This window comes from Ornithorhynchus anatinus, chromosome 11 (assembly GCF_004115215.2).
Source record: "Ornithorhynchus anatinus isolate Pmale09 chromosome 11, mOrnAna1.pri.v4, whole genome shotgun sequence".
Taxonomy (NCBI): Eukaryota; Metazoa; Chordata; class Mammalia; order Monotremata; family Ornithorhynchidae; genus Ornithorhynchus; species Ornithorhynchus anatinus.
This window is the reverse complement of record NC_041738.1, coordinates 27,176,363-27,247,272: the sequence shown is the minus strand read 5'-3', so window position 1 is coordinate 27,247,272 and position 70,910 is coordinate 27,176,363. Positions and strand designations below refer to the sequence as shown.

Here is a 70,910-nt window from a genome sequence, read left to right as displayed (position 1 = left end):
TGCACAGAACACTGTACTAAGCACTTGGAGGGGTACAATACAGTGGAATTGGTAGATATATTCCCTGCCCAAAGCGAGCTTACGGTCTTGTTCTAGTTACTTCACCTCACCTCGGGATTTGGGATCCGCTTTTATTTTTCCATCTAGAGATAAAACCTTTCAGACCCCTGAACGGGAGCGGGAACCTTTTCTCCAGAACAGTCAGCCTGGCTCAGCCCTGAGATATTCAGAAATTCTATGATTCAGAAACGCTCTAAAGGGGTTGTTAGAGCTGTGGACTGGAACTTGAGTACATGACCAGGAAGTCTATATATCATGTGCTGTCTCCCAGTTAACCATGCAACTGACGAGTTATTAAAATCTCCTTCCTCCTCTGTATGAGCCAGACCACCATTCTCTCTACCTTCAAAGCATTATTAAGGTCACATCTCCTCCTCCACGAGGTTTTCCCCCAATAAGCCCTCTTTTCCCCAGCTCCCTCTCCCTTCTGCGTCATCTACGCACTCCGATTTGAGGCCTTTGGACATTTGATACTCACCCTGCCCCCAGCCCCACAGCACTTAGGTGCTTTACGTGCTAATATTACAAATTATTTATTTGGACTAATGTCTCTCTCCCTCTAGACTGTAAGCTTGATTTGGGCAGGGAAACTGTCTGCTAATTCTGAAATTCTCTCCCAAGAGCTGAGTACAGCAGTGTTGTCTAGTGGATAGAGCATGGGCCTGGGAGTCAGAAGGACTTGGCTGGGTGACGTCGGGCAACTCAGTTCACTTCTCTGTGCCTCAGTTCCCTCATCTGTAAAATGGAGATTAAGACTGTGAGCCCTTTGTGGGATAGGGACTATGTCTAAGCTGGCTAGCTTGCATTTATCCCAGTACATAGTATCCTGGCACATAGTAAGCAGTTAACAAATATTATTATTATTATTACAGTCATTATTGTAAGCATTCAATAAATGTCTTGTCATATGCATTCGAGTCATCTCCAACCCGTAGCGACACCACGGACATAGCTCTCCCTGAACACCCCATCTTCATCTGCAATTGTTCTGGTCGTGTATCCATAGAGTTTTCTTGGTCAAAATACGGAAGTGGTTTACCACTGCATTCTTCCGCACAGTAAGCTTGAGTGTCCGCCCTCGACTCTCTCCCATGTCACTGCTGCCCAGCACGGGTGAGTTTTGACTTGTAGCAGATTGCCTGCCACTCGCTAGCCACTGTAGGCCTCTGTTTTACTCTCTCTCCTGTAGTCGAGGCCGGTAGAGTACTGGAAACTCTCCAGGTGTGACCCTGAGAAGGGGCTCAATAAATACCACTAATTAAAATGCCAGTTTATCGCATAATCTTGAGCATGCTGGGTAAACTAATGCTTTATGGGCAGCAGCCTAGGAATGTTTCTCTTGGTGAATAAGGGAATCTACTAGACATTTCTATTGGTCTGCAGTTATCATAAGGACATTTAGCCAATACCAATGCTTGGTTCACCTGGGTAACCTCAATAAGTGATACTCAGGCCTGATCCACTGGGCTTGCAGTCATTCCTCCTTCAAAGAACGGTTCGATTTGACGACCAGTACCGCTCAGATGGTTCTGTTTGATAGCTGACAGATAAGGATGAAGGACATAGACCCCCAGAGGCACATAAAACGCAATAAACCACTTTGTACCTGAGATGGAAACTTGTTTTAGAAAATCCCAGCTCTTGTTTGGAGACCTTGCCAAATTTAAGTCTCGTCTGAATTTTTTATGGCTGTTGCAAACCCTGCTGTGTATTATTTTACCCTGAAATTCCAGGCTAAAAATGTAAAGACTGAGCCTCCCCTAGCCATCAGCCCTCGGCGGGGCAAAAAGAATCACTAGAAACTGCAAAGCTTGGGCAATTATGGAGGGAGTTAGAGACCGTAACTGGTGTGGAGGTGGATTTCTGGAGTTGGGGGCTTCCTTCTAGGATCTTGGTGTGCTTTTAAACTGCTCTCAATTTGGCAATGGATTTCGGGAGTTGGGGGTTTCCTTCTAGGGTCTTGGTGAGCTTTAAACTGCTCTCAATTTGGCTGTCTCCAATTAATATGTGCCAGAATAAGAAACACCAAGAACTTGGAATTGGGCCCCACAGGGGGATAGTCTGACTTTTGGGTGTGAAGGGTTGGCTTGGAGATTTGATTTCTCACCCTTAAGCACTTAGAAAGTCACCCCACACCACCCTCTGCATCCCTAACAGCGATTATTATAGGTTTATAGTTCATTTTTTTAACTCTGACATTTATTAAGCACTTACTATAGGCTAAGCACTGGGGCATTTACAGGCTTATGATATCAGTCCCGGTCCCAGTCCTATCAAGCTATCTTGTCCCCATTTTACGGATGAGGAAACTGAAGCACAGAGGGAGTAATAATAGTGGTATTTGTTAAGCATTTACTAAGTGCCAGGCATTGTACTAAACTCTGGGGTAAATACAAGCAAATAGGGTTGGACAAAGTCCCTGTCCCACAAGGGGCTCACAGTCTTAATTCTCATTTTACAGATGAGGTAGCTGAGGTCCAGAGATTTTAAATGATTTGCCCAAGGTCACACAGCAGACAAGTGGCAGAGCCTGGATTAGAATCCAGGTCCTCCTGACTCCCAGGCCCATGCTCTATCCCCTAGGCCCTGCTGCTTCTCGGGGGTGATGAGGTGATCTCCTCTAAAGCTTTTCCAGATGGATTCCCAGCTTCGTCATCCCGGGTCTCTGTCAAGACCTGAGGGTTTCCACCTCAGTGCTGAAAAGACCCCGGATGACGGCTTTTGGCCGATCGGCTCTTGGAAGCCTGGCTCCTCACTGCCCTCATCCCCTCTTCTGCCCCTTAAATCCCTTTTCTGTCTCCAGGTTTTTTCAGTCCCCCAAGGCTGGTTGAAAAATTCTGACTTTTGGGTGTGTGGGATTGGCTCAGACACTTGATTTCTTACCCCTAAGCACTTTGGAAGTCACCCCATTCCACCCCTTTGTCCCCAGCAGCGCTTATGTCCACATCTTTATACTATTGCTTCCCCTTCCTGTTATTGATTCGAGTATCTGTCTCCCCTGCAAGACCGTCAGTTCCTTTGAGGACAGAGTTCATCGCTAATTCTAACATACTCTCCAAAGCACTCAATTCAGTGGCCTGCAGTGTAAGTGCCTAATAGAGTTTTTTATGGTTTGTTGAGCGCTTACTATGTGACCGGTACTCATTCGGTCGTATTTATTGAGCGCTTACTATGTGCAGAGCACTGTACTAAGCTCTTGGAAAGTAGAGTTTGGCAACAGAGACAGTCCCTTGCAGTGTAGAAGGAGGGAGACAAATGACAAAAAAAATCAAGTGGACAGGCATCGGTAGTATTAATATAAATGAATAGAATTGTAGCTATATACATATTAATAAGCACGGAGAGAGATCCGAGATAATCAGTTTGGACATAATCGCAGTCCTCCATGGGGTTCACAGCTTTAATCCCTATTTTACATGTGAGGTAGGTACAGAGAAGTGAAGTGACTTACCCTAGGTCACAGAGCAGACAAGTGGCAGAGCTGGGATTAGAAGCCAGGTCCTTCTGACTCTCAGGCCCGTGCCCTTTCCACTGTGCCATGCTGCTTCTCTAACTTCTCTGAATACTACTGATTGAGTGACACAGTGGTTCAGGAGATAATAATGATGGTATTTGCTAAGTACTTACTATGCGCCAGGCACCGTACTAAGCACTGGGATGACCTGGTCCCCAAGAACTCACCCTCAGGACAGACCGGCCGAGGAAATTCCGCTGCCGTTTCAGCCTATCCTGTTTCCAGTATAGTTTAGGAATGGTAATAATAATAATGTTGGTATCTGGTAAGCACTTACTGTGTGCAGAGCACTGTTCTAATCGCTGGGGTAGATACAGGGTGATCAGGTTGTCCCACGTGGGCCTCACAGTTTTAATCCCCATTTTGCAGATGAGGTAACTGAGGCACAGAGAAGTGAAGTGACTTGCCCACAGTCACACAGCTGACAAGGGGCAGAGCTGGGATTAGAACCCATGACCTCTACAGACCCCTCTGCAAGCCATCCATATATCCTTCCGTCTGGCTGAAGGGTGGAGTTATCTTCCAGTAGAAAATCCCTAGGACATCGGGCAATAAGGGGGAGCTCCCAGAATTGAAGCTTTTGGGATTCGGTGGTATCCAGTGTGGGATAATTTGAGGGGGAGGGTGGTTAAGGGGAGGCCAGGGGTATGTCTGTGACCCGACTCTCACTCTGCGGAGGGATGTGGAATGCAACTTCCCCATACGAACCACAGAGTAAGGTGTAGGCTGACCCCGAGGGACTGAGCTGATGTTAAATATTTAAATATTTAGATATCCCAGTCCCAAGCTGCCTGACCAGTCACCATCCCAAACTCTCTCCCCATCCACCACCTCTGCAAACCCAGCGGCGCCGCTGCTTGTAGGTAAGGGGAGCCCTTGATTCGCAGTCTGGTTGGTTCAGTGTTGGCTCAGCTGGCTGCGGGGCCTTTTATGCGATTTACTTTCTCAGTTGTCTGTCTTGGACTGTGAGCTCCCAGAAGGCAAGGACCGTCCAATTCACGTACAGTCCGACACTTGAGAGGTGGTTTGGGAAATGGTTTCTTCACACCCCTACTCAACTCCCCAGCAGGAAATGATCCTCAAGAAAGAGAAGTTTTGTTTTCTCCTCTTCCTCCCCTCTACAAGTCACCCATAATTCTCACGGTGGGAGAGTTCCCCAGAGTTTTGCACCCCCAGGACCCTTCCCTCTCATCACCCCCCCCCCCGTCTTGCCATCACATTAACAGGGCGAATAAAAGCCCACAGACTGGCACTCTTTATAGTGACTATTAAACCTTCTCTCTTCATTATTTAGAGCGACAACTTGCCTCTTACTCAATCAAGCCGTAACGCGTCGGCTTCTATAAAAGCCACTGAAATGGCGAGCGTGGCTGTTAGTAGATTTTCCTCTGAGTAACATAAAGCTCGGTGCGCCCGGGATAACTATCATTTACATTAATTAGGCAGCCAGATAATGGGGTGTTCAATAGTTATTGCTGCCTTTAAATTCTTCAGTGAGCATCTCCGCCACCCGTCGGCTTCCAGCAGGAAACGGTGCGGCCTGTAACACTGGAATAGCCAAGGAGGAAAATTATCTGGGAGACGTCCTGACTTCCGATGCATTCGCAGGAACGTCTCCCTGTGTTGGGGAGAGCGTTCGGGTGACGGGGGAGGAAGCTTCCACCGGGGATGAGAGAAGAAACTAATTTCGGCGGCCCAACGGAAGCAGGTAGAAAGACAAATCACTTCACATCGATCAGTGAGTAGCATTTGCTGAGGACCTACTGTGTGCTGAGGACTGTACCAGGTACTGAGGAAAATGCAAGAGAAGAGGACCCAATCCCCACCCCTAATGAGTCAGTCAGTCAATCATATTTATTTAGCACTTTCTGTGTGCAGAACACTGTACTAAGCGCTTGGGAGAGTATAATAGAACAATATAACAGACTCATTCCCTGCCTACAAGGAGCTTACAGTCTAGAGACATCGTCTCACATGGTCCGGACACGAGTCTCTTGCTTAGCGCTATAGAGGGAGTGAGGAGCGTGGGATTCCAGCAGTAACTAGGGCACGTGTGTCGTTCTGAACTTGCCAATACATTTTCTAAAGATATATGGAATCTCCAGGCCCAGAAGGGACGACTTACCTCCTCTTTGGTGGAGATGAGGGGCCTGGGGTCTAAATTGTAATAACTGCGGTATTTGTCAAGCGCTTTCTCTGGGCCAAGAGCTGGGGTAGAGACAAAATAACCTGGTTGGACACAATCTCTGTCCTAAAGGGACAGAGCACTGGACTGAGCACTTGGGAGAGCACAATATAAGAAGATAATAGACACATTCCCTGAGGAGCTGACCATCTCATTCACCCACTCTCGCCACCTCTTCCCCTTAGCCGACACCACAGCTCTACCAAACTTCTGCTTCTTCCTGGTCCCAACCAGGGCTGGACAGGCCCTGCAGGATAATAATAATAATAATAATGATAATTAGCACTTGTTAAGTGCTTACTATGTGCCAAGCACTGTTCCAAGCCCTGGGGTAGATACGAGTTAGGTTGGACACCGTCCCCGTCCCACATGAGGCTCACAAAGCAGCGTAGCTCAGTGGAAAGAGCACAGGCTTGGGAGTCAGAGGTCATGGGTTCTAGTCCTGGTTCCGCCACTTATCAGCTGTGTGACTTGGGGCAAGTCGCTTAACCTCTCTGTGCCTCAGTTACCTCATCTGGAAAGTGGGGATTAAGACTGTGAGCCCCATGTGGGACAAGCTGGTGACCTTGTATCTACCCCAGGGCTTAGAATAGTGCTTGGCACATAGTGAGCGCTTAACAAATACTCTCATTTATTAATCCCCAGAAGGTTGTGTGGGGCTTATCAGTCTCCCAGTAGGTCTCAGAATTTACCCCACTGCCCACCCCCTCGACCTCTAATCAGTTTTGAGCCTCAGGAGCCATTCAGAGCCAAGGAGTAGAGTGGCACTGGAGAAGGCAAAGAACTTGACCCTGCTGATTCTGCTCAGCCCCTCACTTCCACTGGGAAATCTCGTGAAGCATTCTGGAGCCATTACTTTATAGTCCATGAGTTGGGGAATTAGGATAGTGATTCCTCTGAGTCCCTCTGGCCCAGGGGAGCAGGGCACACAGAGAGGAACAGCGTGCCTAGTGGATAGGGTCAGGCCTGGGACTCGGAAGGGCCTGGGTTCTAATCCCAGCTCTGCCACTTGTCTGCTGTGTGACATTTGGCAAATCACTTCTCTTCTCTGGACCTCAGTTACCTCATCTGTAAAATGGGGATGAAGACGGTGAGCCCCGTGTGGGGGAAAAAAGGGACCGAGTCCAACCTGATTACCTGTCCCAGAACTTAGTACAGCACCTGGAACATAGTAAGCGCTTTGAACCAATACCATAAAATAAAAAGAGTGGGAATAGGGGAGACATCATCGACCTGGGCTTGAGGCTCCAAAGGTTGATTCTTCCTTCTGCTGAGACTGTGAGTCCCCTGTGGGTCCTGATTATCGAGCATTTAGTACCGCACTCATCACCTTGCCACCTCCTACCTCACCTAGCCGCTCTCCTGCTACAACCCAGCCCACAGACTTCACTCTCCTAATGCTAACTTTCTCACCGTACCTCAATCTCATCTATCTTGCCCTCGACCTCCAGCCCACATCCTGCCTCTGGCCTGAAACTTCCTCCCTCCTCAAATCCAACAGACGTGACTCTCCCCCCGTTCAAAGTCTTATTGAAGGAGGGCTTCCCTGACTAAGCCCACCTTTCCTCTTCTCCCACTCCCTTCTTCTTCACCCTGACCCGCTCCCTTTATTCATCCCCCAATCCCAGCCCCTCAGCCCTTACGTACATATCTGTCATTTATTTATCTTAATGTCTGTCTCCCTCTCTAGACTGTAAGCTGGCTGTGGGCGGGGAATGCGTCAGTTTATTGTGACGGTGAACTCTCCCAAACGCTTAGTGCCGTGTGCCGCACATGGTAAGCGCTCAATAAATACGACTGAACGAACGAAGGAATCTGTACCTATCAGCTCCCAGAGGAAATGGATGTTTTGTACTTGTCTCGGCGGTGCGGGCACTCCGCAGAGATTAGCGGCAACAACAGTCGCTGAGTTCACCCAAGAAGTGAACGAATCGTATGTTACCCCTGCTCGCTTAGCGGGGCTGAGGCGGATTAATTAGGCAATACCTGTGAAGCCTTGGAACTCTGCAACAGAGAGGTGCTAGGTAAATAGGAAAGTGTTTATCGTTGTTGTTTCTAAGAAAGCAGCCCAGCAGAATATAAATGCCAGGAATGTTTATTTAAGAACACTGGTATTTAGCCAAAAGGCTGAGAGCTTCTGAACAAGGACTGTTAATAGAGCTGCCCTGAATCTCCTGCTCTGAGGAGGGGAGAGGAGATAACCTAATTGAAAACCATCAGGGCCCTTGCTCAAATGACAACACGGCTTATTCATTCCTTCAATAGTATTTATTGAGCGCTTACTATGTGCAGAGCACTGTACTAAGCGCTTGGAATATACAGATCGGTAAGAGATAGAGACAGTCCCTGCCCTTTGACGGGCTCACGGTCTAATCGGGGGAGACGGACAGACAAGAACAATAGCAATAAATTATACATCAAATGCAGTCATACCCAACTGGAATGTTTGCAGACACGGATTTTAAAAGGCCTATCCGCATAGTGAGAGAGAACTAGAAAGGTTCCTGCCTCAAAAAAATCTTTGTTTCTCTTGCCTTTAAAGAGTATTCAAAAAAGGACTGCAGGTATTTAAGCAGTATTGTCTCCTCTTTCAGAGCAGTCCCAGTTAAACAGTTTGGAAAGCGAACAAAAGTCTGTTGGTGCAACAGATCTGACCCTGAGAAAGGAGAGAGCTAATTATTCCCTCTTCATCCTGACATTTCCTAGAAACATCTGAAGAAAACTTTATTTCAGAGCTCAATTGCGGTACTGTAAAACCTCAGTTCCCGAGTCTCTGAAACACTCTTTAGCCAAAGGATTAGGATGTTGAGATTTTCATAAGCGCGTGACTCTCCTTAGCATCCAAGGCTTTTTTGATGGGCATAACAGCAATTAGATTAACAGGAGAAAAATAATAATAATGAGGGTATGTTAAAGCACTTACTGTGTACAAAGCACTGTACCAAGCTTTGGGTAGGTACAAGGTAATCAGATAAGACACAGTCACTGTTCCCCCAGAGTCTCATAGTCTAAGGGGGGAGGAAAAGAGGCATTTCATCCCCAACTTGCAGATGAGGAAACTGAGGAACAGAGCGATGAAATGGCTTGCCCATGGGCACGCAACAGGGGAGTGGTGGAGCCGGGATTAGAACCCAGGTTTGTGACCGTCCGATAAGCCACTCTGCTTACGCCGAATGACAAACCCGTAAATATTTTTCATGCGCACCACAGGGGATAACACGCGACGATGACTAAAACAATTCCTAGTGGGGAAGCTGCCAAAATATCTTTAAAGAAAGGATTTGAAGGAGAAAAGAAGCATAACTCCTGGGGGGCCGAAAGCCGTCCTAAAGCTCAAGGAAAATTCAGAGAAGGCTTATGCTTCTTCTCCCTCCTACTGTGCATATCCATAATTTATTTATATTAATGTCCGTCTTCCCTTCTAGACTGTAAGCTCATCGTGGGCAGGGAATGTATCTGTTTACTGTTATACTCTACTCTCCCAAGTGCTTAGTACAGTGCTCTAATTACAGTAAGCACTCAGTAAATACGATTGATTGAACTCCTCACCGTTGACTCGAAAGCAGTCCATCACCTCTCCCCCTCCTACCTCACCTCGCTTCTCTCCTTATACGACCCAGCCCTCACGCTTCGCTCTCCTGGTGCTAACCTTCTCACTGTGCCTCCATCTCGCCTGTCTCACCGCCGACCCCTGGCCCACATCCTGCCTCTGGCCTGGAACACTCTCCCACCTCAAATCCTCCAAATCCTCCCCCTTCTCAAAGCTTTACCGAAGGCACATCTCCTCCAAGAAGCCTTCCCGGACTAAGCCCCACTTTTCCTCATCTCCCACTCCCTTCTGTGTCTCCCTGACTTACTCCCGTTGCACTTCCCCTCTCATCCAGCCCCACTGCAGTTATGTATATATCTCTCATTTTATTTATTTATATTGATGTTTGCTTATTGGTATCGCCGTTTTCCCGCTCTAGAACTGTGAGCTCCCTGAGGGCAGGGATAGTTGCTCTTTATTATTGTATTGTACTTTCCCAAGCGCTTAGCACAGTGCTCTTCATGCAGTAAGAGCTTAATAGATATGATTGAATGAATGATTGGTTGCTGACCAAATGTAGGCTTCTAAGTAATTTCATTCCCTTTGACGTGAAGCTGCACTTCACACGCTTGGGGATTTTTTTAAACACCAATCCCTGCCCACTTTTGAGGGAGAACTGAAAAAAAATTGATTGAAGAAATACTCTTTTTCACAGGCTGTCTTTTATCAGCATGCCACATTGAGGTCTTCTGGCATAAATGGGGCTGAAAGCCCCAGGGATGGTTTCGTTGCAATCGCACTTCATGCCTCGAGCCTGCGGATGGTCTAACCTAAGCGTACCTCATCCGCGATTTTCATGGGTACATGATCTACATAGTTCACTTTGACCACAGTTTTCTGAATAGTTAGCAGCCAAAATGTTCTCTTCATCTGTATGAGCCAGATAATGGGAGCCAAAGGGTTCTTGGGAGACTAGAATTAGTCAAAACGATTTTCATATAGACCCGCCTCTCAGGATCACTGGAGCCTGGGATATTCCCAGGCTGGAGCCAGGATTGGAGAAGAAATATTTCCTCCTCAGTGAGACTGCAGCGGTGAGTTTTGCAATGGGGGAAGACGGGGGAGTACCCCTAGTTCCTCTGGATCATTGTTCCTGGCCTTAATTATCTCTCCCTTCTTGGTTTAAGGTGATTTGGGTTAGGTTGTTTGTTTCAAATTATTTTCCTGTAAGTGTGTAACACCGGGGCTCAACAAAAGTGGTCCTCTGCTCACCAGTGACAAATGAGAAATCAATATGCAATCAACAAGCCCAACAAAGGAGGCAAAGAGGTATGGAGATAAGAAGGCAAATCAACTCCAACAAAAATACCAACAGAGAGATAAGCCCAGGTCAGTCTATATAGACCTAAGCAGAGAGAATCTGACGAGTCATATGTTTGATGCGTAAACTTGTTGTGGGCAGGGAATATGGCTGTTATATTTATATATAAATATATATATATATTTATATATTTAAATGGAATTTTGTGAAGTGCTTACTTTGGGCCAGGCACTTTTCAAGACGCTGGGGTAGATACAAGCTGATGAGGTTGGATACAGTCCTTGTCCCCCCAAGCGGCTCACAGTTTTTAATTCTTATTTTACAAATGAGGTACCTGAGACACAGAGGAGTGAAGTGACTTGCCCAAGGTCACACAGCAGACAAGTGGCAGAGCTGGGGCTAGAACCCAGGTCCTTCTGACTCCCAGACCCATGATCTATCTGTTAGACTATGCTGCTTCTCAATATTGTCATATTATATTCCAAGCATTTAGTACAGTGCTCTGAACATAGTAAGCGCTTTATAAATAACGATCGACTGACTGAGCCATTTTTTTTTTTTGACCTGGATATCGTCAGAACCAGGCACATTGCTGTCTCTCTCATGGGAACTAAGTTTTTAGAGAATCGTCGGGCAGGGGGTATTGTTTTTGAAGCCTCAGTTGTCAGACGGTTCCTGTGGATTTGTAATGATGATGATTATGGTATTTATTAACCACTTACTGTGTGTCACACAAAGTTCTAAGCCCAGGGGAACATGAAATTAAGCAGGTTGGACACAGTCCTTGCCCCACATTGGGCTCAGAGTAGGAGAGAGAATCCCCATTTCGCAGATAAAAGAAACTGAGGCACAGAGAAGTTAAGCCACTCGTTCAAGGTCATACAGCAGGCAGGTGCCAGAGCCGGGATTAGAATCCAGGTCCTCTGACTAGCAGGCCCATGTTCTTTCCACTGGACTACGCGGCTTCAGTCAACCTAGTGTACCGAGCTCCTTGTGCAGAGTATTATGCCAAGCACTTGGGACGGTACAGTCTAACAGACACATTCCCTCCCCACAACGAGCTTACAGGCGGCAGATTGTAATATAAATAAATTACGGCTAGGTACATGAGTGCTGTGGAGCTGAGAGGGCAAGGGTGAATGAAGGGGGAGAATCAAGGTGATGCGGAAGGCAGTGGGAGAAAAGAAAATGAGGGCTTAATCGGGGAAGGCCCCTTGGAGGAGATGGGCCTTCAATAAGGCTTTGAAGGTGGGGAGAGTTATTGTCTGTTGGATAATAGGGCGAAGGTCAGAGGTAGGATGTGGGCGATAGGTCATTGGTGAGATAGATGAGACCGAGGTACAGTGAATAGGTTGATATCAGAGGATCGTTTTGTGGTGCTGGGTTGTAGTAGGAGAGCAGTGAGGTGAAGTTCGGAGGGGGTGAGGTGACTGAATGCTTTAAAGGCTGTGGAAAGGAGTTTCTGTTTGGTGTGGAGGTTCTTGAGGAGTGGGGAAACATCAGTCCCCTAGCCTAAAAAAAAGAAAAGAAAACCTCCCCTTGATCCACCTGTACCATCCATCCATCTTCCCATCAATAGCCCTCCCATTGCTTCTGAACTTCCTCGAACAGATTGCGTACGCCTGCTCCCTCTACTTTCTTTCCTCCAACTCCCTTCTTGACCCTCCCCAGACTAGTTTTTACCCCCTTAGCTCCACTGAGACCGGTTTCTCCACGTTCCCAATCTACTGTGAGGTCACTGTGGGCAGGGAATGTGCCTGTTGATTGTTATATAGTACTTTCCCCAAGCGCTTAGTACTGTGCTCTGCACTCGGTAAGCATTCAGTAAATACAATTGAATGAAATACGATTGAATAACTGTGGGTGTCCCTCAGGGCTCAATTCTGAATCCCCTTCTATTCTTAGCCACCTTCACTCCCTCGGAGAACTCATATGCTCTCATGGCCCCAACTAGCAAGTCGAGGTAGATGATTTCCCAATCTACCCCACTATCCCTGACCTCTTTTCCTTCCTGCAATTTCACATTTCCTTCTGCCACCAGAACAACTCTACATGGCTCAATCCCCAGATCAGATGAATCTGTCCAAAACTGAACCCCTCAAATTCTCCCTGAATCCTTTAGCCTTGACTAATGAATCAAGATCCTTCTTTTCTACTCTCCCCAGTCTCCAGTCAATACTTCAGTCCACTTCTGGGATCATTTTTCTAAAGGAATTCTGCACCCATCTCCCCACTACTCAATAACCTCCGACGGTTGCCCGTTTCTCTCCACATGAAGTAGACAGTCCCAACTATTGGTTTAAGGCCCTCAATCCGTCTCTCCCTCCTCCTTCACCTCGGATCTCTCTCTTCTTTCCTCTCGAGCTAATTTATTCACTGTGCCTTGTTCTCTCTCCCCACCGATTTCTTGCTCATGGCCTTCCTGCTACCTGGAAGTCTCCCCTCCTTCATCTCTGCCTGGCCATGGATCTTCCCAGCTTGAAATCACACCTCTCCCAGGAGGTCCTTCTGGATTAATTTCTAATCCCCCCAACTTCCATTTTAGCACACTTGTGAAGCACTTTCCTGTCTCCCAACTTCTTCGTTAGTCACCCCTCCTCCAAAGTATTTTTCTACATATCTCCAATACTCTATTATTTCCACTATCGGTAATTTATTTTAGTGTCGCTTTCCCACTAGATAGTAAGATCTTTAAGGGCAGCGATCGTGTTTACTATTCCTATTATAGTCTCCCAAGCACTTAGCAGAGTGATCTGCACACGGTGAGCGCTCAAAACATATTACGGATTGATTGATGTGCCTAGAAGCAAAAATTAAACTCAGATGTTCACTCCCAGCTCTGCAACAACATGTCAGGAATCTGGATGAATCTCCTTCAAGCAGAAATTTGCCTTGTGTTGGTGATGCCGGTGCCTGATGACGGAGTTAGTACTCGAACTAGTTAGTACTAATAGAAGCAGCATGCTGTAGTGGATAGAGCAAGGACCTGGGAGTCAGAAAGTCATGGGTTCTAATCCCGACTCCGCCACTTGTCTGCTGTGTGAGCTTGGGCAAGTCACTTCACTTCTCTGTGCCTCAGTGACCTCATCTGTAAAATGGGGATCGAGACTGTGAGCCTTATGTGGGACAGGGATTGTGTCCAACCCGATTTGCTTGTATCCACCCCAGCACTCAGTGTCCGGCCCATAGTAAGTGCTTAGTAAATACCATAATTATTATTATTGAGGGACTTTTTATGCTTTAACTGTGAATGCAGATATACACACACACAACACACAGACATACTTATGTGTGTACACTTGATAGCACATGCCCTTGAGCCTGATTTTCATTTGTCTAGCACTCTTGTTAATGATGTCTACTTAAGACAACCATTAAAGGCCCATGAGGTTAATTAAATGGACAATTCCAATAAAGTTCTATTAGAATCCCCCTGTTAAATTAATATTATAGACTTTTAACAGATGCCTTAATTAGGCATTATAACAAGAGGAAGGAGAACTAAATTAAAATCAAAGCTGTTGTCCAGAAAGAAAGCTTTTTTTACCATGATTTATAATATCAAATTGTTTTATGTTTATTCACCACAACCTTAATGAGAACAAAAGCACTTGATTAACTTTGCCAGAATCCATATTCTGCCATTGACCAAATCCACTTATCTTGCCCACCTCCTCTTCCTCTGGGTCAGAAATCGCGCTTTCAGGTGAACGGTTCAAAATTTTGTTTCCAGTGACTATTAATAGCCAAGTACTGAAAGTTAAACCCACCCAAAATAGAATATGGATCGGCGATAAAATGAAGACAAAGCCCCTTTTGAGAAGCAGCGTGGCTCAGTGGAAAGAGCCCGGGTTTGGGAGTCAGAGGTCATGGGTTCGAATCCCGGCTCTGCCACTTGTCAGCTGTGTGACGGGACAAGTCACTTAACTTCTCTGTGCCTCGGTTCCCTCATCTGTAAAATGGGGATTAGCTGTCTCACCTGGGACAACCTGATGACCCTGTATCTACCTCAGTGCTTAGAGCGGTGCTCTGCACATAGTAAGTGCTTAACAAATACCAACATTATTATTATTATTATTATTATTATTAGAACTAAGGATAAACAGTGAAGGCGTTAAAATCAAAACTGTGGGAACTGTTTGAAGTGACCCTGGTATGTTGTTTACTTAATGTTTGAAGATTGGATGTAGTCATTTAGTGACATGTGTTTATCTTTTGAGTTGGTTCTCTTTAGGAAGGAATTTTTTTATATCAATAACGAATAATTATGGTATTTGTTAAACCCTCTGCGCCAAGCACTGTTCTAAGCCCCGGGGTAGGTACAAGGTAATCAGGTTGGACACAGTCCCTGTCCCACATGAGGTTCACACTCCTAATCCCCATTTTACAGAAGAGGTGACAGCGTCATAGAGAAGTTAAGTGACTTGCCCAAGGTCACGCAGCAGACAAGTGGCGGAGTCAGATTTAGAACCCACAACCTCTGACTCCCAAGCTGTTGCCAGTAAGCCATGCTGCTTCCCAAAGGTTAAATAAGCTAAGGTGATCATCAGATGTGACCTTAGGGCTCGTTGGCTGTTGCTGCTATCTCCTCATTAACTTTAGATCATAATAATGATAATATCTGTTAAGTGTCTACTGTGTGCCAAACACTGAATAAGCTCTGAGAGAGACACAAGATTACCAGGTTGGACACAGTCTCTTTCTTATGTGGGTTTCACAGTCGAAGAGGGAGGGAGAACAGGGATTTCATCCCCATTTTACCGCTGAGGAAACTGAGGTACAGAAAATGAAGTGATTTGCCCAAGTTCACACAGCAGGCTAAAACATGCTGTACATAAATGTGTGTGTGCGTGTGTATGTAGTAATAATAATAATGTTGGTATTTGTTATGCGCTTACTACGTGCAGAGCACTGTTCTAAGCGCTGGGGTGGACACAGGGGAGTCAGGTTGTCCCACGTGGGGCTCCCAGTCTTAATCCCCATTTTACAGAAGAGGTGACAGAGTCATAGAGAAGTGAAGTGACTTGCCCACAGTCACACAGCTGACAAGTGGCAGAGCTGGGATTCGAACTCATGAGCCCTGACTCCAAAGCCCGTGCTCTTTCCACTGAGCCACGCACACACCCCCCCCTGCATATTTTCTACATACATACCTATACATGTATGTATATTTAGTTCTACCTTCTCACAGGTGATGTTACTGAAAGCGAACTTTACCCACACTTGGAGGTGTGACTGAAAAATGACTGTAGGGATGGACATCTCCTTCTAAACTTTGTCCAGAAAAAGACTGGCCTTTACTAGTAGCTGTACTGCTAGCAGCAGCAGCATTAGCGGCGGTAACGTTTGGCTTCAGAGCTCTCCATCACTTTGCCCCCTCCTACCTCACCTCCCTTCTGTCCTTCTCCAGCCCAGCCCGCACACTCCGCTCCTCTGCCGCCCACCTCCTCACTGGGCCTCGTTCTCGCCCGTCCCGCCGTCGACCCCCGGCCCACGTCCTACCTCTGGCCTGGAACCCCCTCCCCCCTCACATCCGCCAAACTAGCTCTCTTGCCCCGTTCAGAGCCCTACTGAGACCTCACCTCCTCCAGGAGGTCTTCCCCTCTTCCTCTGCTCCCCCTCCCCATCATCCCGGCTCGCACCCTTTTTTCTCCCCCGTCCCCACCCCACAGCACTTGAATATATATAGGTACATATTTATAATTAGATTTCTATTTTATTAATGACGTGTATATATCTGTAATTCTATTTATTTATAACGATGCTACTTATGTCTGTTTACTTGTTATTTTGTCAGTCTCCCCCCCTTCTAGACTGTGAGCCCATTGTGGGCAGGGATTGTCTTTGTCGCTGAATTGTACTTCCCAAGCACTTAATACAGTGCTCTGCACACAGTAAGCGCTCAATAAATACGATTGAATGAAGGAATGAATGAATAATGCTATTTAGTGAGTCCCTACTAAGCGCTATGCACTGTACTAAGAGCTTGGAAACCTGTAATAGAAGCAGTTTTCTGTGCTTTTTCATTTGCTCTTTATAACAACTGAATCCGTTTGGAAGTTTTCCTCAGAGTATCACGATCTTCCAGCTGCCTCCTCTCCAGGAGAAATAATAATAGTGATTGTGATATTTGTTAAGTGTTTACCGTGTGTCAAGCTCTGTGCTAAGTGCTGGGGCTAAACACGGTCCAGTCAGCTCGGATACAGAACCTGAGCCACGTTGAGGCTCACAATCTGAGGGGGAGGAGGAGAGGGTAAATGACTTAAGCAGGGTCACACAGCAGGCAAGTGGCAGAGTCAAGATTAGAATCCATGTCTCCTGACTCCAAGTCCCCCGTTCTTTCCACTGGCTCAGGCTGCTTCCCCTGAGAAACACTCTTTTCCTCGTAGTTGCATCCAAGGCCGATCTGTCTGCTCCAAAAGCTTCACCATCTCTTTCAAATGTGTTCAGTACAGACTTAATTATCATCGTCGCCATCGTGGTATTTGTTAGTCGCTTACTATGTGCCAGGCACTGTACTGGGGTGGGTAAAACCAATTGGGTTGGACACAGTCCCTGTCCCACGTGGGGCTCACTGTCTCCAGCCCCATTTTCCAGCTGAGGCCCAGAGAAGTGAAGCTTGCCCAAGGTGACACATCAGAAAATGGTGGAGTGGGGATTAGAAGCATGACCTTCTGACTCTCAGGCTCGTGCTCTATCCCCTCATTCATTTATTCATTCAATAGTATTTACTGAGCGCGTACTAGGTGCAGAGCACTGTACTAAGGGCTCGGAATGAACAAGTCGGCAACAGATAGAGACGGTCCCTGCCGTTTGACGGGCTCACGGTCTGATCGGGGGAGACGGGCAGACGAGAACGATGGCGATAAATAGAGTCGAGGGGAAGAACATCGCGTAAAAACAATGGCGACTAAATAGAATCAATAGAATCTGCCATGCTGCTGTACGCCATGCACATCCGGATCATTTTTCTACGAAAATGTTCAGGCCACGTTTCCCCAGTCCTCAAGAAACTCCAGTGGTTGCCCATCCACTTCCGCATCAGACAGAAACTCCTTACGGATCCGCTTTAAAACAGTCATTCACCTTGCCCCCTCCTAATAATAATAATAATGTTGGTATTTGTTAAGCGCTTACTAGGTGCCGAGCACTGTTCTAAGCGCTGGGGTAGACATAGGGGAATCAGGTTGTCCCACGTGGGGCGCTCAGTGTTAATCCCCATTTTACAGATGAGGGAACTGAGGCACAGAGAAGTGAAGTGACTTGCCCACAGTCACACCCAGCTGACAAGTGGCAGAGCTGGGATTCGAACTCATGAGCCCTGACTCCAAAGCCCGTGCTCTTTCCACTGAGCCACGCTGCTTCTCACCTCCCTACTCTCCTCCTCTAACCCAGCCCACTCTCTTAGCTCCTATAATGCTATCCTTCTCACTGTCCCTCAATCTCATCTATCTCACCGCCGACCTCTTGACCACATCCTGCCTCTGGCCTGGAACGCCCTCCCTCTTCATATCCGGAAAGAGCCCGGGCTTTGGAGTCGGAGGTCGTGGGTTCGACTCCCGGCTCTGCCACTTGTCAGCTGTGTGACTGTGGGCGAGTCGCTTCACTTCTCTGGGCCTCACTTACCTCATCTGTAAAATGGGGATTAAGACCGCGAGCCCCACGTGGGACAACCGGATTCCCCTGTGTCTACCCCAGCACTTAGAACGGTGCTCGGCACATAGTAAGCGCTTAACAAATACCAACATTATTATTACTGCTATCATCCTGACAGACAATTATTCTCCATCTTGAAAGCCTTACTGAGGCCCATCTCCTCCAAGAGGCCTTCCCTGATTAAGCCCTCCTTTCCTCTTCTCCCACTCCCTTCCACGTCACCCTGGCTCGCTTCCTTTATTTATCCTCCCTCCCAGCCCCATGGTGCTTACGTACCTGACCGGAGTTATATTCGCTTATATTATCGTCCACCTGCCCCTCTAGACTGTAAGCTCGTTGTGGGCGGGCAATGTGTTATATTGAACTCTCTCAAGTGCTTAGTGCAGTGTTCCGCACGCAGTAAACGCTCACGTAATACGACTGATTGACCGACTGAACTGCCCTCCCTTTTGGCAAGTGCAGTTGTTGGGAATCTTAATGTCATTCATTCTCAGAGCCACGGTACTAAGCGCTTGGGAGAGTACGGTGCGATGATAAACGCACACATCCCCTGCCCTCGGTGAGCCTTCATCTAGAGACACACAGCCTAAGATGGTGTTTTGCTTCTGGGGTCTGGTCCCAGGTGAGGCCGTTCGGGAAGACAGGCGGGATGGCTGAGGCGAGTCCGGCTCTCAGAGCGGATCGTCTAACTCTAGGTCAGGCCCGCCCCGCGCGTGGCCCCGGGAAGGCCTGCGATGGCTCTCCGGCTGCCACAGGGAACCGCGAGGGAACCACGGCTGAACCGTCCGGGCCCAGGCTGGGCCCGCTCATTCATTCATTCGGGAGTATTTATTGAGCGCTTACTATGTGCAGAGCACCGTACTAAGCGCTTGGAATGGACAGATCGGCAACAGATACAGTCCCTGCCCATTGACGGGCTCAAGTGTCCCCAGCTTGTCACCCGTTCTGCCCAGGGACCTGTGCGTGCGGTGCCCTTCCCGTTCCTCTAGCACTCCCTCAATCGATGGTATTTACCGAACGCTTACCGTGGACAGAGCACTGTACTGAGCGCTTGGGAGAGTACAACGTAACAGAGTCGGCGGATCTTGTCTGTGTGACCTTGGGCAGATCACTTCCCTTCTTTGTGCCCCACTCTCCCCTTCTGTAAAATGGAGATTACGACTGTGAGCCCCAGGTGGGGCAGGGGCTGTGTCCCGCCCGATTTGCTTGTATCCACCCCAGCGCTTAGTGCATTCATTCATATCTATTGAGCGCTTCCTGGGTGCAGAGCATCGTACTAAGCGGTTGGGAACGTACAACGGAACACTAAAGTGGCATTCCCTGGCCACAGCAAGCTGACGGTCTGGGAGAGGGGGGGGAGACAGACATCAGTCCAAATAAATAAAGCGCTTAAAAATACCACAGATCAGCTCTTTCCGCCGAGCGGCCGCTACTCCCCTGCCTCTATTCTGCCCTGCCGGAGACTCGGGAGGGCAGAGTCATTCATTCTTTCAGTCGTATCTATTGAGCGCTTATTGCGTGCAGAGCGCTCGGGTGAGTACGATGCAACAATAAACGGACACATTCCCGGCCCACAAGGAGCTTACCGTCTAGATACGGGGGAGACAGACAATATAAATAAAATAAATTACGGATCTGTACAAAGCGCTCTGGGGCCGGGAGGGGGGAAAAAACAAAGGGAGCAGGTCTTGACAACGCAGGCGGGAGGGGGGGGATGAGAAAGGAAGGGCTGAGGGAAGGCGTCTTGGAGGAGATGGGCCTTCAATAAGGCTTTTTCCAGTGCTTAGTAATGATGATAATAATACTGATGTTGGTATTTGTTAAGCGCTTACTATGTGCAGAGCACCGTTCTAAGCGCTGGGGGAGATACAGGGTCATCAGGTCGGCCCACGGGAGGCTCACAGTCCTCATCCCCATTTTCCAGATGAGGTCCCTGAGGCACAGAGAAGCGAAGTGACTCGCCCACAGTCACACGGCTGACAAGTGGCAGTGCCTGGCACATAGTCAGTGCTTAACGAATACCCTTATGATGATGATGACTAATTTTATTATTACTATTAAGTGGGGGAGAATCAGGGAAGCACTATGGCCTAGTGGGAGAGAGCATTAGCCTCGGATCCAGAGGGACCTGGGTTCTAATCCTGATCCTGTCACTTGTCTGCTGTATGATCTTGGGCAAGTCACTTCACTTCTCTGGGCCTCAGTTACCTCATCTGGAAAATGGGGATTAAGACTGGGAGCCCCGTGTGATTAACCTGATTACCCTGCATCTACCCCCGAGCTTAGAACGGTGCCTGGCACATAGCGAGCGGCGTGGCTTAGTGGAAAGAGCCCGGGCTTGGGAGTCAGAGGTCATGGGTTCTAAACCTGCTTCTGCCACTCGTCAGCTGTGTGACCTTGGGCGAGTCACTTAACCTCTCTGGGCTTCATCTGTAAAATGGGAATGAAGCCTGTGAGCCCTACGTGCGACACCCTGATTACCTTGTATCTACCCCAGTGCTTAGAACAGTGCTTGGCACATAGGAAGGGCTTAACGCATACCATTATTATTACTTTTAACATATACCATGGAAAAAAAAATTCAGCCATAATGGCCTCTCGGCACGGAACCAGGATGCCGGACAGATTCATTCAATAGTATGCGCGGCCCAGTGGAGAGAGCCCGGGCTTGGGAGTCAGAGGTCATGGGTTCGAATCCCCGCTCAGCCACTTGTCAGCTGTGTGACCGTGGGCAAGTCACTTCACTTCTCTGGGCCTCCGTGACCTCATCTGGAAAATGGGGATTAAGACCGTGATCCCCATGTGGGACGACCTTGATTACCCTGTATCTCCCCCAGCGCTTAGGACAGTGCTCTGCACACAGTAAGCACTTAACAAATACCAACATTCTCATTATTTATTGAGTGCTTACTACGTGCAGACCACTGTACTAAGCGCTCGGGATGTACAAATCGGTAACAGAGTCAGGGAGGGGCCCTCTCCCGGCGACCTTTCCCCCTGGATGCTGTTGCTGCCGCCGTCTCTGAGGACAGTGACCTGGATGGGTGCGTGTACGTGTGCTGGGGCCAGGTGGTTCTTTCCTGTGTGCGTACCCGCCTCTTATCTAGGTTTCCGTCGCTGCTGTCATTCATTCAATAGTATTCGTTTCATTCATTCAACAGTATTTACTGAGCGCTTACTATGTGCGCAGCACTGGACTGAGAGCTTGGAATGGACAATTCGGCATCAGAGAGAGACCATCCCCGCCCAGGGACGGGCTCACGGTCTAAACGGGGGGGACAGCAAAGCAAAACAGAACAAAACAAGACATCATCAAGATAAACAGAATCAAGGAGATATACACCTTATCAACAAAATAAATAGGGTAATAAATAATATATACAAATGAGCGCGGCGCTGAGGGGAAGGGGGAAGAGTGAGGGGGGAGGGAAGGGGAGCAGAGGGAAAGGAGGGGCTCAGTCTGGGAGGGCCTCCCGGAGGAGGTGAGCGCTCAGCCGTCAGTTTCTGCCCCCCCGCCCGTCCAGGCTGCCTCTGTCTTGCCTACCTCTTTCTCCTTTTTATTCCTAGACCGATGTCCCTCCCTGCTTCTTGACCCCTTAGAAGTCCCTCCCGCTCACACTACGTCTATGAGAAGGAAGAGCTCGGTCCCAGCCACCCATTTCACTTCCTCTCATTCTATCTGCCGTGCGTGCTTGATGGCTAACTATTTATTGCTTTATTTATCGCTAACTACTAGTTTGGTTTACTAGAGTCGACTGGTGTCGTGTAGCGTCTTGAAAAACCCAGCCTCCTTTCAAATGTCTCACTGCAGATGAGCCACCACAGAAGGGGTGGGATTATCGCGTATCCACCCCAGCATTTAATACGGTGCCTGGTACATAGTAAGCACTCAGTAAATACCCCCACGCTCAAAATTACAAAAGCTGTTCCCTAGCCTACTTAGACTGAGAAGTCCCGCGTGGACAGGGACTGCATTTGACCTGACGATTTTTCATCTCCCTTAGGGTTTAGTTCAGTGCTTGGCTCACAGTAGGCCCTTACCCCTCCCGCTAATCGTATCTGTTAAGTGATTACGAGGTATCAAGCGCTGTTTTAAGCGCTGGGGTAGCTACAAGGTAATCAGGGAACTACAGAATGCCCAGCAACACAAACCTGCTTGGACGAGGCGTGCCAAAGCGTTGGAAGAATCGGTTTTGGATATTGGCATGTGGCATAGGGATCACTATGGTGTGAGTCTTCCCTAACGTTGTGTTTCACAACACCCCCCCCCCCCCCCCGTCTCCCTCCTCCTCCGGTTACTGGAGAACCAGGAGTTCTCGGTTCCCCCTCCTAGTTTCAGGGACCCAGGTCAGAGAGCGCTACTGAAAGACGAGAGAGCCGAGGCCGCCGTTTCGAACTCGAGGGCACCTGTGCTCTCTCGCTCATCCCGGCCAGGTGGAGGACGGTGCTCATAATTACCAGCTGATGTTTAGCTCGATCGCTAAGCAGTACTAGCCCCCTGCTATTTAACTTTCCAATCCCTGGCGGCCCCGTGACTTTTTCCCCCTTTCCGGCAGCCCCGTCCGCCCGCCTGTTGAAATTTCCCAGGACGATCGGCCTGCCAGATGTCGGCGCGGCTCTGATGAGCCTGTCCGGATTCACGTGGGCTCTCGATAGGAATTCGTCATCGGCGGAGCGTGTGTGCCGAGGAGGGGAGCGGAGCGCCGGTCGGAACCCGAGACGTAGGGTCATCGAGTAATCACTTGTGCCTCTGGGCGGCTTGGGGATGCTTGAGGCCGCCGATGTCTGATTGCCAGTCTGAGGCCTTGGGGTCACGGGTCTCAAGTGAGGAGGCTTCTTCACGAAAAACATCAATCCATCCCTTCTCTGTGGGCGTTGCTCATCGAGAAGGCCGGTGCTGGGAGGGCGAATCTGGGACTGCTCGTTTGGCGGGTCACAAGGGTTCTGCGAGCTCGTTGCGGACGGGGAATGTCACCGTTTATTGTTGTACCGTCCTTTCCCAAGTGCTTAGGACGGTGCTCTGCGTACAGTAAGCACTTGATAAATACGATCTGAAAGAACGGATATCATGCGTTGAAATGACATAACATCAAAAATAATAGTGGCATTTGTTAAATGCCTGTGGTTTTTATTTTTTAAATGGCATTTATTAAAGCACTTACTATGTGCCGGGCACCGTACTGAGCTCTAGGGTAGATCCAGTCTAATCAGATTGGATAAAATCCACGTCTCACTTGGGGCTCACGGTCTTAATCCCCTTTCTACAGATGAGGTAAATGAGGTACAGAAAAGTGAAATAATAATGATGGTACTACGTGCCAAGCATCGTTCTAAGCGCTGAATAGTAATGATGGTATTTGTTAAGCGCTCACTATGTGCCAAGCACTGTTCTAAGCACTGCGGTAGATACAAGGTAATACAGGTTGTCCCACAGAGGGCACACAGTCTTAATCCCCATTTTACAGACGAAGGAGCCCAGTGAAGTGACTCGACCAAGGTCACACAGCAGACACGTGGTGGAACCGGGATTAGAACCCATGTCTTCTGACTCCCGAGCCCGTGTTCTTGCCACTAAGCCAATAACCTGCCCAAGGTCGCACGGCGGACGAGCGGTAGAGCCGGGGCTAGGACCCTGGTCCTTCTGACTCCCAGGCCCGTGCTCTATCCACTAGGCCGCCTTGCTTCTTTAGGTGCCAAGCACTGTCCTAAGCACTCGGGGAGAGACATGATGCTCAGGTCAGACGGCGTCCCTGCCCTGCTGTCATCTGGTTCCCACTCTAAATAGGACGACAGGTGTTGAATCCTCATTATACAGAGGAGGGAATTGTGGCACTGAGATGTTAAGTGACTTGCCCAAGGTCACGCAGCAGGCAAGTAGAGGAGCCGGAATTAGAACCCGGATCCTTCGATTCCCAGGTCCAGCCTCTTTCCTCTAGGCTTATTTAAAATTCTCACTGCAGAGAGAAAGTCCTCCAGAGCGCAGTCTTCGGTGAGCAAGGTTTAGTTCGGGAGGCAATTTTCGCGGTATTTTTTAAAGTCCGTTTCCATGTTGGGCGGGCGATACATCGCAAAACAGAGGCTCAGACACCTTGGATGTTGCCGGATCCCGTCTGGAACAACCAAGCGACCAAATATCCCGGGCTGTCTCTTGTAAGCCCTCCACCGTGAGCAGCCAGTGTGGTTCACAGACTGGTTTTCCGGGAGTGAGGAACTGTGCCGAGCCATTCATTCATTCAATCGTATTTACCGAGCGCTTGCTATGTGCAGAGCACCGGACTAAGCGCTTGGAACGGACAAATCGGCAATAGATAGAGACAGTCCCTGCCCACTGACGGGCTTACGGTCTGATCGGGGGCTCCCCTGACCCTTGACCCAAGCCCCTGCGATGTGGACGACTGAGATAGAGATGGGGGTCTGTGGCCGCGGCCCCCATCTTCATCTTCAGCGGCGGAAGGCCGCTGTTTCCCTTTGCAAATGTCTCTCTCCCAGTAGACTGCAAGCTCTCTGCGGGCAGGACCACATCGACCAACTCCATCGTGGTGTACTGTTCTAAGTGTTTAGTACAGTGCTCTGCGCACGGTGAGCGTTCGGTAAATACCACTGATTCCCACTTCTGCTTCTTATGCCATTTTTGGAGGAGACACTCGCGTCTGCCACGCGATTATTGGGGTTTTCATTCATTTATTCAATTCATTCATTCGATAGTATTTATTGAGCGCTTACTGTGTGCAGAGCACTGTACTAAGCACTTGGAATGGACAAATCTGTAACAGATAGACAGTCCCTGCCCTCTGACGGGCTTACGGTCTAATCGGGGGAGACGGACAGATAAGAACAAGGGTTTTCCCTCGGAAGTTTAGAATCTGGATTCTCATCTCCGCTCCATCACATTAGTAACAATAATAATATTAAGAACAATAATCGTTAAGTGCTTATTAGGTGGTGGGTCTATTGCGGGATCTTAGGCAAGTCGCTTAACTTCTCTGTGCTTCTATTTTCTCACCTGCAAAATGGAGTTTATTAATAATAATTATGTTGGCATCGGTTAAGCGCTTACTACGTGCAGAGCACCGTTCTAAGCGCTGGGGGAGATACAGGGTCATCAGGTTGTCCCACGGGAGGCTCACAGTCTTCATCCCCATTTTCCACACGAGGTCACCGAGGCACAGAGAAGTGAAGTGACTCGTCCACAGTCACACAGCTGCCAGGCGGCAGAGCCGGGATTAGAACCCACGACCTCTGACTCCCAAGGCCGGACTCTCTCCACTGAGCCACGAAATTCCTGTTGTCCCTTTTCCTTGGACTATGCGTCTCGTGAGGGACAGGGACTGTGTCCCATCTTTTTATCTTGCATCTACCCCCCCACACGCTCCGGGGCTTGGCACAAAGTAAGCGCTTAAACACAATAATCGCGATTATTTTCTGCACGTGTTGAGGTGGACTTGGTTGAGCTGAGTTGGGGAAAGAGCGTGGGCTTGGGAGTCGGAGGACGTCGGTTCTAATCCCGGCTCCGCCACCTGTCTGCTGCGTGACCCTGGGCGAGCCTCTTTACTTCTCTGAGCCTCAGTTGCCTCATTTGTGAAATGGGGATTAAAACTGTGACCCGCCCCCGTGGGACAACCTGATTTCCTTGTATCTACCCCAGTACTTAGAACACTTAGTAAGTGCTTAACAAATATCGTAGTTATTATTATTATTATTATTATTGTTGTTGTTGAGTGTTCACAGACGCAGCAATATCACATATGACTCAGAGCTGACTTCCCTGGGGCATAGACCAATACTGTATTTTCCAATTTCCCCTGAAACTGAAAGTGCTTGCTAAATATCTAGCAAAAGCGGTGGTCAGTAGGTTCACAGGGCCATAGTTTGTATCCAGGATCGGAGCCCAGTGAGCTCAGGTAGAGCAGCAACCTCACTGCGGCCTTCCAGCAACTCGGAACGACTGGGGAAAAAAAGGAAATCTTTTCATTTAACCATCGGAATCTCCGGACACCATCCTTGTAGTTTTCTTTCTTTTCTTTCGGTCCGTTCTTTCGGGCTTTCGCTAACTGCCTTGATTCCCTTGCTTTCCTTTCTCCTCTTTCTCTAAACCGCCCCTGACTTTCCCAGCCGCACATTCATTCATTCAATAGTATTTATTGAGCGCTTACTATGTGCAGAGCACTGTACTGAGCGCTTGGGATGAACAAGTCGGCAACGGATAGAGACGGTCCCCGCCGTCTGACGGGCTCACGGTCCGATCGGGGGAGACGGACGGACGAGAACGATGGCGATAAACAGAGTCGAGGGGAAGAACATCTCGTAAAAACGATGGCGACTGAATAGAATCGAGGCGACGTACGATTCGTTAACAAAATAAATAGGGTGACGGAAATATATACAGTCGAGCGGACGAGTACAGTGCCGTGGGGGTGGGAAGGGAGAGGTGGAGGAGCAGAGGGAAAAGGGGAAAATGAGGGCTTAGCTGCGGAGAGGTAAAGGGGGAATGGCAGAGGGAGTAGAGGGAGAAGAGGAGCTCGGTCCGGGAAGGCCTCTCGGAGGAGGTGAGTTTTAAGTAGGGTTTCGAAGAGGGGAAGAGAACCGGTTTGGCGGAGGCGAGGAGGGAGGGCGTTCCGGGACCGCGGGAGGACGCGACCCGGGGGTCGACGGCGGGACGGGCGAGACCGGGGGACGGCGAGGAGGCGGGCGGCGGAGGAGCGGAGCGTGCGGGGTGGGCGGTGGAAAGAGAGAAGGGAGGAGAGGTAGGAAGGGGCGAGGTGACGGACAGCCTCCAAGCCTAGAGCGAGGAGTCTCTGTCTGGAGCGGAGGTCGATAGGCAACCACCGGAGTTGTTTAAGAAGGGGAGTGACAGGCCCAGATCGTCTCTGCGGGAAGACGAGCCGGGCGGCGGAGCGAAGAATAGACCGCAGCGGGGCGAGAGAGGAGGAAGGGAGGTCGGAGAGAAGGCCGACACGGTAGTCTAGCCGGGATATAACGAGAGCCCGTTAACGGTAAGGTAGCCGTCTGGGTGGAGAGGAGAGGGCGGATCTCGGCGATATCGTAGAGGTGAGACCGGCGGGTCTCGGTGACGCATAGGATGTGTGGCGTGAACGAGAGAGCTCGCACCCCGGGGATAGTAAATGAGTTGACCTTAAAAAGGCCCCCCACTCGTGTTCTTCGGAGAAGCGAGCGAACCGTTTAAACTGGGATGATCTGGACCCGGCAGATCTTGGAACACCTGAATCAATGAGTAAGCCTGGCTCTCTCTGCTGGCTTCAGAATAGATTCGCCTTTCTAACATCTCTCGGCCACTCGTCAGCCGTGGGACTGCGGGCAGGTCGCTTAGCTTCTCTGTGCCTCAGTCCCCTCGTCCGTAAAATGGGGATGGAGACCGTGAGCCTCCCGCGGGACAACCCGATGACCCTGTATCTCCCCCAGCGCTTAGAACGGTGCTCTGCACAGAGGAAGCGCTTACCAAATACCAATATGATCATTATTATTAAAGTGTGACTCTAATGCCCTTAAAAGCCCGCTCTATATTCTCCCCTTGCTTTACGCCCGGCCTGTTTTGACGTTGCCGCTTTCCGCCGAGGCCCTCGTTTCCCCGATTCCCTCTCCCTTCTCTATCGCCAGCGCACCTGGATCTGTAGTACCCTTTGAGTATTTGATATTCACCCCCACCCTCAGCCTCCCAGCACTTAACGAATGTTATCTACCACAGAATTGGCAGACCCGTTCCCTGACCAGAACGAGTTTAGAGCCTAGAGGTGTTCTAGACCATCTCCCCCCTCCAAACTGTAAGCTCTCCGTAGGCGGCGGCCACGGCTACCAACTCTGGGGTACTGTACTCTCCCAAGTCATGAACACAGTGCTCTGCCCGCAAGCGCTCAACAAACGCCACTGCTTGATTGATCTCTCTCAACTCGGCATTTAGAGTCCAACCCTTTAAGGGTGATTTCCTCTTCTCCCACTCCTTTCTGCATCGCCCTGATCTGCTCCCCGTATTCTTCCGCCCCTTCCAGCCCCACGGCATTTATGTCCTCAGCTGTAATTCATTTATATTAATGTCCGCCTTCCCCCCTTCAGACCGCGAGCTAGTCGTGGGTAGGGAACGTGTCCGTCTATTGGCTTATCGTAGCCTCCCGAGCGCTGAGGACAGTAGTCTCCGCACGGTAAGCGCCGAATAAGATTGAACGGATAAACGAATTCGCTGGCGTGCAGAAGATTTAGCCTGCAGATAATAATGCCTGCCGTCGGCCACGTGCCGACGGAAACTATAGACCGCTTGAAGCGGCGGGAGCGATCGAAGCCATTTGGAACCAGCTGGGAAACGGAGAGCCTAAAATCGGCAGCCGAAGAGGGGGTCCCCTTAAATGGCAGCCATGCACTCTGAAGGGCCAGCAGGCCTAGCTTCTGAACTCACGGTTCATTTAGCTTTCCAACTAGTCACTCCACAGGGGCACGGGTTTAAAGTCTGTCCTCAGAGTGGCCTAGGTGATCTCTTTATCAAGGATGATGAATTCATCTCGGTGACTCAGTTTGTCCACCAGCAAAACGGGACTTGGTGTGGCGGGGGGGGGGGTCGTCTGCCGGGGACGGGCCCAACGCTTCTCCAAAGGAGCGGGACGGATCGCGAAATCCTCTCGGTAGAGGAGATCCGAGCGCGATGCAGGAACTCACGCCCAAAATTGAATCAGTGCCAAATGGAAAACAGATTTTTACCCGGCAAGCGGTCCCAGCGACTCCCCTTGAAAGCAACTATTTATGAAACGGTAGAAGCCTTTTTATCGGTACGAGAAGTGGGTAATCTCAGGATGATTTAGGAAAGGAAATCACCCCACCTATTAGGTAAGACTTAATGACATGCGGTTGTGACAGACGGCGCTTTCAGACAACGAAGAGGGAGGAAAAACGCTTTTAATGAAAGCAGAGATACCGATTTCTCTCCAGAAGAGCAGGGCTGTAACTTATAATTACTTTAAAAGCATCCACGCTCTCCGAATCCCTCACTGGTGAGTGATAGGCGCGTCGTATCGACCGACTCAAGGCCACGGCGTCAGGGCTGCGGGTGTTAAACGGATCTGATTTGGAGGCGCCTTCGGGGTGGCACTGGAACGACTCTGGGTATTAAAGCTGTCAGATTGGGAGTCGCCGTGTTACACGGCCCGAATCGACGTTTACACTTTCCCCTCCGAGGCCAGGTTCTTTCCACTTTAACGTGGAGTTCAAACGCCGAGTGCCCCGAGAGCACGGGGGGCATTAACGGTGCAGGAAAGAGCAGAGTTTCCCTCTGCTCCTAGCCCCGAGTCGATACCCCCTGGGCTCCTCGCCCGCCCTAACTGGAGGCCGGCCGCCCGCCTGCTTCTCGAAGGACGTGAGATAGGGCCCCCCCCGCGCCGTCCGCGCCGCCCCGACAGCGTGTTACCCCGAGATCGCATCGCTTCCCAATCGTTTTATTTGAAAATCCGAGCGCAGGGACTATATTTTTGCCAGGGAGGGGGAAAAAAAAAAAAATCAAGTCAGAGTCTCAGAGCTTTTGCGGTTAGATACAAGAATCCGGCACGATAAAAATTCATTGTCCCTTCTCGTTCCTGACTTCTCCCCAGATAGGGCAGTTTCAGCTTCCTTTAGCGAATGACAAACCAGCCAAACGAATGTAGGTTTTTCCGTCTTGTTCTGGGAAAATCTGGACAAGGTGGGTGTCGGGACCGTGCGCTTCACTGCCTTGACTCTGCCCTGGGCTCTCACCGGAGGTTTCTTCGAGTGACTTCTATACTCCGCAGAGGGTGGCGAGAATTCCTTTTCTTTCAAATTTAACTCTGTGAATGTGGGGTGAGAATGCCATCGTTGGGCAACCCGCCCCTTCCAACTTCGGAACAAGGTAAGCCACTCCGGCGACCGTCTGTCAGGTTAGATTAGCCCCTCCTTGGTACGTGCTCGATTTAAAAATCACCCGCTGAATCTTTCTTCGGGGAGGCACAAAAGGCAGTCCCGACGGGCATCGGGAGATCTACCTCCCACTTCGGATCCCTCGCTCTCCCTCTCTCCTCCGGCCTTCGCGGGTGACGTTGCCCGGGCGACTTCAGAGTATCCCTCGAGGTCACAGGTCAATCGTGCCTTTCGCTTTGAATTTCTTCGCGGAGCGCTCGCTCGATCGGAGCTGAAACTTGCTCCCGTAAATGTAGGTGATGAAACCGTCAATTTCCACGCTAAAGACGCAGTTGGACTTGGGAATGACTAAAGGGGAGAGGGGAAAGAGAAAAGAAAATCCGAGGTCGGAAGGAATCCAGCCATCTATCCTGCATTTCCCCAGCAGCCGGTACGGTGCACTCCGAGTCGGCGCTCTACTGATGTGCAGCTGATGCTAATATAACTTCATTACTAATATAAAGGTAGTGAAGCCATTCAGAAATAGTGTGGCCCAGTGGAAAAAGCACGGGTCTGGGGGTCAGGAGACCCGGGTTCTAATTCCAGCTCCACCACTGGTCTGCTGTGTGACTCTGGGCAAGTCACTTCTTTGTTCCTCAGTTACCCCCTCCGCAAAACGGGGATTAAGACCGTGAGCTGCACGGGGGACGTGGACCGACTCCCACCTGATGGGGTTGTACCCCCGCCAGCCCTTAATACATTGAAAAAAAAGAAGAGTGCACGCTTTAATAATGTTGGCATCTGTTAAGCGCTTACTATGTGCCGAGCACCGTTCTGAGCGCTGGGGGGAGATACAGGGTCATCGGGTCGTCCCACCTGAGGCTCACCGTCTTCATCCCCATTTTACAGAGGAGGGAACTTGAGGCACAGAGAAGTGAAGTGACTCGCCCACAGTCACCCAGCTGACGAGTGGCAGAGCCGGGCTTCGAACCCATGACCCCTGTAAACTCCAAATGAATACAAATCACCCCTAACCTTCTAATAGGAAAGTCCAAGCTGGCAAAAGGATTGGAAAGTCTTTCAGCAGTAAGGCTGATCTTAACCAATCTGTCAAATGACCTCAACCTGTCAAATGACCTCAGTCACAATTCCTGGAACTCGCTATGTTGCCTGAGTTTCTCTCTCTCTCTCTCTCTCACACACATCTCCGGTCACATCCCAGCTCTGCCACTTGGCAGCTGTGTGACTGTGGGCAAGTCACTTAGCTTCTCTGTGCCTCCGTTCAGATTGTGAGCCTCACTGGGGGACGACCCGATGACCCTGCATCTCCCCCAGCGCTCAGAACGGTGCTCTGCCCGTAGTAAGCGCTTAACAAATACCGACATCATCATTATCATAACGCCTCCGTCCGACCGCACCCAAGTGCTCGGCTGTAATAATCTGGGGCTGCGACGCAACGGGAAACCCGAGCCCCGTTTTTCTCTGATGTTTAACCGGGCTCAGAGAAAGGGCAGACGGCAGCCGCGGAAAAAGGGAAGGGTCCGTGGAGCTTCCCGAATGGCAGTTCGTAGCCCTTCGAAGTAAGGAAGAAAAAAAAAATCCCGGTTGCAAAAGACGGTTGGGTCCCCGGGGTGTGTCCGGGTGATGAGGCAATATTACTGAGAATGTTTCCACAACGCTCATCTCCCCTTAAGCAATGCCTCCGGGCCATCAGACCGTGCCCACTGCCTGTTTTGAAGCCAGAAGGCGGCTCCCACGGCCGACGGGGGAAAAGCCCCCCCTCCTGCCGTGCCGCTTTGCGGGCCCATTCGTTCATCCGATAGTATCTATTGAGCGCTTACTATGTGCAGAGCACCGTACTAAGCGCTTGGAGTGGACAGATCGGTAACAGATAGAGACGGCCCCTGCCCTCCGACGGGCTTACGGTCCAATCGGGGGAGACGGACAAGAACGATAGCAATAAACGGAATCGAGGGGATGGACGTCTCATTAAAACGACGGCAACTAAATAGAATCAAGGCGACGGACATCTCATTAACAAAATAAATAGGGTGATGAAAATATATACAGTCGAGCGGACGAGTGCGGTGCCGAGGGGATGGGAAGGGAGGGGGGGAGGAGCGGAGGGAAAGGGGGGAGAGGAGGGTTTGGCCGCGGAGAGGCGAAGGGAGCAGAGGGAAAAGGGGAGCTCAGTCCGGGAAGGCCTCTCGGAGGAGGCGAGCCCTAAGTAGGGTTCTGAAGAGGGGAAGAGAATGAGTCCGGCGGAGGCGAGGAGGGAGGGCGTTCCGGGACCGCGGGAGGACGCGGCCCGGGGGGTCGACGGCGGGACGGGCGAGAACGGGGGACGGCGAGGAGGCGGGCGGCGGAGGAGCGGAGCGGGCGGGGCGGGCGGTGGAAAGAGAGAAGGGAGGAGAGGTAGGAGGGGCCGAGGGGACGGAGAGCCTCGAAGCCCAGAGTGGGGAGTTTTTGTTTCGTGCGGAGGCCGACGGGCAACCACTGGAGGTTTTTAAGAAGGCGAGTGACAGGCCCACTTCGATCAGCGCGATTTACTAACCCCCGCGACCAGGTCTGCGCACGCAGAGATGACTAAAACGGACAACGCGGAGAGGTGCTCTCCACCTGGGGGGGAAAGGGGAGCTAAACCACCCGCTCGGAATTCTACCCATCACATCCGGCCACGTTTCACGGGCGTAGGGAGAAGCGGCCCGGCCCGGCGGATCGAACCCGGGCCCGGGAGTCGGAAGGACACGGATTCTAATCCCGGGCTCTGCCGCCCGCCTGCCGTGTGACCTCGGAAAAGTCTTCTCCGGGCCTCGGTTGCCTCGTCGGTAAAACGGGGATCGAGTCTGCGAGGGGGGGGGGGCGGCGACTACGTACCTTTCAGTTTATCGTCTTTGGTGACAATTTTAAATATATGCTTCATTTCCTGAAGGAGTATTCCCGTGATGCCGACGTAGGAGGGGCATTTGGATTTGGTAACTAAAGAAAAATAGAGAAAAAACACTTTCGGTTTGCGGCTCGCTAGCTCTGTCCGGGTCTGGGCGCAGCAACGGGATCTTCCGGAAGGCGAGTGGGGCCAGGCACGGGTGGGTCCCAAGACGCGATTTGAAAATTACAATGGCAGAGTCGAACTGCCGACAAACGTGATGCGACATAAAATCACGTGGTCCCAGGGCCGAGGGATGTGGACACGTTTGTGCTTTATTTACCTCCAGGATTGGAGAGGGGAAGCTTGGGGTTTTTTTTTGCCCCGGTGCGCCATCCACATAAACCACTCGAGGCGGGTTTCGAATGCGGCGCTCGGGCTACGACACCTCGTTCTAAAGCGAAATAATTTGGCGTTCCAGGTGCGGGACAGGCGGTCTTGATGGGCAAAGCCGCTTTCCAGCCGTGACTCGAGGGACTGGACGGGCAGTGGTGATGAACGCTCCCCGCCGCCTCGAATCTATTTATTGCCATCGTTCCTGTCTTTCCGCCTCCCCCGATTAGACCGTAAGCCCGTCGGAGGGCCGGGACCGTCTCTATCTGTTACCGATCTGTCCATTCCAAGCGCTTAGTACGGTGCTCTGCACATAGTAAGCGCTCAATAAATACCATCGAATGAACGAACGAACGCCTTCGCCGACCGGGGCCGTGTCAGCGCGGGACCGCTCACCCCTCTGGCCGTTCCCAAACTGGTATTTGTATTTATTAAGCGCTTACTATGTGCAAGGCACTGTTCCCGGCGCCGGGGGGGATCCAAGGCGGGCAGGTGGTCCCACGTGGGGGCTCACAGTCTTCATCCCCATTTTACAGATGAGGGAACTGAGGCTCAGAGAAGTGAAGTGACTCGCCCACGGTCACCCGGCTGACAAGCGGCGGAGCCCGGATTGGAACCCGTGACCTCTGACCCCCGAGCCCGGGCCCTTTCCCCGGAGCCCCGCTGCTTCCCGACCTCGAGCTGGGAGGGGAGACGCTACTCCGGGCCGGAGCGTGTCTGTCGACTGTGGTGCTGTACTCGCCCGAGCGCTCAGGACAGTGCTCTGCACACGGCGAGCGCTCCGAAGCTCCGGCCGAACCGAGTGAATCGATGCTCCTCTATCCAAGGCTCTCTCCGGATCTGGTTTGCATGTGGCGCCTCGGTCCGTGTCGCGTTTCGATGGTTCGTCGTTCCTGCGGGGTCTGTCTCCAGTCCCTCCTCCCCCAGTTGGACTCCGCGACCGCAGGCGTCCTGCCGGGTGGGCCCGGGGCTCCGCGCCTCCCGGGGATCCTCTCCCAGGTGCTTAGGACAGCGCTCGGCACACAGCAGGCGCTTAGCGAATCCTCTTATCACTACGGCCGGGCGCTGCTGAAATTCCAAGAGGCCTCTGGAGGAGTCTCCCTGGGAGAAGCCCGGCGAGAATCGATAAAATCCCCGGGCGCAGGGAACCGACCGGATCCACGTCCGGAGAGAGGCGGCGTGGCTCGGCCACGGGCCTGGGAGTCGGGAGGTCCCCGGTTCGAATCCCGGCTCGGCCACTTGTCGGCCGCGTGACTTCGGGCGAGCCGCCTCACCTCTCGGTGCCTCGGTTACCCCATCTGTAAAATGGGGATTAAGAGCGGGAGCCCCACGCGGGTCGACCCGTGTCCACCCCGGCGCTTAGGACGGCGCTCGGCACCTAGCGCGCGCTTACCAAACACCGACGTTGTTATTAACCCCGGCCCCGCGAGCTCGGACACGCCGCGTCCCTTCTCTCCGATCCCTCAGCTGTAAAACGGGGATGAAGAGTGCGAGCCCGCGGTGGGACGACCCGCTCGGCTTGTATCTAGCCCAGAGCTCAGAAGGGCGCCCAGCACATAGTGAGCGCTTAATCGACACTGTTATCACTATCACTGTCTGTGATCCTCCGGGGCCCGGCCCGCCGAGTAGCTGGGACTGGAAAGAATCGACACGCCGTGAAGCAAACGTACCCGAAATGATGGCCCCGTGCAGGTCGGCCTTGAGCAGCTTGGACTGAATCACGTGCGGCTGCCTGCGAGACAAGGAAAACCTCCGAAGCCTCGGTAGACGCCGTCCACCCGCCCGCCCGCCCGGGCGACGGTTCCCGCGACCCTCAACGCAGCCTCCCCACGCCCTCGCTCTCACGGGGTTCCCGGGGTCACCCGACGCGCACCTCGAAGAGAGCGGCGCGGCGTGTCCCCGAGAGACGATAATGACGCCGTTGGTATTTGTTAAGCGCTTACTCCGTGCAGGGCACCGTTCTAAGCGCTGGGGGAGATCCGGGGCCCGTCCCACGTGAGGCTCGCCGTCTTCATCCCCACTTCCCAGATGAGGTCCCTGAGGCCCAGAGAAGTGCCTGGCCCACCGTCACACAGCTGACGGGTGGCGGAGCCGGGATTCGAACCCACGACCGGCCCCGCCGCGGGGCCGGGAGAGCGCCCGACTGTCCCGGGAATGAACGGTAAGGAGATTCCACTTACGTATCGGGTCTGAGACCGTTGCACAGGTCCCGGATGTATTCTTTCCACAGCTTGTGCAGAGGGAGAAACAGATCGTACCTGCGGCGGCATCGGGAACGGGCGGCGGAAAAAAAAAAATTTAGGCGAAGACCAAGATCTTAAAAAGCGAGAGTTACGGGTAGGCGTTCCCGGCGGCGCGGTCTCGGGCCGTCAGAAGAAAATAATCTCGATGTCTGTAGAGCGCCGTGGCTCAGCGGAAAGAGCCCGGGCTTGGGAACCGGAACTTGGGAACCCCTGCCTCAGTTCCCTCATCTGTACAATGGGGATGAAGACCGGCAGCCCCACGCGGGCCAACCCGATGACCCCGTATCTCCCCCAGCGCTTAGAACGGTGACTCTGCACATAGTAAGCGCTTAACGAATGCCAACGTTGTTATTAAAGGGCGTACTAGGTGCCGGGCACTGCGCTACGTACCGAGGCGCCCCCCAAAACGTTCAGTACCAGATAACTCGTTTAGAAGAGGGAGGACAGGAGGAATTGTAATCCAAAAGGAAAAAGACCTAGGGTGGGGCCGCTGTCACCCCCTCGTGCTCTCCCAAGCGCTTAGCACAGTGCTCTGCGGCCGGTGAGCGCCCGCTAAATGCGACCGAATTGAATTCTTCGCCTGACATAACGCAGGGGTCCCAGCGGTCCCCTCGCCCCACTCAAAACGCCGGCCACCTTCGGACCCGTTCCCCCGAGCCCTCTAAGCAGTGCGGCCCGGCGGACAGAGCGCAGGCCGGGGAGTCAGCAGGACCCGGGTTCTAATCCCGGCTCCGCCGCCGGTCTGCTGGGTGACCCTGGGCAGGTCGGTCCCTTCGCCGTGCCTCGGCTATCGCATCCGCAAAATGGGGATCAAGACCGAGAGCTCTCTGTGGGACGGGGATCATGCCCACCGCGGTGCACCGTATCTACCCCGGCGCTCAGGACAGGGCCGGGCACACGGTAGGCGCTTAAGAAATACCGCCATCATTATCACTTGCGGCACCCCGCGGCGCGGGAAGCCGTTCGGCTACCGCTCCGTCAGCAGTGACTACGAACGGTCGCAAGACGGGCAAGCTCGGAGGAGAGGCCGGGGTGGATGAGTTATCAGTGAGGGAAAGGAAGAAAGCCTCCCGCGAGGAAGTGAGAGATCCCCGTTAGGCATTTTCCAAAATACGGTGGCGGCGCCTCTCCCGCCGCGAGGCAGCCCCGTCGCGGCTGCCCGCCGCGGCTCCCGACTCTCCCGGGCGCTCGGTACACTGCTCTGCCCCTAGTAAGCGCTCGATTAAATTCCCCCCACTGTCAGAACTCAGAAGGCTCTAGATAATAACGTCGGTATTTGTTAAGCGCTCACCGCGGGCCGGACGCGGTTCTAAGCGCCGGGGTAGATCCCAGGTAATCGGGTTGTCCCACGTGAGGCGCGCAGTCTTCATCCCCGTTTTCCAGAAAGTGAAGCGACTTGCCTGAAGTCACCCGGCTGACGGGTGGCGGGGCCGGGATTCGAACCCGTGACCCCCGACTCCCAAGCCCGGGCTCTTTCCACTGAGCCACGCCGCTTCTCGAGAAACAAGAATCCCTCCGGCAATAACGACGACGTCGGTGTCTGTTAAGCGCTTCCTACGTGCCGAGCACCGTTCTAAGCGCTGGGGGAGATACGGGGTGATCGGGTTGTCCCACGAGGGGCTCACAGTCCCGATCCCCCATTTTCCAGGTGAGGTCACCGAGGCACCGAGAAGCGGCTCGCCCGAAGTGCGCAGCTGACAGGTGGCGGAGCCGGGATTCGAACCCGTGACCTCTGACTCCCAAGCCCCTGCTCTTTCCACTGAGCCACGCTGCTCCTCGAGAAACAAGAACTCCTCGAGTGGGTCCCTGACGGCCCGCTGGTAGGGACACGTGGCGGGTTTTGCGATTCTGATTTTGTCCCTCCTGACTAGGCCGGGAAGGGGGCAGTGGGGAGCGGGAAGGGGGAAAGTGGGAAAGGGGAAGTGGAAGGAGGAAGGGGGAAGCAGGAATCGAGGCCAAGAGCCTCCACTTCAATCCCCCCCCCCCCCGGGGGGTCTTGAGTCCCCCAGCGTGGCTCAGCGGCAAGAGCCCGGGCTTGGGAGTCACAGGTCGTGGGTTCGAATCCCGGCTCCGCCACCTGTCAGCCGTGCGACTGCGGGCGAGTCACTTCGCTTGTCTGGGCCTCGGTGGCCTCATCTGGCAAAGGGGGGATGGAGAGCGGGGGGCCTCCCGCGGGCCGACCCGATGAGCGCGTATCTCCCCCAGCGCTCAGAACGCTGCTCCGCGCGTAGTAAGCGCTTCACGGATCCCGACGATATTATTATTTCTAAAAGAAAGTCGCCCCCTGGCGGCCAAAGGCTGTGAGTGGCCGAGAGAGAGGTGGCGACATTATCATTATTATTAATTATTCATCGATTGGATTTATTGAGCGCTGTATTAAGGAATGATAATCACGACAAGAATAATGTCGGTATTTGTGAAGCGCTTACTGGGCGCAGGGCACCCCCCTCCCTCTGTTCCTCCCCCTCTCCTCTCCGGACCGTGCTCGTCCGCTCAACTGTATATATTTTCACGATCTTATTTATTTTTTTAATGAGATGCACATCACCCGGATTCCGTTTATCTGCTATTGTTTTAATGAGGCGTTCCCCCCCCCCCCCCCGATTCTGTTCATCGCCACCGTTCTCGTCCATTCCGTCTCCCCCGATCAGACCGTGAGCCCGTCCCTGTTGCCGATTTGTCCAAGCGTTCCCAGCGCTCAGGCCGGTGCTCTGCACACAGTAAGCGCTCAATAAATACTATTGAATGAGTGAACGCTCTAAGCGCGGGGGGAGATACAGGGTCATCGGGTTGTCCCACGTGAGGCTCCCGGGTCTTCACCCCCGTTTTACAGACGAGGCAACTGAGGCCCAGAGAAGTGACTTGCCCACAGTCACCCGGGTGGCGGAGCGGGGATCCGAACCCACGACCCACTAAGTGGTCGGGACCGTCCGCCTCTCGCTGCCGAGCCGTCTCCGACCCGCGGCGGCGCCACCTCCCCGGGATCGCCCCGCCTGCGATCGTTCTGGCGGTGGATCCACGGAGTTTTCGGGGTCAAAATCCCGGAGGGGTTTCCACCGTGGCCTCCTCCTGCGCAGGAAATCTGGGTCTCCGCCCTCGACTCTCTCCCGCGCCGCTGCTGCCCGGCACGGGGGAGTTTCGACGGGGAGCCGACGGCTCGCTAGCCGCTGGCCGAGCTTAGAGAAGCAGTGTGGCTCAGTGGAAAGGGCCCGGGTTTGGGAGTCGGAGGTCATGGGTTCGAATCACTCTGTGCCTTCATTACCCTATTTATTTTGTTAACGAGATGTACATCACCCTGATTCTATTTATTTGCTACCGTTTTAATGAGACGCTCTTCCCCTCGATTCTATTTACTGCCATCGGTCTCGTCTGTCCGTCTCCCCCGATTAGACCGGAAGCCCGTCGGAGGGCAGGGGCCGTCCCTGTTGCCGATTTGTCCGTTCCAGGCGCTTAGTAAAGTGCTCTGCGCATAGTAAGCGCTCAATAAATCCTATTGAATGAATGAATCCCGGCTCTGCCACTTGTCAGCTGGGTGACTGTGGGCGAGTCACTTCACTTCTCTGGGCCTCAGTCCCCTCCTCTGTCAAATGCGGATGAAGACTGTGAGCCTCGCGCGGGACAATCTGATTCCCCTGCGTCTACCCCAGCGCTTCGAACGCTGCTCGGCACATAGTAAGCGCTTAACAAATGCCAACATTATTAAGAACGGAACGGACGGGCCTCTGCTTGACCCTCCCTCCCGTAGGCGAGACTGGCCGAGGACTGGAAACTCTCCGGATGCGTCTCTGAGAGGGGGCTCGTACAACCTAACGGTAAGCGGACGCGTTCCCGGCCCGCAAGCTTACGGTCTAGAGAATCTAGCAATGCTATCTGCTGAGCGCTTACCACGGGCAGGGCACTGCACTAAGCGCTTGGGAAAGTCCCAAACGACGGAGTTGGGAGACGTGCTCCCTGCCCGCCAGGGGCTTCTGGAATGCTTACGGCGTGCAAAGCGCCGCCCCGAGCGTTTGGGAGAGTACAACAGTAATAGTAATAATAACGATGTCGGCATCTGTTAAGCGCTTACTATGTGTCGAGCACCGTTCTAAGCGCTGGGGGAGACGCGGGGTCATCGGGTCGTCCCACGTGGGGCTCCCGGTCTTCATCCCCGTTTTACAGACGAGGTCACTGAGGCACAGAGAAGGGAAGTGACTCGCCCACAGTCACGCAGCCGACAGGGGGCCGGGATTCGAACTCGTGATCTCTGACTCCCAAGCCCGGGCTCTTCCCACTGAGCCGCGCTGCTTCTCTACTAATGTCGGTATCTGCTAAGCGCTTACTCTGCGCAGGGCACCGTTCTAAGCGCTGGGGGAGACGCAGGGTCGTCGGGTCGTCCCACGTGAGGCTCACGGTCTTAGTCCCCGTTTGACAGTTGGGGGGGGGGGTCACTGAGGCCCAGAGAAGTGAAGTGACTCGCCCACAGTCACGCAGCTGCCAAGCGGCGGGGCCGGGATTCGAACTCGTGATCGCCGACTCCCAAGCCCGGGCTCTTTCCGCTGAGCCGCGCTGCTTCGCTAATAGCAAACAGACACATTCCCTGCCCACAACAAACTCAGTCTAGGGGGTCAGGAACTAAGGCTAACCTCCTCCCGGTCCCCCGATCTCCTCCAGGCTGACCCGCGTCCCGCCTCTGGCCCGCAACGTCCTCCCTCCTTAAATCAGACGATGACTCTCCCCCCCCGCCCCAAGCCGTTCAAAGCCTTATCGAAAGCCCACCTCCTCCGAGAGGCCTTCCCTAAGCCCCCTTTCCTCTTCTCCCACTCCCTTCCGTGTCTCTCGCCTCGCCGCCCCCCCGCCCCGGCAAATATCCGTCATTTCGTCCATTTATATTATCCCGGCTCCGCCGCTCGTCGGCCGTGTGACTGCGGGCGAGTCACTTGACTTCTCCGGGCCTCAGTGACCTCATCTGTCAAACGGGGACGAACAGTGAGCCTCGCGTGGGACGACCCGGTTACCCTGTCTCTCCCCCAGCGTTCGGAGCGGCGCTCCGCACGCCGTAAGCGCTTAACGCACGCCAACCTTATCGTCATGAATGCCCGTCTTCCCGCCTAGACCGTAAGCTCGCCGTGGGCAGGGAACGCGTCCGCCGTCCTCCCGAACTCTCCCCGGCGCTCCGCACGTGGGAAGCGCTCGACGAATAGGACGGACTGAGCGGCGAGGCAGAGCGCCTTCCCCCTCACCCGCCGGGGACCCGGGACGGAGACGAGGGGAGTCTCTAACCTCTGCTGCTCGGGTTTAATTTCGAAGAGTCGCAGGTCCCTCCTCCGCCTGGCGGACAGCCCTTTGGATCTCCTCCTCTTCTCCTTCGGCTTCTTGGAGAGGGAGTAATCCAGGATGACGGCTTTGCGGCGGAGGCCGTCCTGGAGCGTCTCTTCGGCGATCCCGCGCCAGCTGCGCTTCAGGAAGGCCCTCACGAAGGCATCCGCCTGCCGGCGCTCCGGAGCCTGTTCCCCACCGAGAAACGATCGGGAAGGTGAAGGACCCCGGGCCCCGTCGGCTTCGGAGAAGCGCCGACACCGGGACGGCGAACGGATGCTGACGGAGGCATCTCCGAACGCCTGCCGGGCCCACGGCGCCTCGTCGGTAGGCGCTTACTCGGTGCCGGGCGCCGTCCCGGAGGCGAGATGATCGGGGTGGACGCCGTCCACGTCCCCCCGGGGGGCTCTCCGTCCCATTTCACAGATAACTGAGGCACGGAGAAGCCAACTGACCTGCCCGGGGTCGCCCGGTGGGCGAGTGATAATACTAATGCTGGTAGCCGTTAGGCGCTGACTCTGTGCGGAGCGCCGCTCTGAGCGCTGGGGGAGAGACAGGGTCATCGCGGCCGAGTGGCGGAGCTGGGATTCGAACCCGTGACTCCCGTCTCCCAAGCCCGCGCTCTATCCCCTGAGCCCCGCTGCTTCTCTGGGTAGCGGAGCCGGGATGAGAACCCAAGTCCTCCGACTCCCGGGCTTGGGCTCCTCCCGCCGGGGCCACGCTGTTTCCTGAATTGAGTCCCCGAATGCCCATCTGGTTTATTCATTCATTCGATAGTATTTATTGAGCGCTTACTACGCGCAGAGCGCCGGACCGAGCGCTTGGAATGGACAGGTCGGTAACAGATACAGTCCCTGCCCTCTGACGGGCTTAGGGCCTAACCGGTCTGGATTCGCCCCATCCGCTTCCTTCCCACTGCTGACGAAGGCAAACGGGGGATCGTTCTCGTCCGCTTCGTCCGGACGGTCGGACGTGGATCCGCGGCGGGGAGTGGGGTGGAAATAGAGAATAAATAGTTCCTGAAAAAAAGGGCTGGATAACTTTTAATAATAATAATAACGTGGGTGTTTGTTAAGCGCTTACTCTGTGCCGAGCACCGTTCTAAGCGCCGGGGGAGATACGGGGTCATCGGGTCGTCCCACGGGAGGCTCCCGGTTAATCCCCGTTTTCCAGATGGGGGAACCGAGGCCCGGAGAAGTGAAGTGACCGGCCCACGGTCGCACGGCTGCCAGGCGGCAGAGCCGGGAGTCGAACCCGTGACCTCGGACTCCGAAGCCCGGGCTCTTTCCACTGAGCCGCGCCGCTTCCCCGACGCGAATCCCCTCTAGACCCTAAGCTCCCGGTGGGTAAGGGGCGAACGTGTCTACCGGCTCTGACGTGTTGTCCTCTCCCAAGTGCTTAGAACGGCGCCCTGCTCAAAGTGCTCAATAAACACCACGGAAGAGGAGGAGGACGAGGGCACCAAAAGTAATGAAAACCCCCGCCAAAGTGGGAAGAGCACGTGGCTGGGGGTGGGGAGATCCAGGTTCGAATCCCATCTCCGCCTCCGGGGTCACCTCGGCCGAGTCACCGCCTCGCCGGGCCTCGGTCTCCCGGGGTTCGGACGGACCGCATCCGATCTCGTCACGTCGCAGTGATCTCGGCCCCTAGTCGACGCTTAACAGATGCCGGAACCGTTCTGACCGTGCAACACCGCGCGTGTTTTCGATACCTATTTTCACTGATTGGGTAATTAAATGGTGGTATTTGTGAAATGGTGGTATTCGTTAAGCGCTTACTAAGTGCAAAGCACTGTTCTAAGCGCTGGGGGACACAAGGCAATCGCGTCGTCCCACGGGAGGCTCACGGTTAACCCCCATTTTACAGACGAGGTAACCGAGGCACGGAGAAGTGAAGTGACTGGCCCACGGTCACCCAGCTGGCAAGTGGCGGAGCTGGGATTCGAACCCATGACCTCGGACTCCCCAGCCCGCGCTCTTTCCACTGTGCCACGCCGTTTCTCTAATTAGGATAGTGGAGGGCATCCTCCCTGACCCGGCGGGCCGACTGGAGCTCGGCACGTGTCGAAGGAACTGCGCGTGGGAGGCGACTGAAGGGGGGAGCGCTCCGCCACGCGTTTCTCCTCGGTGGTCGCCGATTCTTCCGATCTACGGGGGAAACGGACGCGTCCGCCTCCTTCGCGTCACCCCAGTCTGAACCGTACCTGAACGTCACATTCTCTGGCCTCTTTGGGAGCCAAGGCACCGTAAACCGCAGCTGGAAAACAAATGGAGAGTGGCATCAGAGAAGCAGCGCGGCTCGGTGGAGAGAGCCCGGGCTTGGGAGTCAGAGGTCATGGGTTCGAACCCCGGCTCTGCCCCCCGTCAGCCGGGTGACCGTGGGCGAGTCACTTCACTGGTCTGGGCCTCAGTTCCCTCACCTGGAAGATGGGGATTAACTGGGAGCCTCACGTGGGACACTCCGATGACCGCCTCTCCCCCAGCGCTTAGGACAGGGCTCGGCACATAGTAAGCGCTTAACAAATACCGACATTATTATTAGAGATGAGCCGATCGACCCCAGCGCTCGGTACAGCGCCTGGGATCTGTGGAAAGAGCCCGGGCTGGGGGGGGGGGTCGGAGGTCGTGGGCTCGAATCCCGGCTCCGCCACTCGGCAGCAGGGTGACTGTGGGCCAGTCACTTCACTGGGCCTCAGTTCCCTCATCTGGAAAATGGGGATTAAGACTGGGAGCCCCACGTGGGACCGCCTGATGCCCCTGTTTCTCCCCCAGCGCTTAGAACAGTGCTCCGCACATAGTAAGCGCTTTACAAATACCAACGTTAATCTTATTAAGTCACTTCACTTCTCTGGGCCTGAGTGACCTCATCTGGAAAATGGGGATGAAGACTGTGAGCCCCACGGAGAGGAGCAGCGTGGCTCAGTGGAAAGAGCCCGGGCTTGGGAGTCCGAGGTCCTGAGTTCGAATCCCAGCTCTGCCCCTTGTCAGCTGGGTGCCTGTGGGCGAGTCGCTTCACTTCTCTGGGCCTCGGTGACCTCCTCTGTAAAATGGGGACTAACTGTGAGCCTCGTGTGGGACGACCCGATTGCCCTGTGTCTCCCCCAGCGCTTAGAACGGTGCTCGGCACAGAGTAAGCGCTTAACAGATACCAACATTATTATTATTATTATTATTATTATTATTATTAAGCGCTTACTCTGTGCCGAGCACCGTTCTACGCGCTGGGATCGATACAGGGTAGTCGGGTCGTCCCCCGTGAGGCTTCCCAGTCTGAATCCCCCTTTTACAGATGAGGTCACTGAGGCAGCGAGAAGTGAAGTGACTTGCCCCGAGTCACCCAGCTGATAAGTGGCGGAGCCGGGATTCGAACCCATGACCCCTGACTCCCAAGCCCGGGCTCTTTCCACGGAGCCACGCCGCCGCTCATCACGGGTTCTAATCCCGCTCTCCCGCGTGTCTGCGGGGTGACCTCGGGCAAGTCACTTCGCTGTGCCTCGGTTTCCTCATCCGTCAAATGGGGCCGGAGACCGGGAGCGCCCCGGGGGGGGGGGGGGGGGGGGGGGGGGAGCGGGTCCCGCTCCATCGCCTTTTATCCCCCCCCCGGCGCTTAGCCCGGCGACCGGTACAGAGTAAGCGCTTAATCGACACCGTCGATAGGGGTGATCGATATCCATCGATATTGGCGCGTGGTATTCCCCGCCGGCTCCCGCGGGCCTCACCGTCCATCTCGGCGCCTCTTCCGGCCCGCGTTGATGACGTCGACGGGGCCGCGCGGCCCGGAGCCCCCCGCCCCCGGACCGTGACGTCATCCCGCCGCGCCGCCGGCCGGGGGGGAGGAGGGGGGAGGAGGGGGGAGGGGGGCGGGGCCCGGGAAGGCCTCACTCCCTCCCCTCCCTCCCCTCCCTCCCCTCCCTTCCCTCCCCTCCCTCCCCTCCCCTCCCTCCCCTCCCTCCTCCCCTCCCTCCTTCTTCATTCCTTCCTTCCCTCCCTCCCTGTCTCCCTCGGTATTTCTTCCTTTCCTCCTTCATTATTCCTTCCTTCCTCTTTCCTTCCCTCCTTCCCTCCCTCATTCTCCCTTCCTTCCCTCCTACGTTGTTTCTTCCTTCTTTCCTTCCTCCCCTCGCTCCTTCATTCTTCCTTTCTTCCTTCCCTCCTTCATTTTTCCTTCCTTCCCTCCCTCCCGCCTTCATTTTCCCTTCCTTCATTCTTCCTTCCCTTTCTCCCTTCCTTTTTCCCTCCCCCCTTCCTTCATTCTTCCTTCCTTCCCTCCCTCTCTCCTTCATTCTCCCTTCCTTCATTATTCCTTCCCTCCTTCCTTCACATTTCCTTCCTTTCCTTCCTCCCTTCCTTTCTCCCTCCCTCCCTCCCTCCCTCCTTCATTCTTCCTTCCTCCCCTCCCTCCTTCATTATTACTTTCTTCCTTCCTCCTTCATTATTCCCTCCCTCCTTCATGATTTCTTCCTTCCCTCCCTCCCTCCCTCCTCCACTATTCCTTCCTTCCCTCCCTCCCTCCTCCATTATTCTTTCCTTCCCTCCCTCCCTCCTTCATTCTTCCTTCCTTTCTTTCTTCCCTCCCTCCCTCCCTCCTTCATTCTTCCTTCCTTCCATCCCTCCCTCCCTCCCTCATTCATTATTCCTTCCTTCTCTCCCTCATTCTTCCTTCCCTTCCCTCCCTCCCTCCCTCCCTCCCTTCCTTCTTCGTTCTCTCTTCCTTCATTCTTCCTTCCTCTCCTCCCTCCTTCATTATTCCTTTCTTCCTTCCCTCCTTCATTATTCTCTCCCTCCCTCCTTCATGATTCCATCCTTCCCTCCCTCCCTCCTTCATTCTTCCCTCCCTCCCTCCTTCATGATTCCTTCCTTCCTCCCTTCTTTCCCTCATGATTCCTTCCTTCCTTCCTTCCTTCCTTCCTTCCTTCCTTCCTTCCTTCCTTCCTTCCTTCCTTCCTTCCTTCCTTCCTTCCTTCCTTCCTTCCTTCCTTCCTTCCTTCCTTCCTTCCTTCCTTCCTTCCTTCCTTCCTTCCTTCCTTCCTTCCTTCCTTCCTTCCTCCCTTCCTTCCTCCCTCCCTTCCTCCCTCCCTCCCTCCCTCCTTCCCTCCCTCTGTTATTCTTTCCTTCCTTCTTTCCCTCATTATTCCTTCCTTCCTTCCCTCCTTCCTTCCTTCCCTCCCCCTTTCATTATTTCTTCCTTCCTTCATTCATCTTTATCGAGCGCTTACTGTGTGCAGAGCACTGTACTAAGCGCTTGGGACAGTACAACATAAAAATAAACAATGACATTCCCTGCTCATAACGAGCTCACAGTCCGCAGAGCGAGACACATCAATATAAATAAATGACAGATATGTACATAAATGCTAAGGGGCTGGGAGGGAGGAAGAGCCAAGGGAGTGGGGGCGATGCAGAAGGGAGTGGGAGATGGGGAAAAACGGGCTTAGTCTGGGAAGGCCTCTTGGAGGAGATGTGGGTCAGAGCAGATCTTTCCTTTAGATGGTAAAGACCCCGAAGGAGGGAAGCCAAGAGCCTCAGAAATCTGCCTTCATCCCCTTCTTTCCATCACCGTTTTCCCTCTGTCCTGGAACTCCCTCCCCCTCCAAATACGCCAGACCACCACTCTCCTCATCTTCAAAGCCTTATTAAGGTCACACCTCCTCCGAGAGGCCTTCCCTGATTAATCCAGCTTTTCCCTGACCCCCTCTGCCTTCTGTCACATCTCCGCACTTAGGCACATGGTATTCACCACCCTCTCAGCCCACAGCACTTACGTATATTTCCACAAGTGACTTATATTAACATCCGTCTCCCCCTCTAGATGGTAAGCTCGTGGTTGGCAGGGAAAGCGCCTGCCGATTCTTTTGGACTCTTCCCAAGCGCTTAGGACAGGGCTCCGAACCCAGGAATAATTCAGTAAATACCACTGAAGGATTGATCGATTACTTTATTCGATAGTATTTATTGAGCGCTTACTATGTACAGAGCACGGTACTAAGCGCTTGGAATGTACAATGATGGGCTCACAGTCTAATCGACTTTCTGATAAGCAAAACCTGAAATACCATTAGAAATAATAATGATGCCGTTCTTTACTATATGCCCGGCACTATGCTAAGCGCTGGGGTGGATACGAGCCAATCCGGTTGGACACAGTCCCTGTCCCACGTGGGGCTCACGGCCTCGGTCCCCATTTTTACAGATGAAGTAACCGAGGCCCAGAGAAGTGAAGTAACTTGCCCAGCATCACACAACAGACAAATGGGAGAGTCAGAATTAGAACCCGTGACCTTCCGACGCCCGGACCCCGTGCTCTATCCACTGTCCCTTGCTGCTTCCAGGGAGCTCCCACGGCCATCATCCCGAATTGCAGTGTGTGGGCTGCGCTGTCTTTCCGGTAATGGGCACTTGGAGCCGTGGACGCGACGATCTCGTCAGAATTAGTGAAAAATTTAAAATTGCTTAGACAAACTGCAATCCCGCATTTCCCCGCCCAGTCTCCCGTTAGCTCCCAAGAGGTTCCCGGGGAGATTCTTCTGGAAAGGAAATCCTCCCAGACTTAAGCCCTACCTCATGGATCGGTTTCAAAAAAAAAAAAAAAAGGAAGCGTGGTAAGGAAAGTTTCTATACAGGGGGAGAGAAGCTTAAAATAGAAAGACTAAATTATTTTTTGTTAAAAACTAGAACACTGGGACACTATCCTGTCTTGTGTTCGTTTCTCTTACCTTTCAATCACGAAGGTAGAGTGGAGTGTGGGTTGAAGTTCAACTAAATGTCCCAGAATCTAAATTGAACCTGTACTGTATCTATCCAGCACCGAGGTAAAACGTTCAAACATTAAAAATGATCAGGAGTAGCTAAATCTCATGCAAGGTTGGCTGACCAGTTTAGCCGGCCCTAATTCTGACATTTATATATTATTTCTTTTCCCTTTTTCCCTCTGCTCCCTCTCTACCACCCTCTTCACCTCTCCTCAGCTAAGCCCTCTTTTCCCCCCTTTCCTTCTGCTCCTCTCTCTCTCCCTTCTCCTCCCCTCAACACTGTACTCGTCCGCTCAACTGTATTTATTTTCATTACCCTATTTATTTTGTTAATGAGATGTACATCACCTCGATTCTATTTATTTGCTATTGTTCTTGTCTGTCCGTCTCCCCCGATTAGACCGTAGGCCCGTCAGAGGGCAGGGACCGTCTCTCTCTGTTACCGATTTGTCCATTCCAAGCGCTTAGTCCAGGGCTCTGCACATAGTAAGCGCTCCATAAGTACTATTGAATGAATGAATGAATGAATTTCTAAAATTGCTCGGGACACCCTACGGGAATCAGGGATTGTTCTGGCCAAACCAGTACCTGCGATCAATCTAAAGTGCGTTCTCTTAATTCCTCCTTGCGACGTTTGAGGCATCAGTTGCTTTGACTCTTCGATTATGTGATTGTCCTGCCCGCTTGAAGACGACGATCCGTTACGTGAAAAGGGCGGATGATGCGTTGTGCCGACCCTCAGATCGGGGAGCGTACGAAAGGGTGAGAGCCAAGGCTTTACACGGACTTAGCAGATGTTTTCTGATGTATCTGTTGGCCAAGAAAGGAATGTCTGCGATCAGGGGTTTCAGAGCAGTAGAAGTGGAAAGGGAGCTTAGACGGGGAGAGAGGTCCCGGGTTCTCAAAAAGATTTATAATGATGATGATGGTGATATTTGTCAGGCACCCACTAGGGTCAAAGCACCGAGTGGCGGGTGAGAAATTCAAGGAAATCAATTAGGATATGGTTTCCTAGCCCATAACGGAAGTGGGAAAGGACACGTTGTCTAGAATAAGAGATTATTATGCAGTGAAAACAGGTTTTCAACTGATCAGTTCAACAGAGGTATTTATCGAGAGCCTGCTGTGTGCAGGGCATTTGGAAGAGTAGTATAATAAGAGTTAAGAGGACATGATCCCCACCCCAAATTAGTCTGCAGTGGGGAAGGGGAGAAAGTCAAAATAATTTACCCATAGAAGAGAACGGATATGTAGATGAATGCCTAAAATAGGGTATCTGTCGCTATGTACCGAAATGCGGCCAGTGGGTGTGAGTGCATAAGGGTGAAGTTGGTGCTGAGTTGGGAGTTGGGAGAATACGGCCTGGGGAGAAGACAGATTCATGAGGGAAGATCCCCTGGAAGGGACGGCATGTCCGTCTCCCCCGATTAGACCGTGCGCCCGTCAAAGGGCAGGGACCGTCTCTATCTGTTACCCATTTGTCCATTCCGTGCGCTTAGTCCAGTGCTCTGCACATAGTGAGCGCTCAATGAATACTATTGAATGAATGATAAGCTCTCGATAAATACTATGGCTCGTAGTTGGGGTGAGGAGGTTGACCATGTGAGGCGGGCAACGCTAGCGACTGGCTCGTGGTATCTGACACCAAACAGCTGTGAGTGGAAAGAAACCAGCCATGCCATCCGCGACTGCTGTTTTCCTTTTATTCTTCGTATATATGTTAAGACAGTCTCTGTCCCAAGTGGAGTCTGTTGACTTAGAGCCGGGAAGTAGCAGGTCAGGTGAGTTTTAAAGATGGAGCGATTGTCACAGCGCGGTTAAGTAACTCTCATCTGTAAGATCCTGGTGAGCGGGGATCGAGTCTCCCTACTCTACTGCATTCTCCTCTCCTAAGCATTTAGTACAGTGCTCCGCACACGGTGAGTTCTCAGTAAATACCTCTGTTTGATTGCCCAAGGGGTCAGTGACAGATCCGGACCCCTCAAGATTTTTAATCAATCCATCAGTCAGTGGCATTCGTGAGCAGAGCATTGCATTCAACTGCTGGGGAGAGTACAGGTAGAGGTAAAAGAGGGAGAATTTACAATCTAATGGGGGAGACAGGCACAAAAGTATTTATAGGTCAGATGAAAAGGAGCTCAGATCGATTATACCGAGAGAATGGAAAGATGGCTAAGCGAATAAAGAGGAGCTTAAATACTAGAGTATTGAAATCGATAGATACATCCTCTGGATGGCTGTGAGCACTTCAGTGCCGAGGAGATCACTGGGGTGATACGACTTAGAAGAGCGAAAAGAAATGGGGGAGGTAAGGTGTCAGGTGGGCCTCTCGAAGCTCACAGAGCACACGCAACAGTCACCTGTCTCCGGAAGGAGATTTTACTCTTTGAGGTGTCCTTCTCGTTAAGAAGAGCTCGGTTTTCCTGAATGGAGTGTCTGGATGAACACGATAGCTCTTTGGGGCCACATGACTGCTCCTTCGTTGGATTTATGTGCCAATTCCTGAGGCACTTAAGGGAATCATAGTTAAATCAGCGGGGGCTGAGCCAGAGCCGTAAATCCAACGATCCGGCTAAACGGGCGCCTGGGGAGTCAGGCCCCTAAGTCCTCTGGCAGCTCTGGGCATCCATCCGCTGTCTTCTTTCACCTTGGGTCGAGACGGTAGGATTGGCTATCTGGGGGACCGTATTTGAGGACCCGTTACTGCGGGGAGATTGGGAGCCGAGGCGAAATTTTACAGTGAAAACGGCAAAAATTGAGGCAGTCGAGAAGAGGAGTTAAGCGGGACCGAAGAGATCCCGGAGTGGACTGAGTGGGTACCCTTCTCTGCGACTGGCATATCTTTTCTCCCTGAACCCTGTTGAGGTAAGAAGCAATCAGGTAGCCTCATCCCGGAACAACAGCGGTGAATAAGGAGGGAAATCATGGAAAGATTTGGAAATTCAGGGCAGGTGGTGATTTGGAATAGGATTGGGAAAATGGAAAGGGGACGGTGAAGATTCATCCAGTCGTATTTCTTGAGCGCTTACGGTGGAGATGACCCGTTCTATTTTTCTACTCTGCCGCTTCCCTTTTCTGAAATGTATTCTGGCATCAAACAGACGCTAGTTACCGTCGGCTTTAAAGCACTCAATCAGACCTCGCCCTCTACGTTGCCTTGCTAATCAACCACACCTCGGCCCGCACGCTGCTCCTTTAGCCCCAACCTGTTCACCGTGCTGTGATCTTGTCTATTTCGTCACCGACTCCTTGTCCACGTCCTCCCTCTGGTCTGGAACTCCCTCCCCATTCATATCTGCCAGACCACTGCTTTCCTCGGCTTCAAAGCCTTTCTAAAATCACATCCCTCCAGAGGTCTTCCCTAACTAAGCTTTCATCTCCCCCGTTGGCCCACCCTTCTACTTCACCTCTGCATTCAGATCTGTCCCCGTTCAGCACTCGATATTCACCCCATCCTCAGCCCCCACAGCACGTATGTATGTGTCCTTACCCTCTGCCCTTTTCCCTATCTGTAATTCATTTTAGTCTCTCTCGCTGGAATGTAAACTCTTCGAGAGCGGGTCTCTTATGCTCTCCCAGGAACTTAGCTCAGTGCTCTGCACACTGTAAGGCCTCAATCACTACCCCTGAATGATTGATATGAGAATTGTAAGATGCTTAGGTAAAGCTCTCAGCCACTGGTGATCATTTGAGGTACATTAGAAGTTTTCTTCAGGCAACTCAATTGCCTGTGGTAACGGGGAACAGGGAGAGCGGGAATAATTGAAACCTACAGGGAATTATTTTTATCCGGTAAATCCGACTTACTCCCTTCCCTCCCTTCCTGCTCCCGCGAACCTTTTCCTACGGGGACTAAGATGCAGCAGAATCGACTGTTACGAATTTAGCCTCTTCTCCCTCCTCTCCTGACACTGGCAGAACTGTGGATGAGGAGTAACTGGATTAATTGGCTCTCAAAGCATCAACATCTGACCATCGGTTAAAAGGAGGAAAGGAAAGTAGATTTATGAACCTCAGGGCCCAAGGGGCCGGTGGAGAGTCTTTAGGGATCACCACGGAGCTCGTAGTGAGTCTGCACTGGAGAGCATTTTAGGTGTTCTTTCTAGGATCACTGGAAATCCGCGCACCCTCTTTTAGCCACGGCGTCTGTTATTAAAGAGCAAAAAAAAAAAAAAGGGCGGCCGATTGTTAGAGAGAAGCTTGTGAGGCAGGAAATGTAGTTCCCGCTTTGCTCCTCTAGCCCCGGCTTACTCACCGCGTCCCGTCTCATCTGTCTTGCCGCCGACCCCTTTCCCACAGCCTCCTCCTAGCCTGCAACTCCCTCCCCGTCCCTCTACGCCACCACCTCCCTCCCCGCCTTCAAAGCCTTATTAAGGCCGCAGCTCCTTCAAGAAGTCTTCCCCCATCAAACCCAACTCGCTCTCCCTCCTCCGTCACCTATGCGCTTGGATCTGTGACCTTTGGGCATCGGCTATTCACCTCACCCTCAACCCCACAGCACTTATGTACGTATCTACAAATTATATACTATAAATGATCCATATTAATGTCCGTCTCCCCACCTAGACTGTGGGCAGGAACGGGTCTATCAACTCGGTCGTACTGTACCCTCCCGAGTGCTTAGTACAGTGCTCTGCGCTCAGTAAATACGATTAATGAATGAATGATACTCTCCCAAGGGCTTAGTACAGTGCTCTGCGCCCAGTAACCGCTCAATAAATACCGATTATAATAATGACACGGTGATGATCACAGAACGGCCCCCGACGCCTTAGGGCCGGCGTCAGCAAGCAGCAGCATCGCTCTCTGAAACTGTGTGGAAAATGGAGAAAGGGGGAGAGGGGAAAGGCCATGTCTAATTCCACACTTCACACAGCTCAGGAGAGCAGTTCGAGAACCACGGCTGCTGCTGCTGCTGAGGACGATGAGGATGAAGATGGCGGTGGCGACGGTCACGGGGACGGTGGATAAGTCCCGGTCCAGGCAGCCCTCGGGATCTCCCTCCGAGGCGCGTCGCCCCATCTTCCAGGTCCGCCGTTTGGGCCGAGTTCCTCCAGGAGAGAAAACATGGAAGGGAGGCTGAATCTTTAATGACCTGGGGGCCCTCTTATCTTGTCACCTTCCCACCCAGTGATCTCACCTCTCTGGGAGTCTGGCTGGGAGAGACTCAAAGTGCGGCTGGGTCATTTAGGTCCTGCAGACTGGGCACTTTTGCAGCCTCGAGCCGGCGTCACCCGGAGAGGGCCCGGGCCCTCCCCCGAGGTGAGCCAGGCCGGGGGGATTAAAGCTCTAGTTTGGCAGCATCAGCCGAAAAGGGATTAATGAATCCAATGCAGATCAGTTACCGGCTCGGTGCGACAAAAATCAAGTCCCCTTAATCTCTCTCGGCCTAAAAATCCATTCGTCACCACGTTCTTCGGTAGAAGAGACGGGAGAGTGTGTGTGTGTGGTGGGGGGCGGGAGGGTTGCGAGCAGAAGGAGGGATGAAAAGAATGGAGACAAAGTGACCAAGAGCAATTTCCAAGCCCCATCCGACTTGAGGCCTTTTTTCCTACTGGAAGCCTTTTTTCCTATTTGACCAGGTTTCTCAACGAATTTGGAAAGAGTAAGTTTTATTCTCTGAATGTGTACTTCACCCATTTGGAGAAGGAGCGTGGCTCAGTGGAAAGAGCATGGGCTTTGGAGTCAGAGGTCACGGGTTCGAATCCCGGCTCGGCCACTTGTCAGCCGGGTGACTTTGGGCGAGTCACTTAACTTCTCGGGGCCTCAGTTACCTCATCTGTAAAATGGGGATGAAGACCGTGAGCCCCACGTGGGACAACCTGATTCCCCCTGTAGCTCCCCCCGGCGCTTAGAACAGTGCCGGGCACATAGTAAGCGCTTAACAAATACCAACGTTGTTATTATTATTAGACGATATTGGGATTTAGCAGTTATTAGCTGCTTGCTAACCTTTTCTCAGGCCTCGGGAATCCCACCGGGTGTGCATTAAGAGGACTTTTGTGATATTAACGGGGCGTGAGCGCGTACGTCTCGGCCACAGAATACTCATGGTTTTGCACTAGAGGGCAGCCAAAGACAGGAATTAAAATAATAAGCAAGAGCTAGACAGGTTCGACTGTTTTTTTCTCATGGTACTTCTTCATCGTTCCATTACTCAACGGTATTTATTGAACACTCGCTATACGAAGAGTACCCTACTGAGCGGTTGAGAGGGTACAACAGATTATAGTGAGCAGACCCATAGCGAGAAAAAGCTTGGTCTAGTGGGAGTTGGGCGGACCCGGATTTGAATTCAGACTACTGTGTGACCTTGAGCAACTTCCTTGACTTCTCTGTGCTTCAGTGACCTCATCTGTAAAGTGGGAATTTAAGACTGTGAGCCCCATGCGGTTCAGGGACTGTGTCCAACCTTATATCTCTATCTAGAAGCAGCGTGGCTCGGTGGAAGGAGCCCGGGCTTTGGAGTCGGAGGTCATGAGTTCGAAGCCCAGCTCTGCCACTTGTCAGCCGTGTGACTGTGGGCAGGTCACTTCACTTCTCCGGGCCTCAGTGACCTCATCTGTAAAATGGGGATTAAGACTGGGAGCCCCACGTGGGACAACCTGATTCCCCTACGTCTACCCCAGCGCTTAGAGCAGTGCTCTGCACACAGTTAGCGCTTAACAAATACCAACATTATTATTATTATCTATGCCAGTGCTTAGTATAGTCCCCGGCATATAGTAGGTGCTTATCAAATACCATAAAAAAATGAATTTAAAGTCTAGAGGGGGAGAGAGACGTCAAGACATTACTGTATTAAACGCTGGGGTAGACACAAGGTAATCAGGTTAATGTTGGTATTTATTAAGCGCTTACTATGTGCAGAGCACTGTTCTAAGCGCTAGGCACTGTTAGACACGGTCCGTGTCCTAAATGGGACTCACAGTCTTAATCCCCATTTACAGATGAAGCGACTGAGGCCCGGAGAAGCGAAGCGACTTGCGCAAGGTCGCGTGGCAGAGGCGGGATTAGAACCCAGGTCCTCTGACTCCCAGGCTCCCGCTTTGCCCACTGGGCCACTCGTTTCGGTCCGAAATCTCGGCCACTCAAGCTTGTCATAAATCCCTATTTTCCATCCACTTCGCAGAAGCCCCGGCTCCTTGGCTTGAAGGCTCTGGCAGCCAGGCTCCTGGCCTGCTACTTTAAAGCACAGTGCAGCTGAATTTTGATACGCATTTTCCATGCAGACTAAATGGCACCGAGTCAATTCTCTTTGAAATGAAAGAAAGGTTGAAGGGAAAGGGAAATTATGAGGCCCTAGAGAAGAGGCATGTTTTCAGATGGCATTCAAGAACTGATAGAGCATTAAGGAGGCAGAGGACTGAAGGAGGATTCCAGATGACAGAATTCACGTGCGGGTTTCCGCCCGTTACGATCCCGAGGTGATCATTTCTATGATTCAAGGAGAGATTTCAAGCCCAGCTTGCCCTGCCTGTTTTGACAGAGGCAGTGGTTCCAACCCAAAATGATTTTTACTGTGCGAAAAGATCTGTGGATGAGGGCTACTTGGGCTCTCAAATAACGTATTTAAATCGGATTAGCTCGTAGATCTTAGGTGGCGTGGGACTTTGAAACAGGCAGAGTGAGGCGATTGGGATGGGTTCATGGCGAAGTGGTTCACGATGGATTACTTGAGAGAAATTTAGGATGTAGCAAGCAAAAGTTAGGGGTATCGGATGGTCTTTCCCTAAATGTAAAGATTGTAGCCAAGGAGGGAAGCTAATAATAATAATAGTGTTGGTATCTGTTAAGCGCCTACTATGTGCCGAGCACCGTTCTAAGCGCCGGGGTAGACACAGGGGAATCGGGTTGTCCCACGTGGGGCTCCCGGTCTTCATCCCCATTTTACAGATGAGGTAACTGAGGCACCGAGAAGTGAAGTGACTTGCCCAAAGTCACACAGCTGACAAGTGGCGGAGCCGGGATTCGAACCCATGACCTCTGACTCCAAAGCCCGGGCTCTTTCCACTGAGCCGCGCTGCTTCTCGTTGAAGTGGTCCTTTAAAGCATTCATTCATTCGTTCCATTTTATTTACTGAGCGCTTACTGTGTGCAGAGCACTGCACTAAGCGCTTGGAAAGTACAATTTGGCAACAGATAGAGACAATCCCCGCCCAACAACAGGCTCACAGTCTAGAAGGAGGAGGCAGGCAACAGAACAAAACAAGTAGACAGGCATCTTGAGCACTATTGGAGATGGAATTCTAGTCGGAGCGAAACACTGTTCTGAAGCGGTGTGACCTAGTAGAAAGAGCATGGGTTCGGGAGTCGGTGGTCCTGGGTTCTAATCCGGCTTCTTCCAATTGGCTGTTGGGTGACCTCGGGCAGGTTGCTTAACCTCTCTGAGCTTCCGTTCCCTCAGCTGTAAATTGAGGATTCAATTTCTGTCCTCCTTCACACTTAGACTGTGACCCCCATGTGGGATGGAGACTGTGTCCAATTAATTACCTTGGATCCGTTCCAGAGGTTAGAACAGTGCGTGGCTCAGTGGAAAGAGCCCGGGCTTGGAAGTCAGAGGTCATGGGTTCGAGTCCCGGCTCTGCCACTTGTCAGCTGGTGACCGTGGGCAAGTCGCTTAACTTCTCTGTGCCTCAGTTCCCTCGTCTGTAAAACGGGGATTAAGACTGTGAGCCTCACGTGGGACAACCCGATGACCCTGATTCTACCCCAGCGCTTAGAACAGTGCTCTGCACATAGTAAGCACTTAACAATCGATTAGACTGTAAACCCGTCAAGGGCGGGGACCGTCTCTATCTGTTGCCGATTTGCACATTCCAAGCGCTTAGTACAGTGCTCTGCACATAGTAGGCGCTCAATAAATACTATTGAATGAATGAACATAGTAAGCGCTTAACAGATACAATAGAAATCGTGATTACCTCATGATTTAGTTAAATCGCAACAGAATAAGAAGTACAGTATTTGTCAATGACGTATACTGGGCCCCAGGGCCGTAACTGAGGAAATCATATCTGGTTCTAATTAAATGGGTCCGGATCTCATAGACACCTACTTTTGGAGGCCACCTCAAGAATATTCCACCTCCTTCTAATTACGGGATTTCAGATTTCAGTCTGATGAAAAGTCTCCGAAAGACAGTCTCTTCTTCAGAATTGAAGTGAAGCTAGTCAGGAATCATTTCTTTTCATCTTCATCTGTCCTCTCCCCTCCCCTCCTATCTCATAGCATTCCCCTGTCCCATTTGCTAGTAACCGGGATGCCTCGACCCTATGAAAACGGAAAATTCCCAAACGCAGGTGCGGTCGATAGATCACGGCCCCGGGAGTCAGAAGGTCATGGGTTCTAATCCCAGCTCCACCACCTGCCTGCTGAGTGACGTTAAGCAAGTCACTTCGCTTCTCTGTATCACAGTTACCTCATCCGTAAAATAGGGATCGAGACTTGTGAGCTCCACAGAGGACAGGAACTGTCTCCAACCTGATTTGTTTGTCTCCACCCCAGCGCTTAATACAGTTCCTGGCACGTAGTAAGCGCTTAACAAATACCATTTTATCATTATTATTCTGGGTTTGTATTTATACCAAGAATTCATTTGGGTAATCCAATAATATGCGTATTCTCGTCTCCCTACCGAGGCCTAGAGGGGTTCTATTTGTTTGCTTGTTGTTGTCCCTCACTGACCCTGTCTGGAAACTCATGTCTGCCTTTCGGGGAATGCTCAAGAGAATAAATTCCTTCTCTGGACTCCAACACTTTCCCTTTCACGGGGGGATCGCGGAGTAGAAGAATGTTCCCTTGTATTGGCATAATCCCACCTTCAGCCTTGAGAAGGGACCCAGATTTGTTATTAGTAATCGATCTTCAATATCGATCGGAAGAAATTATACCACGTTGACCATAGTCTGGGATCCGGATCAATGACATCTGTTAATTTACAGTACATCATTTCCCACAGATAGCACCGATTATAGCAGATAAAGTAACGTATGCCAGTGCATGGAAAATAGACTACGGATAACCCAAGAGGGAAAATCTGATTAGCACCAAACAGCTTGGCAGATAAAACATTGTGCCCTATAGATCAATCAGTCAATCAATCAAACAACCAGGTATTTACTGAGTACTTGCAGTGTGCAGAGCACCGTACTAAGCATCTGGGAGAGTATAATAAAATAGATTTGATCGACAGGATCCTTGCTCATAATAATAATAATGATAATGTTGATATTTGTTATGCGCTTACTATGTGCAGAGCACGGTTCTAAGCTCTGGGGTAGATACAGGGTCATCAGGTTGTCCCGCGTGAGGCTCACAGTTAATCCCCATTTTACAGATGAGGGAACTGAGGCACAGAGAAGTGAAGTGACTTGCCCACAGTCACACAGCTGACGAGTGGCAGAGCCGGGATTCAAACCCCTGACCTCTGACTCCCAAGTAAATTTAGGTCTAGAAGGAAATGATAGAATATTTGGAAATCGTATGATTTAATTGTGAAGAATTTAGACCTAACAGTAATTTCAGAAATAAAGAAAATCTGTTTTCCTAGCGGGAAAGGCGACCTAGAAAATTTCATCGTGGAGGCGTGGCCCCGATCTTGTTTTTCCCTCGGAAGCCAGTCGAGGTCTTTGAGAAGCAGCATGGCTTAGTGGATAGAGCACAGGCCTGGGGCGAGGGTCAAAGGACCTGGGTTCTACTCCTGACGTCGCCACTTGTCTGCTGTGTGACCTTAGGTGAGCTGCTTAAATTCTCTGTGCCTCAGTCACCTCATCTATAAAATGGAGTTTACTGTGGAGAGCCCCACGTGGGACATGGACTGTGTCCAACCTGATTAGCTCGTTTCTACCCCAGGGCTTAGTACAGAGCCTGGCACAGAGTAAAACGCTTTAACAAATAGCATTAAAAACAAAAAAAAAATGAGCAGAAGAGGAGACGATTTAAGAGGGGAGGAGACAAGCTCAATTTTGGACAAGCTGAACTAGAAGCGCCTGTGGAATCCTCATGCAGGGATGTCCTGGAGGCAGAAGGAAATGCAAGATTGCAGGAAAGGAGAGAATTCAGGGGGTTAGTGAGGTAGATTTGAGAAACATGTGCGTAGAGATGGTAGTTGAAGCCACGGGCGCGAATGAGTCCTCCAAGGGAGAGGGCGCAGGTGGAAAAGAGAAGGGGATCCAGAACTGAGCCTTTAGGGAAATCTTCAGTTAGGGAGAGGGAGTGAAAGGAAGAACCAGCCTATCTGGGAAGGATGGGCCAGAGAGGTAATAAAACCAGGAGAGGACCGTGTCCGAAAAGCCACGGTTAAATGGTATTTCCGGGAGGAGGGAGAGGTCCGCGGAGTCAAAGGCAGTCAAGAGGTGGAGGACCATGACGATGGAAGAGTTGCCGGGTGTCTCGATGTCTTCCATTTGCCTTCGGGCCCTGACTGGTAGTAAAGCTGTGTAGCTTGGACCATCGTCTCAACCAGTGTGTTCAGGACCTCGTTGATGGGAATCCGACCTTGGCACTTGATCATCGGAATAGACAATAACCCCTCTCAGGATGGGACCTGGAGAGTTTCCAGGCCTCGACCAGCCTCGGCGAGGGGAGGGAGAGCCAGGCGGAGGCCTGTCCATTCCGTTCCTCGCTTGAGCAATGGCTAGAGAGGGGAAGGCCATCGGCTACGGGTCGAAACTCACTCGTGCTGGGCGGCAGCGGCTTGGGAGAGAGTCGAGGGCGGAGACCCGAGCTTACCGCGAGGAAAAAGGCAGTGGCAAGCCGCTTCCGGATTTCTCCCAAGAAAACTCTCTGGATCCGCTACCAGAACGACCGCAGACGGAGGCGGGGCGTTCTGGGGGAGGTGCGTCCGTGGAGTCGCTATGGGTCGGAGACGACTCGACGGCATGAGACGGGAGGGGATGCAGCCAGTAAGGTGACACTCGTGAAACTGTTCCCGTAGCTGGGTGTGTTCTCAGTGACAGGACCAAGTCCCTCAGCCATGTAGAAAAAGTTGGGCACCACTGCAGGCTGTGTGACCGTGGGCAAGTCACTTCACTTCCCCGTGCCTCAGTTAGCTCACCTGTAAAATGGGGACTGAGGCTGTGAGCCCCGTGGAGGACAGGGCCTCTGGATTGTAAGCTCTTTAAGGGCAGAGGAAATGTCTGTTTATTGTTATATTGTACTCTCCCAAGCATTTGGTACAGTGCTGTGCACACAGTAAGCACTCAATAAATTCAACTGAATGAAATGAATGACAGGGACCGTGTCCAACCTGATTAGCTTGTATCTATCCCAGTGCTTAGTACAGTGTCTGGCACATAGTAAGCACTTAATAAATACCCTTCAAAAAAAAAAAATGACATCCCATTGCAGTCAATCTCTGTCACTCTTCCAGAACGCCTTTCTGGTTATCCTCAGAAATCAGTGTGCGCTCTTCCTCATTCTAATGAAACATTAAAGAAGCGTCAGATTACTTCAAGGACGTCACCATAATCCCTTTTCCAAGAAAAAGGTGAGAGAGCCGACTGCGGACACCACTTGTAGATCTCACCGCTTTCCTCTCAAGGTAGAATCCGTCGATGGCAATTATCGAGTACCTACTCTGTGCACAGAGTACTGTATTACACTTGGGAGCGTGCAATAAAAATAAAAAATGTGGTCATTACTGCGCAGTAGGGGAGGCGTGTACATGTGTACACGAAATGGGAGCTGGAGGAAAAGCACAAACGATTAGTACTAGTAAGAATATAGAAAAAATAAAATGTGAATGCATCATTAAATGAAGTAGGTAGATGGATATTTATATCAATCCGTAGTTTTTATGGAGCACAATGGGTCGGAGATGGGGAAGCTGAGAGCGGGGTACAGTGATTCACTTTGAGAGAGGCACAGGGTACGTATGGGGTATTTGTTAAGCGCTCACTATGTGCCGGGCACTGTACTAAGCGCTGGGGTGGATACGAGCAAATCATGTTGGACCCAGTCCCCGTCCCACATGGGGCTCACGGTCTTCATCCCCAGTTTCCAGATGAGGGAACTGAGGCCCAGAGAAGTGAAGCGACTTCCCCAAGGCCGTGCAGCAGACAAGGGGAGGAGCCGGGATTAGAACCCGCGACCTTTTGACTCCCGGGCCCGTGCTCTATCCACTACGCCGTGCTGCTTCTAGAGAATGAGTTGCGATAGAGTGGATAAAGACAGCAGATACGTAAGAGCCGGTGGACTGCCTTGAAGACAGTGGGCAGAAGCTTCTGTCTAATTAGGGAAGCAGCGAGGCTTTGTGGAAAGAGCACGGGCCCGGGAGTCAGAAGGGCCTGAGTTCTAATCCCGGCTCTGCCACTTGTCTGCTGCGTGATCTTGGGCAATGCTCACTGGAAAGAGCACGGGCTTTGGAGTCAGAGGTCATGGGTTCGGACCCCGGCTCGGCCACTCGTCAGCTGTGTGACGGTGGACAAGTCACTTAACTTCTCGGTGCCTCCGTGACCTCATCTGTAAAATGGGGATTAAGACTGGGAGCCCCACGTGGGACAACCCGATTGCCCTGTGTCTACCCCAGCGCTTAGAACAGTGCTCGGCACGTAGTGAGCGCTTAACAAATGCCAACATAAAATTTCTCTGGGCCTCAGTTCCCTCATCTGCCAAATGGGGATTAAGGCTGTGACCCCCACGTGGGACAGGGTCTGTGTTCAACCTGATTAGCCTATTTCTACCCTTAGTGATAATGTAATAATGTTGGTATCCGGTAAGCGCTTACTATGTGCCGAGCACCGTTCTAAGCGCTGGGGTAGATACGGGGCCATCGGGTTGTCCCACGAGAGGCTCACGGTCTTAATCCCCATTTTTACAGATGAGGGAACTGAGGCGCAGACAAGTGAAGCGACTTGCCCACCGTCACCCAGCTGACAAGTGGCAGAGCCGGGACTCGAACCCATGACCTCAGACCCCCAAGCCCGGGCTCTTCCCACTGAGCCGCGCTGCTCCCTTAGTACTCGGTACAGCACCTAGTACAGTGCCTTTCAAGTAGGAAGTGCTTAACAGATACCATCAGCGTGCATCCCGAACGCGGATTTAGACGGAAGCAAGTGTGTTACGAGCAGGGAATACGGTACGTCCGCTAATCTCGCTCTACTCTCCCAGCTGCTTAATACGGTGCTCTGCGCGTAGTAAGCACCCAATAATTACCATCGATTGATTGATTAATGATGATTCTGGACAGAGCCCAGGCTAGACTGAAGAGGGGAGAGTCTGGAGGCAGGGGGGCCAGTGAAGAGACCGAGAACAGGCCGGAGATACGGTCTAGGCGGTAGAGGATGAGAACTTGAATCGGTCAACGGTATTTACCGAATGCTTACTACGTGCTGGGGTGGATTCAAGCAAATCGGGTTGGACGCAATCTCCGTCCCCCGTAGGGCTCACCGTCTTGATCCCCGTTTGACAGACGAGGCAACTGAGGCGCAAAGAAGTGAAGCGACTTTCCCGAGGTCACACAGCGGACGGGTAGCGGGGCCGAGATTAGAACCCGTGACCTTCTGACTCTCAGGGCAGTGCGACTACATCATTCTGCTCCTACGCTCGCCACTGCCGTGAGCGGTCATATTCATTGAGCGCCGACCGGCTGCAGAGCACTGTATTAAGCGCTCGGGAAAGTCCAAGATCAGTGTGACCTGCGTCGCGTCCAGGCTTCCATTCCCACCGCGCTTCCCAGGGACTTCGGTGTCCGCCGTGATGGGACGGAGGTTTCGGAGCCCGCCAAGGGACTGTTTCGGTCAACGAAGCCCCTCTGCCGCGGCAGCGTTCGAAGCTCGATCCGGGCCTAATTCCGTTGGCGTGGCTCCGTGCGGCTGCCGAGTTCGAAGGCCGGCTTGCCATCTCTCCTGACCCAGGGGCTGCTCCTCTGCTGCCTGCTGCCTGAATTGACTTCCGGAGGCAGAGGAGAAAGAGACAAAGCGACCGGCTACGCGTAAGGTCCAGCGAGTTTGTGGGTGTGCATCGTATTCATTCAGTCAGTCGCATTTACAGCGTGCAGAGCACTGTACTAAGCGCTTGGAAATTAGAGAAGCAGCGTGGCTCAGTGGAAAGAGCACGGGCTTTGGAGTCAGAGGTCATGGGTTCGAAGCCCGGCCCCGCCACTCGTCAGCTGTGTGACTTTGGGCGAGTCACTGAACTTCTCGGTGCCTCAGTTACCTCATCTGTAAAATGGGGATCAAGACTGTGAGCCCCACGGGGGACAACCCGATTCCCCTGTGCCTACCCCAGCGCTTAGAACGGTGCTCGGCACATAGTAGGCGCTTAAAAGATACCAACGTTATTATTATTAATGTGCAATTAGGCAACAGAGACGATCCCTGCCCAACCACGGGCTCACAGTCTAAAAGGAGGAGAGACACAGCAAAACAAAACAAGGAGTCGGGCATCAGTACCATCAAAATAAATAGAATCATAGATATATGATTCCCGTCAATGGGCAGGGACCGTCTCTATCTGTTACCGATTTGTCCATTCCAAGCGCTTAGTGCAGTGCTCTGCACATAGTAAGCGCTCAATAAATGCTGTTGAATGAATGAATGAATATATGCACATCATTAATAAGACAGAGTCATAAATAACATATCCAAATATACTGTGAGTGTGAGAGAGAGAGACAGATATTCTGAGAAATTGTTGAGTGATGATTCCTATGTAAAATGATTTCCCCTAGCAATCAGTAGTATTTACCGAGTGCTTACTTTGTACAGAGCGTTGTCCCAATCGAGGGACTGAATAATGATTTCTATGAAAAATGATTTCCCCATTTTGAATCAGCTAATCAGTGGTATTAATTGAATGCTTACTATGTGCAGAGCCCTGTACAAAGCGAAAGTGACTGGATAATGACAGCTGCGTAAAATCGTTTCTCCATTTTAAATCAATCAATGGTATTTATTGAGTGCTTAGTACGTGCAGAACACCGTATGAAGCAAAAAAATCTGAGTAGTGGCTGCCATGTAAAACGATCTCCCCATTTTGAATCAGTCGATGGTATTTATTGAGTGCTTACTATAGGCAGAGCACCGTACAGAGGGAGTGACAGAGTAATGATTGCTATTTAAATGATTTCCCCATTTTGAATCAATCAATCAGTGGTGTTTATTGAGCGCTCTCTCCGTACAGAGCACTGTACTGAGCACTTGGGAGAGTCCAGTTCTCCAGAGTTAGCGGACGCATTCCCGGCCCACGCTGAGCTAACAGAATCTAGTCCTTTGTGGGGCAGGCTTAAATGTGGGGGTCCGCTTTCAGAGAATCAATCGGTAGTATTTATCGAACTCTTACTGTTGGTATTGGGTAAGCGCTTACTATGTGCCGAGCGCCGTTCTAAGCGCCGGGGTAGATACAGGGTGATCAGGTTGTCCCACTTGGGGCTCACAGTCTTAATCTTCATTTTACAGATGAGGTAACTGAGGCACCGAGAAGTCAAGTGACTTGCCCACAGGCACACAGCTGACAGGTGGCGGAGCCGGGATTAGAACCCACGACCTCTGACTCCTAAGCCCGGGCTCTTTCCACTGAGCCACGCTGCTTATACTAAGCGCTTGGGAGAGTCTGATGCAACGGAATCGGTGTCCAAAAAGCAGTTACAATCTATCGAAACACGGTGATTTTATAATGTTTTTACTCCATATCCCTCAGGGAGTACCTTTAAGTAGCCAGTATTCTGATTGTTACTCTGATCAGGGACTATATTATTTTTTTCCCCAAGTTCAATTAGGATAGAAGAAAGGCAAGAAAATTGACTGTGGAAACTATCCTGGCATGTAGACAGGGAATGATTTCTGAGGAAAATCGTTCCCCGTATATTGATGAAGATGACATGATATCTGTTGGGCCTCAAACACAGGAGAGGGCCAGAGAGGTTTATCAAGAGCTAATAATAATAATGTTGGTATTTGTTAAGCGCTTACTAGGTGCCGAGCACTGTTCTAAGCGCTGGGGGAGATACAGGGTCATCAGGTTGTCCCACCTGGGGCTCACACACTTTTAATCCCTATTTTACAGATGAGGGAACTGAGGCCCAGAGAAGTGAAGTGACTCGCCCACAGTCACGCGGCTGACAAGTGGCAGAGCCGGGAGTCGAACGCATGACCTCTGACTCCGAAGCCCGGGCTCTTTCCGCTGAGCCACGCTGCTTCTCCACGCGACTGGTCACATCAGACGTGAAGGTCAGATGAAGAGCAGCCGGGTCGAGTGGATCGAGCCCCGGCCTGGGAGTCTGGAAGACCTGGGTTCTCATCCCAGCTCTGCCGCTTGTCTGCCGTGTGACCCTGGGCAAGTCACTTCACCTCTCTGGGCCTCAGTTACCTCATCTGTAGAATGGGGGTGGATATGGTTCGTCCACAAGGGACATGGATCAGGTCCGGCTTGTAACCTGTAGATACCCCAGCGATCAGTACGGTGCCTGGCACAAAATAGACCCCTAACAAATACCAGGAAAAGGGTCTTCCGTGCGACCCTTTCCCCAGTATTAATGGAGAGACGTAGGGTTGTGTAATAGGCCAATCTTGTCCGATCTAATTCTAATAATAATAATAATAATGGCGGTATTTGTTAAGCGCTTACTATGTGCAAAGCACTGTTCTAAGCGCTGGGGGACACAAGGTGATCAGGTCGTCCCAGGTGGGGCTCACAGTTTTAATCCCCCTTTTACAGACGAGGGAACTGAGGCACGGGAAAGTTAAGTGACTTGCCCAAAGTCACACAGCTGACAAGCGGCGGAGCCTGGATTCGAACCCATGACCCCTGAGAACTCGAGGAACTAGGGCTAAGAACATCATCCCAAATCCTTGAATTCATCACGCAGAAACTATCTTACAACTATCCAATTACTATCTTACAACTACCTTTCATGCCCTTGAAGGTAACCGAGGTGCAGAGACGTAAAGTGATTTGCCCAAAGTCACACAGCGGACCAATGGCTGTCGTGATTAGAACTCAGGTCCTTCTGACTCGGAGGCTCGTCTTTATCCACTAGGCCGTGCCGGGCCCTTGAAGAGCCCAGAAGAAGCGGATTCACTTAACCTTGGGTCCTCTGGGCAGGTCCTCCCTGGCGGTCAGGGACCGTTATCTTCGGTGGACAATCCTAGGTGATTGCATAGCACCTTTTTAATAGGGATTATTAATAATGATAATAATAACAGTGGTATTTGTTAAGTGCTTAATATGAGCCAATTACCTTTCTAAGCACTGGAGTAGACACAAGTTAATCAGGTTGGACGCAGTCCCTGTCCCTCGTGGGGCTCCCGCTCTCATTCCCCATTTTACAGATGAGGTAACCAAGGCCCAGAGAAGTGAAATAATAGGGTCGGTATCTGTCAAGCGCTTACTATGTGCAGAGCACTGTTCTAAGCGCTGGGGGAGACGTGGGGTGATCAGGTCGTCCCACGTGAGGCTCCCGGTTGATCCCCACTTTACAGATGAGGTAACTGAGGCCCAGAGAAGTGAAGCGACTCGCCCACGGTCACGCAGCTGACGAGTGGCGGAGCCGGGAGTCGAACCCAGGACCTCCGACTCGCAAGCCCGGGCTCTTTCCACTGAGCCCGGTGGAAACAGTGACTCGTCCAAGTACACACAGCCGCCGTACGGCGGACCCAGGCTTAGAACCGAGGCCTTTACCCGTGTCCCCGCTCCTTCTACTAAGACACGTTGCTTCTCAGTCTCCCGTTTTGGGGTTCTTTTTTGCTATTTGTGCTGCAGTAGCTTGATCCCGGCTGAAAAGAGATCTGGCGAAGCAGGGAGGGAAGAGGGACAGCGGAGACGGGAGCGCACGTGCTCTCCGGGGGTGCGGACGTACACCGGCCTCACGTACGGGGAGGGAAGCAGCACGTTGAACGGCACGTCCCAGCCGAAGACCGCGGAGAGGCAGGCAGGCTGGCTGACCTTCCCCGGGCGGGAACGGGCTGACGCTTTGAGTTCAGACGCTCTGGGGAGCTGGAGGCAAATTAGTTCGGACTCCGGGTGGCGCTCACCTGCACGGCGACTTGAAAGTTTATTTGGGGTTGGGTCAAAAGGTTTTGAGAATCACAGCTGTGTTCATTAGGCGACGTGGCTCGGTGGAAAGAGCCCGGGCTTGCGAGTCAGAGGTCATGGGTTCGCCTCCCGGCCCTGCCGCTCGTCAGCCGTGTGACTGCGGGCGAGTCACTTCACTTCCCTGGGCCTCGTCGTCTGTAAAATGGGGATTAACTGTGAGCCCCACGTGGGACGGCCTGATTCCCCTGTGTCTCCCCCGGCGCTTAGAACAGTGCTCTGCACATAGTAAGCGCTTAAACAGATACCAACGTTGTTATTATCAGGCCTTTCTCCGCTTCCAACCGAGATTCCGTTGGGATGGAATAACGTGACGTTCCGAGCGAGAAACTTCGGCTCCCAGATTTAGACCGAGATTTCTTCCCGTTCTACTGGGGCAAGGTGGCCACGGACACGATCCGTAGGGGACGGTCAGTTTGTTGCTCGTCCTCTCTGCCACATCAGTCAATCCATCAGAGGTATTTATCGGGCGCTTACTGTATGCAGGGCACTGTACTGAGCGCTCGGGAGAGAAAAATACGACAGAATTAGCAGAATGACATCTACAGCTAAGTGTTTACTATGGGCCAGGCGCTGTTCTAAATCCCGGGATAGATAGAATAATCCGGTTGGACACGGTCCATTTTCCTCATGGGGCTCACAGTCTTAATCCCGATTACAGACGTGGTAACTCAGGTGCAGCAATGTGAAGTCAGTCAGTCGTATTTACTGAGCGCTTACTGTCCGCAGAGCACCGTACGAAGCCCGGGGAAGAGTGCGATTAGCGGACGTGTTTCCCGCCCTTAAGCTTCCAGACTAGAGAATGGGTTTAGCGGTCTAGACGCCTTGCGGGCCCTCGGGCCAGTCAACCAGCTGCAGAGCTGCCCTGGGGGACAAGCAGCGTGACTCAGTGGAAAGAGCCGGGGCTTCGGCGTCAGAGGTCACGGGTTCGACTCCCGGCTCTGCCGCTTGGCAGCTGGGTGACCGTGGGCCAGTCGCTTCACTTCTCTGGGCCCCAGTTACCTCGTCTGGAAAATGGGGATTAACCGTGAGCCTCACGTGGGGCGACCCGATGACCCCGTATCTACCCCAGCGCTTAGAACAGTGCTCGGCACATAGTAAGCGCTTGACAAATACCAACATTATTATGGCTGCCTTTAGAGTCGCTGTAGAGTTGGCCTCAAATTGGGTTTGTGCTAGCGTGGCAACTCTCCGCCTCTGCCCCTAGACTCTAATAAGGATAATAATAATATGTGTCAAGTATTTGCCGAGCAGCATGGCCTAGCGGATAAAGGAGGGGCCTGGGAGTTAGAAGGACCTGGGTTCTAATTCCGGCACTTGTCTGCTGTCTCAAGCTCAGAGCAAGTCGCTTCGCGTCCCTACGCCTCAGTTAGCTCGTCTGTAAAATGGAGATTAAGCCTGTGAGCCCTGCGTGGGACGTGATGATGATGATTACGGTATTTGTTAAGCGCTCACTATGAGCCAAGCCCCGTTCTAAACGCTGGGGTAGATGCAAGGTTAGCAGGTTGTCCCAGGTGGGGCTCAGAGACTTCATCTCCATTTTACAGATGAGGGAACCGAGGCACAGAGAAGTTAAGTGGCTCGCCCAAAGTCACACAGCTGACAGGTGGCGGAGCCGGGATTCGAACCCAAGTCCTCCGACTCCCAAGCCCGGGCTCTGGCCGCTGAGCCATTGCTGCTCCTCTATGGATTGGGGACATGGACAGGGTCCAACCTGGTTACTTGGTATCTATCCCAGTGTTTAGAACAGTGCCTGGTAAATAGTAAGTGCTTAACAAATGCCACCAGAAAAATAGCACTATGTGCTAAGCACCTAGGGTAGATGCAAAATAATCAGGTCCCCCCTGGGGTTCACAGTCTAAGTAAGAGAGAGACCAGGGATCGAATCTCCGTTTTGCAGATGAGGGAACCGAGGCCCAGAGAAGTCAGGTGACCTGCCCAAGGTCACGCGGCCTAAGTAGGAGCGGGGATTGGAACCCGGGTCCTTTGAGTCCCCGGTCCGTGCTCTTTCCGCTAGGTCACGCCGCTTCCTCGTGGACAAGAAATGTGGCTACCAGCTCCGTTGTAGGGTACGTTCCCGAGCACTTAGTACAGTGCTCGGCACACGGGAAGAGCTCAGTAAATACCATTCTTTTACTGGTCGATGAATTGCCTGTCCCAGTTCAGTTCTGTAACCCCTGAGCGGAGCATGGGTGGATCTGGGAGATGGGACGGATGGAATTTGCCGAAATAGCCCTGCCCCTGAGCTCCGTGATTCTGTAAACCTCGATCACGACCCCGCTCCGACCTCGTCTTTAATCTTCCCATTCTATGAGCGTTTTAGCGGTCTTTCTGGCCACCATCACGAAATGATAACAGTGACGTTCGTAAAGAGCTCTCATTCGTGCCGAGCACTGTACTAAGCACTGGGGTGGACACAAGATAAGCAGGTCTCACCTGGGGCTCAGAGTCGAAATAGAAGGGCAGAGGCGTTGTAGATCCCCGCAGTGCAGATGAGGGAACGGAGGCTCAGAGAAGTTAAGTGGCGTGCCCAAGGTCGTCCAGCAGATAAGCGGTGGAGGCGGGATTAAAACCCAGATCTTCAGACTCCCAGTCCCTGTGTTCTGTCCACGAGCCCACGCCGCTTCTCTAAACCGGTAATTTAGGAAACGATAGTAAAGCAGCCCTCGATATGCCTCACCTCTCTTTCCGGAGAGTTACTTGAGACCTCGGGACCGCCATCATCTAGTTCTAGTTTGGATTAGTTTTCCCTACACGGATTATCAATCCGTCGGTGGTATTTATTGGCACCCGCTACACGCAGAGCACTGTACTAAGCGCTCGGGAGAGGAGGCTCCATCAGAATCAGCAGGCACGTTCCCTGGCCCGTTAACGAGCTCACGTTACCGGGCGCTTCCTCGCGGCGAAGCTCGTTTGCCGCTTTTCTTTCCCCTCGTTCGGCTTTTCGAGGTCTTCCTACAATTTGCGCTCGTCGGAATCTCATTCCGCCACCTGGAAGAACTGAGGTGTCAGCTTCACTCTCCCTCATCCAGACCGTCTGTGAAAATGCTAATTGAAAAACCAGTCCCGGGGCGCACCTCCAGAGCCCGCCGCGGGGATTTCTCCATCCAGAAAAAGCGGCGATTTTTCCTCAGTCGTACTAGTATCTATTAAGCGCTTACTGTAGGCAAAGCACTGTACTGAGCACTGGGAGACGATACACAGGTGGGAATTAAACACAATTCCTATCCCTCCCGGGGCTTCCGATCCTTAGCCGGGAGAGCCAGAGAGCCATCCATCAATCCATCAGTCAGTGGCATTTACTGAGCGCTTAGCACTGTACTGAGCACTTGGAAGAGTCCAGTGTAACTTGTGCTCTCCCGGACCCTAACGATCAACTCTAGCCCACTCCTCCAATCCCACGGTTATTCAGTTTCCTTTTTCAAACCTTTGTCGGGAAGCCTTTTTTTTTTTTAAAAAAAAAAAGTATTTGTTCAGCGCTTACTAAGTGCCAGGCGCTATACGAAGCGCTGGGAAGATATAAGCTAATCAGATTGGACGCGGAAGATGTCCCACGTGGGACACACGGTCTTAATCCCCATTTCAAAGAAGAGCTAACCGAGGCGGGGAGAAGTGAATTGACTTGCCCAGGGTCCCATAGCAGACGAGTGGTGGAGCCGGGATTAGAACCCAGGTCCTGCTGACCTTCGGGCCCGTGCTCTATCCACTAGACCCTCTAAATGTTTCAGGTGCTCTCCCGCTAGATTGTTAACTCCCTGAGGACAAGGGCTCTGCCTTTCGATTTTTCAAGATTCTCCCAAGCGTGTTTTGTACGCAATCGATAATGACTGCGGTATCTGTTAAGCGCTTACTAAGGGTCAGTTACTGTACCGAGCACTGAGGTAGAATCCCAAAAAATTGGGTCAGACACAGTCCCCGATTCCCTTGGGGCTCCCGGGCCAAAGGAGAGGGAGAACAGGTATTCCATCCTCTTTTTAGAGATGAGGAAATTGAGGCACAGAGATGTCAAGTGAAGTACTCAAAGTCACACAGCACAGATGCTTAATGAAAATTGCCGAAAATGGAGAGGTCTACTTTCTCGCTCTTCCTCCTGCCCATTTAGTTCGAAAGAGAATACAGTTTTACTTTTTCACAGACGATTTTTGTCTCCTCCACTAAACTGCGGGCTCCTTGAGGGGAGAGCATTCAGTCGTACTCTCCCAAGGGCTTGAAACAGTG

General features: G+C 52.0%; 1 protein-coding gene and 1 long non-coding RNA gene across 2 annotated transcripts; both read right to left on the bottom strand.

The window, feature by feature from the left end:
• Positions 1–29,679: 29,679 nt before the first annotated feature.
• Positions 29,680–44,710, bottom strand: POP4 (POP4 homolog, ribonuclease P/MRP subunit). Its single transcript, XM_029075828.1, has 7 exons — positions 44,631–44,710; positions 43,116–43,168; positions 40,877–41,100; positions 35,555–35,632; positions 35,045–35,106; positions 32,993–33,094; positions 29,680–30,484 (listed from the first exon to the last, which is right to left on the bottom strand). The coding sequence occupies exons 1-7, from the start codon at positions 44,635–44,637 to the stop codon at positions 30,348–30,350; spliced, it is 663 nt and encodes a 220-aa protein (XP_028931661.1). The 5' UTR covers positions 44,638–44,710; the 3' UTR covers positions 29,680–30,347.
• A 2,469-nt stretch (positions 44,711–47,179) lies between these two features.
• LOC114815163 lies at positions 47,180–51,793 on the bottom strand. Its single transcript, XR_003762936.1, has 3 exons — positions 51,673–51,793; positions 48,249–48,470; positions 47,180–47,329 (listed from the first exon to the last, which is right to left on the bottom strand). It is a non-coding gene; the product is annotated as an uncharacterized LOC114815163 (long non-coding RNA).
• Between the last annotated feature and the right edge of the window lie 19,117 nt (positions 51,794–70,910).

What these genes read in the sequence shown, in the direction of transcription:
- POP4 (XM_029075828.1), bottom strand. An exon ending in CCAGAGAATGTGACGTTCAG is followed by an intron (nt 41,101 to 43,115) that starts GTACGGTTCAGA and finishes GGTGGGGAACAG; the next exon opens with GCTCCGGAGCGCCGGCAGGC. An exon ending in ATTAAACCCGAGCAGCAGAG is followed by an intron (nt 35,633 to 40,876) that starts GTTAGAGACTCC and finishes ATGCCGCCGCAG; the next exon opens with GTACGATCTGTTTCTCCCTC.